Source organism: Lagenorhynchus albirostris, chromosome 11 (genome assembly GCF_949774975.1).
Source record: "Lagenorhynchus albirostris chromosome 11, mLagAlb1.1, whole genome shotgun sequence".
In the NCBI taxonomy this organism is placed as follows: Eukaryota; Metazoa; Chordata; class Mammalia; order Artiodactyla; family Delphinidae; genus Lagenorhynchus; species Lagenorhynchus albirostris.
The window spans coordinates 65,776,311-65,848,399 of record NC_083105.1 but is presented as its reverse complement, the minus strand read 5'-3'; the positions used below and the strand labels follow the sequence as shown (position 1 = coordinate 65,848,399).

General features: G+C 39.3%; 1 long non-coding RNA gene across 1 annotated transcript; it reads left to right on the top strand.

Moving 5' to 3' along the window:
- The first annotated feature begins 29,974 nt into the window (after window positions 1-29,974).
- Window positions 29,975-39,386, top strand: LOC132529654 (uncharacterized). Its single transcript, XR_009543525.1, has 3 exons — window positions 29,975-30,024; window positions 36,306-36,536; window positions 38,225-39,386. It is a non-coding gene; the product is annotated as an uncharacterized LOC132529654 (long non-coding RNA).
- The last annotated feature ends 32,703 nt before the right edge of the window (window positions 39,387-72,089 follow it).

The window sequence follows — 72,089 nt, the reverse complement described above, 5'->3', positions numbered from 1 at the left end:
GTTTCCTCCTAGCCTTTGAGATGTGGCAAGGTAATAACTTAAGTTCTCATGGGGCCATTCAGCCAATAAGACACTTTCATGTGTACCATTTTACTTGATTCCATGTAAGTGTCAGGAGAATCAGCATCATTCCCAGTGAACAAGGGAGGTCCAGGGAGATCTCAGATGAAGTGACCTGTCCAGTGTCACACAGGTCATCAAAGTGTGATCTAGGGTACAAGTTGAGCTTTTCTGAATGCAGGATAGGTACCTTCCTCTACTACATCACTGCAAGGTTTTCCTCAGTGGAGGGATAAGGGACGGATGATGGAGGGTGAGCTCTTCTCTTCCTGGGTGCCCTTCTTTGACCTACACTGGATTGGTCCACCCAGGTCTCTCCTTCACTTGTTCCTGATCTCCCCAGATTTCCAAGAGCAGGTATCATTTCAGGCAGTGGAACCCAAAGCTCATTAATCATCACAATTCCCTCGGGGACTTAAATACCTCTTCCAACACCTCTCACTTCCCTGAAGGCACACACAGAGTCTTGGTCCCACCCGCTTCTTGATTTCTCTTTATAGTTTGACATTGTTGGGATTGGATCTCGGAAAGCGAACTCTGAGACACAGTGAGGATTGCAAAAGGTTTATTGGCGAGTGGCCACTGTAAGAGAAAAAGCAGGGGCTGCAAGACTGGGCATGGGGACCATAAAACCGCATGCAGACGTGACATAGTCCCTGCCAGCCCTATGGAGAGTTCTGGAGCAGAGATGGCTGTTAGGGGAATACTCACCAGGTGGAAATGGCCAGGCCCTTGAGTGCTACCTTGCTCAGTTATTCTCTGAGCAAGGTGGTGGGGCTTTTGCTCCTGAGAAGAGTGTGACCCTGGCTAAAAGTTGAAGGGGCTCATAGCTGGAGGCTGTCAGCTCACCATGGTCCTCACAGCTTGGCGGGGACTTCTTTCCTGAAGGGGGGATCTGAGCTGCATCTTTCAGTCTGCTGATTTGTGTTGTCGTTTGTTTTCTGTCTTGAGGTCTTACCTCACTAACTAGATTATAACCTTGTTAAGAGTTAGAGCTTGGCTTCCCTGGTGGTGCAGTGGTTGAGAATCTGCCTGCCAGTGCAGGGGACATGGGTTTGAGCCCTGGTCTGGGAAGATCCCACATGCCGCGGAGCAACTGGGCCCGTGAGCCACAACTACTGAGCCTGCGCATCTGGAGCCTGTGCTCCGCAATGGGAGAGGCCCGTGCACCGCGATGAAGAGTGGCCCCCGCTTGCCGCAACTAGAGAAAGCCCTGGCACAGAAACGAAGACCCAACACAGCCAAAAATAAATAAATAAATTTATTAAAAAAAAAAAAGAGTTAGGGCCTCAGGACAACAACCAAACCCCCAAAGTAATATATGGTAAAAACAAACAAAAGAAGAGTCTGCCATTTTATGGATTTTTTTTAACCCCTTCTGCAAAACAGCACCTGAGGTTTCTTATTAGATCATTGATTGAACTGGGCGACAAAAATAACTGGATGCCTCTGGAATAAAAAGAATGATGGTCATCAAACCACACACAGAGAGATAAATCTTACCTTTCTTAGAGAAACTTGACAAGTTGGCACTAAGAACAAATGATAAACATGGGCTTTGTTTAAAATTTAATTTAGCTTCAAATTTTAAGGTGTGTTAGGCTACAGATATTTAAGATACGGGTGGAAACAAATTCCTGGGGTTTATTATACTTTGGGAGATGGATTCCTGTAGGCCAGTCACAACTCCTGGATTTAGATTCGAGCACAGCTTTATGAAAAGAAGCTGGCTTTCTGCTCATGGTGATTTAGGTTACCGGCCTTCACAGAACTGCCTCTAAATACTGCTGCAGTAACTCTCCAGCTCAGGGAATAAATCTGGAGAATGATCAGTGCCATCAGAAATCCCTCTTTACAGGTAGAGACGGAAATTGGAATATTTGTGCACCCAGATATTCTGCATCATCCCTGTGTGGCTTTTCTATGTGTTCAAGCTTCCTGTCATTATAACAGCTAAAGCAATCATTCCTACTCACTTCATTTTGACAGTGCACAAAGCTTTAAAATATGTTTCCCTGGTGGCAAAATACACTTGATAAACAGAGAGAACTATCCTTAAGAAAACAGTTTTTAGAGCACAAACAGCTGTCTTCCATTTTTGGAATAGAAAGGGAACAACTAAAATGACTAATCTCACTAAGTATTACAATAAAAACGCTGACGAAACCTTAACTATAACCTTCACATCTTTAGTAGCCCTGTAATTACAGTTCTAGTTAAAAAACCCGACAACTTCTAGGGCACATTTAATTACTATCTGACTTTATCATTGCCTTCCGGCCTTTGGAGTGTTCTAATATGCACTGACCCCCAATATCAGTCATTTATCTGCCCTGAAAAATAGATGTGCTTTTGAATAAAACATTCTTACTTCTATTACCCTAGAAGAGACTCTGAGAACAATCAAGAGTGGTTAATCAGAACTGGGGCTTGAACATCTTGGTAAATATTATGCTACTACCTGTACTTCATTAAAGTGTCACCTACATTTATTTTTATCTCTTCCTACACAAATGAACATGTTTCATGGGTTGTAGGTTAATGAACTAGAAGCCTCACAGAGAAAATCATCCCCAGGAATTTATTTAATTTAATTTTATTATTATTATTTTTTGCAGTGCATGGACCTCTCACTGCTGTGGTCTCTCCCGTTGCGGAGCACAGGCTCCAGACGTGCAGGCTCAGTGGCCATGGCTCACGGGTCCAGCCGCTCCGCGGCATGTGGGATCTTCCTGGACCGGGGCACGAACCCGTGTCCCCTGCATCGGTAGGCAGACTCTCAACCACTGCACCACCAGGGAAGCCCCCACAGGAATTTATTTTACAGACTAATTTTTTTGAAGTACACTTGATTTACAATGAAAAAGAATAAAGACTGTTAAATTTAAATGATGTTTAGGGTTAACAAGGGGTAGATTGGAGGAGAATTAAAAAAAAATCAAATCAATCTATCAATACATTTGGAAATTGTTCCTCAGGAGGTCTTCAATGCTGTAGGTAATTTTGCAGGCATCACTGCCTTTCCTAATTTGCTTCTAATTCCACATTTCCTTTCAAAAGCCTGCAGTGAGCAGGGGCTGGGGCTTGTACATGTCGGATGTCCTTTGGGATCCACAGTGGGACATCAGGAGTGTCAGCAGTATCTGTGGCTGTTTCCATAATTCTCAGTTCCACCCGGGCATCCCTGTTTGTTTGTAGCACTGGGATGTTGGCTACTCCCAGGAGAGCCTCTGGAGGCCTGTAACCACACGCCTGCAGGGAGCAGTGACGTGGCTTCATCCTGCCTCGTAGATTATGTAGGAGATGCCATCCTGGGGATGGATAGGGGTACAGACTTGGAATCATACCAACTAGACTTAGATGCTGGGTCTGCCCCCTGGAAAGTGAGTGGCCTTGGGAAATTTTACTTAACCTCTTTTAGTCTCAGTTTTCTTACATGTAAAACAGGGATAATGATAGTACATCCCAAGGCTGCTGAGATGAAGTGAGAGGGCGTGTGTGAGGCTCTTAGCATACCGCCTGGCAAAAAACAAAGTGTTCAATAAGTGATAGCCGTGTTTACGATCACAGGCAAGCTAACAGGAGACTTAAACTACAATGCAGCATGTCTGGAAGAGCTTTGTAGACATAGGCATCTGTTTGGGGGAAACTATGTTTCTGTTATGACTCTTTTGGTTGCAAAGAAATAAAACCTTGGTCCAGCTAGCTCCAGTCAGGAAGGCTTGAATGAAATTTTATAGGAGAATCTCACAGAACAAAAATGAAGGATTGATGACTTCCCTGGTGGTCCCGTGGTTAAGACTCTATGCTTCCAGTGCAGGGGCACGGTTGGATCCCTGGTGGGGGAAGATCCCCCCGAATGCCAAAAAAAAAAAAAAAAAAAAAGGATGAAGGATTAAGTCAAGCTTACAGGTAATGCTGGGAGTTGGGAGTTATTCCCGTGGGGTAAGTTTTCGTGTCCCTCAGTTTCCCCATGGCCTTCCCAACTCTGCTGTGTTACTTTACTCCTTCCTCCTCTGTCTTTGCCAGATTCCTCTGCCTACTCATCTTGCAGGTGGCCCCTGGGAGCTCCCAGCCACCACTGATAGCAACAGGCTTGTGTGTCCCTTGACACGCAATTTGGGAGAGAAATCTGATTGGTCCAGCTTATCTGTGTGAGCCCCTCATGTAAATCACAGGCCATCGCCCAGCCAATGGATGGGCTCCTCTTGGGTCAACAGTTTATCCATGATCCAATCAGCTGTGGCCAGTGCAGTGAGGGTCCCATGGGAAGTTAGAGCTGCCTCTTTCAGGCCAGTGGGCAGAGCCGTACTACTCTGACAACCGTAATGTTAGCGGCTCTGCTCATTGAGTCGTAATGAGGAAGGCCTGAGAATTGGGGGTGAGGGAGTTGGGGTGGAGGGAGTCCCTTCTCCCTTCTCCGCAAATGTGGCTGGTGTCAGGATAGTTGCTCAGTGATGAAACCTCTCTCTATGGTGACCTTCAGGGCAATAGGTCCAACGGGAAGGACGATATTGGAATTTTCCACGCACAGGGAAGAGCAAGTGAGAGTTGGGGCGGGGTTGGGCGGAGGCTCCGGCGTCAAGGGGGCTGGCTTGGGGGGGCGGGGCTTAGCTTGCGTTGAAAGACAGGCAGAGGGAAGCAGGCAGGGGAGGTCCTTCGGGTTCAGGGAAATGGCTGACCCGACAGAGAGAAGGCGTTCGAATTCCTCTGGCCCAGAGCCCCGGGGCCTAGTTTTCCTCTCTGTTCAGGCAAAGGAAGTGGAGTTGGTCCGAGGAGCGCTGGCTCACTGCAGGCCGCAGCTGTGGGATCCTCCCCCGGGGCACTGAGTTCTCTAGAGAACTGGACCAGGGCTGCCCGTTAGCAAGGACGAAACGAGCTCCCTCAGCTTAGCAAATTCTGGTCAGACAAGGAGTTCTCCACATTCCTCTTTATGCAGGGACGGTCTGAAGCCCGTGGCTACAGTTAAAATGTGAAGGGAGAAAGTCTGTTGCTGTGGAGATACCTGAGATGGGGCCTTGAAAGACCTGTTACATCATCACCCGAAGTCCTCACTCCCAGGTGGGTACATTTTCACTTTGGTCAGAGAGGTGGTAGCTTGATTATGTGAGAGTCTCCCGGGCTCATCTAGTTATCATTGCCTTTTAGCAAATAATCTGACCTGTGGGTCAAATGCGTGGGAAGGAGAGAAGCTCTCTTCAGTAACCAAATGGCCTTGGCCGAGAGAAACAGCCGTTGGGGTTGTGGATCTGTGCTCTGGCGCTCCTGACAGAGAAGGGAGGGGGTGATGATTGGGAAGGTGGTGAGGGGGAGTCCAGGGAAAGGCATCACCCGCAGATCGAAACGATAATAATTAAAGTAACAACCATAATAATAGGTTCCATTTATTTAGCACCAATTAAGTATCAGGCACTTTTCAGTCATTTATTTCTTTCCAAACCCTACAAAGTAGCTATTGAAGTATCTCTTGTACAGATGAGGGAACCAAAGGTCGGAGAGATTAAACAACTTGTCCAATCCATACAGTGGCCCAGCTGGAGTCAGAGCCCAGGTCTATCTGTTGCCAAGGCCCACGGAAGTTCTGTGAACATTTCCTGCTTCTCCAGATTGAAACAGGTGGCACGGGGGAGGTTAAGGACGACGGGTGGGAACTTCACGCTAAAAATAATAAAGAGGGTGCAAACAAAAATAAAGGAAACAGGTTTTACTTTGAGATCTCAACGGAGGGAAAAAAGGAAGACAAGAAAGCAAATCAGCTAGATCAGAAGAGGAGGCAAAGGATGGTTGGCCGTGGTCAAGAATTTGGGTATAACAGATCCACTGAATGACAAGTTTGGGTCATCTGGGTTGCCTGGGTAGAGGAAATCAAAGACAGAGAGGGTTTAGGACCCCTCTGGGGGGGTGGGGGAAATAAAGGATAGTTTGAGGGTACCTAGAAAAGGCTGGAAAAAAATCTCTACCATTTCCAGGATAGCCTGAATTCCAGAAGACTTGAAATTAACATTCTGTGGAGTCCCAAAGGAAAATGAATTGGCATCCTTTGGGCATCTTTGTCAAAGCAAAGGAGTGATGTACTTTTCTTCACCATTGTTCAAGTGACTAGAAGTATTCTAAATAGGACTATATTTCTTTGAAAAGCTATGGGTAAGCACGTAGGTTCAAGGCCACATGCAACAGCTGACAGGCATCCATCCCCCACCCCAGGCCCTACTCTATCCCTCCCTGGAGTAGCAAGGCTAACAGCTGATCTACTGACACAGGAAATCAGACGTTACACACCAGGAACTGATCCACATGTGGACATCTGAAAAGTGAACTTTCTCTTTTGGGTATTTAACATTGTTATGGGAAAATTGTATTAAGAAAAATTTCTAGAAACATTTCTGTGTTCTGCTGATCAAGTGGGAGAAGCCCCAACTTTCCTATGTGTCTATCTTCCTCGTGAGGGTTTCCACAGAAAAGAAATCTTCCCATTAGGAATACAATAAGTGAGGAGAGCTTGGGAACTTTAAATTTTCATCATAAAGAGTGATATTTTATTTCAAAGAATATCAGCAGAATCCTAAACATTTGATTATTTTTAATAGCAAGACAACATCTATATTTAACTGCCACCCCGCGAAATCTTATGAATTGTTATACAATGTGCCATTTCCCTTTGTGATTCCGAGGATGAGATTACTGAGACGTGGGGCAGTGTAGGACGGCGAGGTACATCATTTCCTAGACTGTGTTCCCAAGGGAATTTCCTTGAAAAGAGAGCACTATAGTTAAATAAATTTGGGAACTGTTGCCTATAAAAAGATCATCTCTCGGAGGTTCGTGATGCACATTCGCTTATCACAGGAAATCTGTTTAAGGTTGTTTAACCCAGTATTTCCCAGTTTCATTAGGAAAATATCCTGTCACCAAACACCTATGAACAGCCCACAGTGCTAGGTGCTCCAGATGGCACTGTACCTACCCATGGCTTTGCAAAGAAACTCTGGGAAACATCCGTCCCATCTTTTAGAGCACAGACCTGGTCAAATAGGGTTCAAATCTTATCTCTGTCACTGTTAACTTTCTTAGCCTTTGGAAAGCTTCAGTTTCTCCTAGTATATTAAGTAACAGTTCATTTTGTGAAAATGCTATGGTTTATCCAATTGTTTCCTCATTTGGGGGCATTTACGTTGTTTCTTGGTTTTCGCTCTTATAGTAGTGTGATGAACAAGTCTGTGTGTAAATATGTTTTGATTGCAACTGATTATTTCTTTTGGCTAGATTACTGGAAATGAAATAACTGGTGAAAGGCTATAAATATTTTCAGTGTATATATACAACATTATGTATATATATATGTGTGTGTATATATATATTTTTATATATACACCCACACATATATATACATATATGTTGTATATACATAATACAATGTATATACAATGTATGTATAGAATATATACTGTATATATTGTATACATATATAGAATATATATGGTATATATTTTATATATTTCTGTCCCTTTCCAGAAATGTCTTAATTTACCTCATATGTGTCATCTCATTCTTGCTGCAAGGCACATTATGTGTGTGCGTGTAGACACACATATATTATATATATGTGAATATAGATAGAGTATATATATGGCAATATATATATATATGACTATCATTTGCTCATTTTTCTACTGCTCCTCTTTATTTTGAGAGACTTTAGTTTGGGGGAAAACTTCACATCTGTAATTTTGACAATTAGCAGTTTTGGAGATTAAACTCAGTACTTTATTATTCTTTTGTGAAGATTAAATAAGAAAAAAAATAATATACAGTGCAGTGATGGTACATAGGTAGATACACAAATGCTAGTTCCCTTTTCCTTTTGCCATTGCTCCCATAGGTCTTCAGTTTTCATAGGTGGCATAGTTTAAAGTTAAATAAAGTTATTATAACTCAATGGGAGTGGGGCTGAAGTTATATAGCACAAAGACAAAACAAATTCAGTCTCTTCTTGAAACAGTTAAGAAATACAAATGTATAGAGAATGATAGTTATGTACATATCATTTAGCTTAATAAACAAAGCTTTACAAATATGATTGAAGCCTCTCATTGAATCTCTTCCCAATCTCATTTCACTTCCAACCTACTCCCCTGATTATCACCACTACTCCAGTGAATCGTCAATCTCAAATATGGTGTTTATCTTCCCCCGCATGACTTAATACTTATTTTTTGTTCTTATTTGTATATACATATGAAAAACATATATTACTATTTTGAGTGGTTTAAAATTTTATATAAATGGCATCATCCTTGTATGTACCTTTCTGAAACTTTCTTTCTTCTCTCACTATTACATTTGTGAGTTATATGTAGCTCTAGTTCATTTTCAAGTTTGTAGAGTCTTCAATTGTATGAATATGCCAAAATTAATTTATCCATTTTCCTGTTGATGGATATTTATGTTGTTTCTATTTTTTCTCTTTCTTTCATCTTTCTCTTTTTTCTTTCTTTCCTCCTTCCTTCCCTCCTTTTTTCCTTCCTCCCTTCCTTCCTTTCTCCTCCTTCTTTTGCTATTACAATGTGCCACTGAACATTCTCATAAGTGTTGCCTTGGGAACAATTGGGAGACTGTGTTTGAGCTTGCATTTCTTAAACTTTTTGATTTACACTTCTAAAAGTTATTAAGAATCCCAAAGATCTTTCTTTCTGTGAATTTTGTCTGTTAGTATTTATTATGTCTGTTAGTATTTATTATTTATGCTTTAAAATATTTATTTATTTAAATTTAGTTAATTTACAATGTTGTGTTAGTTTCAAGTGTACAGCAAAGTGATTCAGTTATATTTACATATATATGTGTATACAGATATATTCTTTTTCAGATTCTTTTCCATTATAGGTTATTACAAGATGTTGAGTGTAGTTCCCTGTGCTATACAGTTGGTCCTTGTTGTTTACCTATTTTATATATAGTAGTGTGTATGTTAATCCCAAACTCCTAATTTATCTCTCTTCCCCCACCCCTGCTATCCTTTTTGGTAACCATAGAAAACCATTTGTTTTCTATGTCTGTGAGTCTATTTTTGTTCTGTAAACAAGTTCATTTGTATAATTTTTTAAGATTCCACATATAAGTGATATCACATGATATTTGTCTTTGTCTGACTTACTTCACTTAATATGTTAATCTGTAGGTCCATCTATGTTGCTGCAAATGGCGTTATTTCATTCTTTTCTTATGGCTGAGTAATATTCCATTGTATATATATGCGACATCTTCTTTATCCAGTCATCTGTCAGTGGACACTTAGATTACTTCCATGACCTGGCTATTGTAAATAGTGCTGCTATGAACATTGGGGTGCATGTATCTTTTTGAATTAGAGTTTTCTCTAGATATATGCTCAGGGGTGGGATTGCAAGATCATATGACAATTCTATTTTTAGTTTTTTAAGGAACCCCCATACTGTTCTCCATAGTGGCTGCACCAATTTACATTCCCACCAATGGTTTAGGAGGGATCCCTTTTCTCCTACCCGCTCCAGCAGTTATTATTTGTAGATTCTTTAATGATGGCCATTCTGACTGGTGTGGAGTGATACCTCATTGTAGTTTTGACTTGCATTTCTCTAATACTTAGTGATGTTGAGCATCCTTTCATGTGCCTGTTGGCCATCTGTATGTCTTCTCTGGAAAAATGTCTATTTAGGTCTTCTGCCCATATTTTTTTTATTGAGTTGTTTGCTTTTTGATATTATTCTGCATGAGCTATTTATATATTTTGGGAATTAATCCCTTGTCAGTAGCAATATTTTCTCCCCTTCTGTGGGTTTTCTTTTCATTTATTTATGGTTTCCTTTGCTGTGCAAACTTAAGTTTGATTAGGTCCCAGTTGTTTATTTCTGTTTTTATTTCCATTACTCTAGGAGACGGACCCAAAAGAAATATTGCTGCCATTTATGTCAGCGAGTGTTCTGCCATAAAATTTATTAAATTACTTAAAATAACAGAATAAACCAATTATGTTACTATAAATAACAATTATTTTAATAACTATTAGATAGTATAAAGCATGCTGTAAAATAACTATCTTACAAAAGGAAAAAAATAGTGAGAAGAGTGGCATTGCTTTAGATTTTTGTAAATCTCTTTCATAGATGGTAACTGAATTCTCATATCTACTTTTGCATTTACTTGATTGTGATATTGCACATCACATAGCCTTTGGAGAACTCCACACTTGTCAGAAAGTTTCTGGACCACAGAAGTTTCCAGATCACAATTTGAAAACTACTTCTTTTTTTTTTAATTAGTTTTTATTGGAGTAGTTTTATTGGAGTATGGTTGTTTTACAATGTTGTGTTAGCCTCCACTGCACAACAAAATGAATCAGCCATACACATACAGATAACCCCTTCCTTTTGGACTTCCCTGCCATTTAGGTTACCACAGTGCATTAGGTAGAGTTCCCTGTGCTATACAGTATGTTCCCATCAGCTGTCTATTTTATACATAGTATCAATAGTGTATATGTGTCAATCCCAGTCTCCCAATTCCTCCCACCCCATCCGGTTCCCCCTTGGTATCCATACATTTGGAGAACTGCTAGTCTAAGCCATTTTTGACCACAACTCCCAGTAAGAAATAAATTCTGTATATTGTGGGCAGAAAACCCATACATACATGTGTAAGCACATACCCACCTGAATATAACTCAAACAAAAGTTTCACAAAATTATACTTACTTTTACTATTTGCAATGCACTATGACATAGTCTATTCTTTTTATTTTGTCTTACTTTATACCAAAACTGTTGGTTGTGATTTACCAACTTGACTTCACGAGAGTTGAGACCCACAGTTTGAAAATCACTGCTTTTGGGAGTTTATGTTTAGAAGTGTAATTTCTGCGTCTATAGTACACTTTCCAAAGAGTTTATATGAATTTATGTTTCCTCTCAATAGATTATGAGTCACCTCTCCACATCTTTGCCAACACTTGGAACTGTCAGACTTTTAAACTTTTTCTAATCTGTAGGATGTCAGGTTTTAACTTGCATTTCCCTGATGCTAGTTCATATATTTCTTGGCCTTTTAAAGTTGCCTATTCATACCCTTTGTCGTTTTTAAAATTCAGTTTTTTTATCTTTTCTTTTTCCTTGATTTATAAGAGTACTTTATTTAGGATACAAATCGTCAGTTTTTTTTTTTTTAATTTATTTATTTTTATTTATGGCTGTGTTGGGTCTTCGTTTCTGTGCGAGGGCTAGTTGTGGTAAGCGGGGGCTACTGTTCATCGCGGTGCACGGGCCTCTCACTATTGCGGCCTCTCTTGCGGAGCACAGGCTCCAGACGCGCAGGCTCAGTAATTGTGGCTCACGGGCCCAGTTGCTCCGTGGCATGTGGGATCTTCCCAGACCAGGGCTCGAACCCGTGTCCCCTGCATTGGCAGGCAGATTCTCAACCACTGCGCCACCAGGGAAGCCCCAATTGTCAGTTTTATGCTTTGTAAATGTCTTCTCCCAGTTTGGGGTTTGTCTTTTTACTGTTTATATTGTCTGTTTACATTCAGAACTTTTCTATTTTAATGTAATCATATTATTAATCTTTTACTGTGTGGTTTGTGGTTTTGTGTGTCGCAAAGACACAAAAGGTCCTTACCCCAAGGTCATAAAGATACTCCCTTATGTTTTCTTCTAAAAAATTTAAAGTTTTGCTTTCTTCAATAGATCTTTAACCCATTTGGAATTAATTTCTTTCCCTTCCTCCCAGTAGTTACAGCACTTTTTTCCTAACAGTATAGTTTTCTCCCTTGGTTTGAATCCCAGTTCCGTCATGTACAGATTCCACTCTGACCCAAGCCACCATCTCTCTTTCCTGGATTGTCACAATGGCTTCTGCCCTTGTTTCCCATGACCTACTTTAATCACAAGAGCCAGGGTGATCCTTTTAAATCATAAATCAGATCATGTCATTCCTCTGTTCAACACCCTCCAAAGCTTATTACACTCAGAGCAAAGGTCAAGTTGTTTTTTTTTTCAATGACATATAAAGCCCCATATAATCTGCCCTCCTCCCCTGTTACTTCCCTAACTTCCTCTCCTACTTCTCCCCCATCGCCCCTCTTTGGCTGGACTAAGCCAGGCCTGTTCCTACCATAGGACCTCTGCACTTGTTTCTTCTGCCTGGATGGGTCTTCCTTCAGGTATCTGCACGGCAGCTCTCTTACTTTTTCAGGGATTCTTTAAAAATGCCTCTTTCTTAGGGAGGCATTCCTTGGCCACTCCAAATAAAATTTCAACCCCCCCCTTTTTTTTTTAAATACTTTCTATCCCCCTTCTTTGCTTTTCCGTAACACATTACTATTTAACGTACAAAATATTTGCTCATTTTGATTTTTTCTCCCATATTTCAACACAATTTTAATGAAATCAGTGATTTTCATCTGTTTTTGCCTCCTTTTTCATTGCTTACCTCCTCCTAGAGTACCTGACATATGATAGGTGTTCTATCCATATCTGATGAGTGAATGGATAAACATAAATATATCAGCCTTCCACGTATGTGTGTATTTGTTCCTGAGCTCTCTATTTTGTTCCATCATTCTAATTGTTTGTTCCACACAAATAGTACACTGTCTTGATTGTCACAGCTTTGATATAAAAAAAGCTTCATATCTGGGAGAGTTCCTTGCTCCTTCTACCACAACCCTATACCTTGACTTTTTTTTCCAAACCGTTTTGTCTATTATTGGTCTTTCACTGCTCCATAGATGTTTGAGAGTCAGTCTGTCAAAACCCTATTGGGATTTTGATTTGGAAGTGATAGATTAATTTGGGGAGAGTCCACATCTTCACAGTATCGCGTCTTCTCATCTGTGAACACGTAATATAGTTCAGTAAGTGAAAGAGCCTGGGTGAGAAGCCAGATTGGTCAGCCTTTCACACCAGGTCTGCTTCCCTTCTGTTGAGCTTCGTGGAACTGATTATACATGTGGCAGGACTGTGGAGCTCACTCTGCTTAGTGTCATAATCACATCCTAGAATGCCGGCTGATTAGCCTCCTTCACTTGTAGCATGTTCTGCAGCTGACTCAGGGGGCTGTTGTCATCCTGTGGTCAAGTGCAGTCAGGCCTGTGTCTTCTCTGAGTGTGGCAATGACCTCCCATCCGGGGAAAAGCCTTCTTAGTCATCCAGGGAGGAGGGTATTTGCATTACTTTAGAATTAATTACCTTGGGAATAAGAGTGAAAGTTGCCAAGAAGTTGGTGATGCAGAGCACCCAGGCTCCTTTGATTTCGCTTTGCTGACGTGTTCCTTATGAACCTGAGAGTTCATGGGGCAATCATTGGAGAGCTTGAGCAATCCCTGAGGGATTGCAAGTTCCTGGTACATGTGCTGCTTCTCTCCTGTCCTAGGCCAGTGACAGACACTGCTAGCCAAACATCACCCTCTACCCCAGTGAGCCTAGATGGAGTCTTAGAATCCTTTCAACGTGGTCCTGCAGTAAGTTCTACTAATTAATCGGTTTGGGTCAAGAGAGGAAACCTATTTACCACTCTTTTTCTATTTTGGTCTAGTAAGTTTAGAAGCACTTAAAACTGGCCTGGGCCCCAAATCAAGGGCTGCTCTGGTGGCTTAGGACACTGGGAGATCTCTGAAAGAGAGGGTTAGCCCCTTTGTCTAAAGACAGGAAGTCTTGAGTGGGGGAGCCATCTGGATTTGTAATAGCAGAGGTTTGGTTTTGATGATGAGTTAGATAACAGAGGACTTGTGGGTGCCCAGAGGGAGCAGAAAGAGCTGAGCTTCCTAGCAAAAGCAGTTCAACAGGAGTCAGAAGGATGACCCAGCAGGTGATATTGGTACAGAATGCAGTGTCCGAATATAATTTTTCTCCAGGACTAGTAAGGGACACTGCAACCCTTGTGGGTTGGGATGTAGGACAATTGTCATGTTAATTTCAGATAAAACATGTCAGGAAAGTCATCTTTGACACCAAAGGTGTAGGAATTCTACTCTTAATTTGCTGCTGTTGACCCGGGCTGCCTGTTATCTTGCATTCCTATGGGTCCAGGATCGCTGCTGAGCAAGGCAATGCTTGAACACAACTGAGCACTGCTAGAGTCAGACATGGGTTCAAATTTTTGCTCTGCCGCTTTCGAGATATGTCACCTGGGACAACGCATATAACCCCTCTAAATCTCAGTTTCCCCCTCTGTAAACTAAGGATAATAATATAATTCCTCTAAAAGGGCTGCTGGAGGATTGACCCAAAGCATCAGAGCACTTAGCCTGGCAGAGTAAGCCCTCAACCCTGCATTACTATCAAAAGTTTCTCCTCTGTGTGTTTCACTTTCTCATAGTCAGTGTCCTTAAAAGTGAGAGAGTTTGGGGCTGATCAGAAGATTGAATTTTCCTGCTGTCCAGGGTTTGAGTCAATATAAGTGTGACCTGTTCTTTGGTGATAGGGCCATCTTGCACCCACATATTATATCTACAGATTTTTAAGAATAAAACTTGGGCTATAAGTTACAACTTCCCATTGAGTCTATCAAAAAAAATCCTCAACTTCCAACGTCATCATTTTAGAATAATGAATTCTTAAAATCATCTCAGATACCAGATATTTACAGGTTTAAAAAGCCTTTTCACCTGAAATATATAAATTAAATATTGCTGAAGGTATAGAGTCTACATTTTAGTTTTAGACTCTCAAGCTATTTACAAAATAAGCAATTGGAAATCTGATAGAGTTTAGAAAAAAATTAAGAAAAATACAGGGTTTAAGGATTTCTGTAAGTTCTGTGTGATTAAAGAGATATATGAAAATGGGAATATTTCATATATATTTTGAACATATATATATATACATATATATATATTTTGGACATATATATATTTCATATATATTTTGGATATATTTCTAGCTGCCTTAGTAAGGGTGTAGAACATGTAGACTTTGATTTAGTTTCTGAGGAAGGGTTTTAAGTCATTGCTGGACAAAGCTGGTATTTGTGTGCATTGTGCTAATAGGGGCTTAGGACACCATCCCTATAATCATCTCACAGAAACCTTTACATCCAAACAAATAGATAATCAGAGATGTAGATGCAAATGTTCATCTCAGTATTGTTTATGATAATGAAGAAACTGGAAACAATTCAAACATTCAAAAATAGATTAATATTTAATTAAATCATGATATCTATTATATAGATATGCTTTTAAAAAATTACCTTTTATTTTTATGAAAGTAATACATGTGTATGGTTAAAAAGTCAAATAGTGCTAAAGGTTTATTACAAAAAGAACAGCTCCATGACTCAACCCTCCTAATTCTCAGTCTGGCTTTGCAGAAGCAATGATATCCAACTCTTAAATATTTATTTTGTTATATACCTTCCCCCCCAAATAATATATGATTATAATGCCACTTCTTGATTTGTTAATTTTACATTCTTTTTCAGACAGAGCAGACTTCAGAGCAAGAGAAGTATCAGGGATAAAGAATGGCATTATAAAAAGTAAAAGGATAAAATCTCCAAGAAGACATAACAATCTTTAATGTATATGTGCCTAACAAAAGAGTCAAGATATGTGGGCAAAAATGTTAGACTTGCAAGGAGAAATAGATGAAACCACTATCATAGTTGGGGACTTTAATGCTCCTCAGTCATAAATGGACAGATCCAGCAGGTAGAAAATCAGTACGGACATAGTTGAACTCAACAGCACCATTAATCAACTGGATATAATTGACATTTATAGACTATTCCATTCAACAACAGCAAAATACACATTCTTCTCAAGCTCACATGGAATGTTCACAGAGACAGACCACCTTCTGAGCCATAACACGTACCTTAACAAATTTTAAAGAATAGAAATCATACAGTGTATGCTCTCAGACCACAGAGGAATTAAACTAGAAACCAACAATGGGAAGATATTTGGAAAACCCCCACATACTTGGAGACTAAACAATAACATGTGGGTCAAAGGAGATATTTCAAGAGAAGTAAATATAAATGAAAATACAACTTATCAAAATTTGTGGGATGCAGTGAAAGCAGTGATTGGAGGGAAGTTTATAGTATTGAACACATACATTACAAAGTAAGAAAGTTCTAAAACCAATAATCTAAGTTTCTAGAAAACTAGAAAAAGGAAAGCAAACTAAATCCAAAGTAAGCAGAAGAAAATAATGAAATTTAGAGCACAAATCAATGAAATTGAAAATAGGAAATCAAAAGAAAGTCAATGAAATGAAAAACTAATTCTTTAAAAGGTCAATAAAATTGATAAGCCTCTAGACAGGCTAACTGAGGGGGGATAAAAAAGGAGACACAAATTACTAATATCAGAAATAAAAGAAGGGACATCACTACAGATCCCACAGACACTAAAAGAATAATAAACAAATATTGTAAACAACTCTATGCCCACAAATTTGATAACCTAGATGAAATAGAATAATTCCTTGAAAGACTCAATCTATCAAAACTCACACAAGAAAACACAATATGAATAGGAGTATAATTACTAAAGAAATTGAATCAATAATTAATAGCTTTCCAAAATAGAATGCCTGTGGCCCAGATGGGTTCACTGGTGAACTCTACAAAACAGTTAAGGAAGAAATTATACAAATTCTCTAAAATCTCTTCCAGAATATAGAAGCAGAGGGATACTTCCTAACTTATCCTATGAGGACAGCATTACCCTAGTAACAAAACCAGACCGACACCACAAGAAAACTACAGACAAATATCACTCATGAACATAGGTATGAAAATTCCCAACAAATATTAGCAAATCAAATTCATCCATGTGTAAAAGGAATTATACAATAAGACAAAATGGGATTTATCCCAGGTATGGAGGGCTTGTTCAACATTTGAAAACCAATTAATGTAATCCATCACATCAACAAGCTAAAGAAGAAAAATTACATGATCAACAGATGCAGAAAAAGCATTTGACAAAATACAACACCATTCATCATAAAAACACTCAGCAACCTTTGAATAGAGAGGAATTTCCCCAACTTGATAAAGAACATCTACAAAACATTTTAACTAACATCATACTTAATAGTGGTAGAACCTTTTCTACTAAGTTCAGGAACAAGGCGAGGATGTCCTCTCTCACCACTTCTTTTTAACATTGTACTGGAAGTCCTAGCTAATGCAACCAGACAAGAAAAGGAAACAAAAGATATACTGATTGGGAGTGAAGAAATAAAACTGGCTTTGTTTTCAAATGACATGGTTTTCTATGTAGAAAATCTGAAAGAATCAACAAAAATTCTCCTGGAATAAGTGACTAAAGCAAGTTACAAGGATACAAGGTTAATATACAAAAGGTGCAGGATACAAGGTAAATATACAAAATTCAATCTCTTTCCTATACACCAGCAATGAACAAGTGGAACTTGAGATTCAAAATACAATACCATTTACATTAGCACCCAAAAGAATGAAATACTTAGGTATAAACCTAACAAAATATGTGGAAGAGCTATATGAGGAAAACTATAAAATTCTGATGAAAGAAATCAAATAACTAAATAAATGGAGAGGTATTCCATGTTAATGGACAGGGAGACAATATTGTCCAGATGCCAATTCTTCCCAACTTGATCTATAGATTCAACAATCTCAGTCAAACTCCAGGCAAGTTATTTTGTGTATATCAACAAATTGATTCTAAAATTTATATGGAAAGGTGAAAGATGCAGAAGAGCCAAAATAATATTGATGGAGAAGCACAAAACTGGAGGACTGACAGCACCTGACTTCAAGACTTACTATAAAACTACAGTGATGAAACAGTGTGGCATTGACAAAAGAATAAACAAATAGACCAGTGGAACAAAATAGACAACCCAGAAATAGAGCCACATAAATAGTCAATTGATCTTTGACAAAGGAGCAAAGGTAATACAATGGAGCAAAAATAGTCCTTTCAACAAATGATGCTGGAACAACTGGACAGTCACATGCAAAAAATGAATCCAGACCTAGATCTTACCTCCTTGACAACAATTAACTCTAAATAGATGACACAAAACTATAAGACTTCTAGAAGATAACAGAGAAAACGTCTAGAAGGCTTTGGGCAAGGTGATGGCTTTTTAGGTACAACACCAAAGGCACAATCCATGAAAGAAATAATGATAAACTGAACTCCATTAAAATTAAAAACTTCTGGAAAAGACTGTCAAGAGAATGAGAAGACAAGCCATAGACTGGGAGAAAATATTTGCAAAACACATAACTGATAAAGGACTGTTATGCAAAATATACAAAGAACTCTTAAAATTTAACAGTAAGAAAACAAACAAACAACCTGATTTTAAAATGGGCAGAAAACCTGAACAGACACCTCACTGAAGAAGATAACTCTTAGAGGAAACTCTTAGAGGACACTCTTAGAGGAAAACATAGGGAGAACACTCTCTGACAAAAATCATAGTGAGACCTTTTTTGATCCACCTCCTAGAGTAATGAAAATAAAAACAAAAATAAACAAATTAAACTCAAACCTAATTAAACTTAAAAGCTTCTGCAAAGCAAAGGAAAAGATAAAATGAAAAGACAACCCACAGAATGGGAGAAAATATATTTGCAAAAGAAGTGGCTGACAAGGAATTAATCTCCAAAATATATGAACAGCTCATGCAGCTCAATATCAAAAAAACAAACAGCCCAATCAAAAAATGGGCAGGAGGGGCTTCCCTGGTGGCGCAGTGGTTGAGAATCCGCCTGCCAATGTAGAGGATGCGGGTTCGATCCCTGGTCCAGGAAGATCCCGCATGCCACGGAGCAGCTAAGCTCGTGCGCCACAACTACTTAGGCCCATGCGCCTGGAGCCCGTGCTCCACAACTAGAGAGGCTGCTGCAATGAGAGGCTTGCACACTGCAATGAAGAGTGGCCCTGCTCGCTGCAACTAGAGAGAGCCTGCATGCAGCAACAAAGACCCGATGCAGCCAAAAATAAATAAATAAAATAAATTTATAAAAAAGAAATGGGCAGAAGACCTAAATAAACATTTCTCCAAAGAAGACATACAGATGGACAAAAAGCACATGAAAAGATGCTCAACATCTGTAATTATTAGAGAAATGCAAATCAAAACTACAATAAGGTATCACCTCACACTGGTCAGAATGGCCATCATCAAAAAATCTACAAACAATAAATGCTGGAGAGGGTGTGGAGAAAAGGGAACCCCCCTAAACTGTTGGTGGGAATGTAAATAGGTACAGCCACTATGAAGAACAGTATGGGGGTTTCTTACAAAACTAAAAATGGAATTACCATATGATCCAGCAATCCCACTCCTGGGCATATACCCAGAGAAAACCATAATTTGAAAAGATACATGCACCCCAATGTTCATTGCGGCACTATTTACAACAACCAGGACATGGAAGCAACCTAAATGTCTATCGAAGGATGAATGGATAAAAATGTTGTACATATATACAATGGAATATTACTCAGCCATAAAAAGAAGAAAATAATGCCATTTGCAGCAACATGGATGGACAAAGAGATTTTCCTACTGAGTGAAGTTTGTCATACTGAGTGAAGTCAGACATTGAAAGACAAATATCATATATTGCCTGTATGTGGAATCTAAAAAAATGGTACAAATAAACTTATTTACACAACAGGAATAGAGTCACAGTTGTAGAAAACAAACATGTTTACCAAGGGGGAAAGAGGGGAGAGATAAATTGGGAGATTGGGTATACACACTACTATATATAAAATAGATAACTAATAAGGACCTCCTGTATAGCACAGGGAACTCTACTCAATACTCTGTAATGACCTATACGGGAAAAGAATCTAAGAAAGAGTGTGTGTGTGTATATATATACATATATATATATATATATATATATATACACATATATATAACTGATGCACTTTGCTGTACAGAAGAAACTAACACAACATTGTAAAACAACTATACTCCAATAATAATAAATTAAAGAAATAATAAAATGGGCAGAAAACCTGAAGAGACACCTCACCAAAAAAGATATATAGGTGGCAAATAAGCATATGAGATGTTCAACATCACATGCCATTAGGGAATTGCAACTTAAAACAACAATGAGATACCAGTACACATCTATTAGAATGGCCTAAATTCAAAGTATTGAAAACACTAAATGCTGACAAGGATGTAGAGCAATAGAAATTCTCATTCACTGCTGGTGGGAATGCAAAACGGTACCTCCACTTTGGAAGATAATTTGGCAGTTTTTTTAAAAAAACTAAACATGCTCTTACCATATGATCTAGCAGTCGCCTCCTTGGTATTTATCCCAAGGACCTGAAAACTTATGTCTACACAAAGACCTGCATGCAGATGCTTATAGCAACTTTATTCATTATTGCCAAAACTTGGAAACAACTGATGCCCTTTAGTAGGTAAAGGATAAATAAACTACGGTACATCCAGACAGTGGAATATTCAGCACTAAAAAGAAATGAACTATCAGGTAATGAAAAGCATGGAGGAAACTTTGACACATATTACTAAGTGAAAGAAGTGATAAGAAAGCTATAAAGACAGTAAAAGGATCAGTGGTTGTCATGGATTAAGGAAAATGGAAGGATAAATAGAGCATAGGGAATTTTTAAGGCAGAACAACACTCTGTATGATACTGTAATGGTGGGTACATGTTATTATACTATCGTCATAACCCATTGAATGTACAACACCAAGAGTAAACCCTGATATAAACTATGGAGTTTGCATGATAATGATGAGTTAACATAGTTTCATTGTAACAAATGTACCACTGTGATGAGGGATGTTCATAGTGGGAGAGTCTTTGCATGTGTGGGAGCAGAGGCTATGTGGGAATTCTGCACTTTCTGCTCAATTTTACTGTAACCTAAATCTGCTTTAAAAATGTGTTTAAAAAAACTATATACCTAAAAATATAACTTTTTCTCTCACACACATTTCTTGTCTTCTCTTTTCTTATTTTTTTCCTGGCATTCCTTCTAGTTAGATATTGGACTTCTTAGCTTATCCTTTTAATTTTGTTCCCTTTTTTTTCACTTGCCCATGTTTTTTGTCTTTTTGTTCTACTTTCTGGGAAATTTCTTCAATACACTCCAAACTTCCTATTGATTTTTTTCCTGCTATAGTATTTAAAAATTTCCATGATGTTTTTCTTGTTCTGAGTTTTCCTTCCTCCTCTCCTCTACCTCCCAGCCCCAGATTCTCTTTCTTAATTCATGGTTGTACTATCTCCTTTTAAGTTTATGTCTTATGTATACAGTTTTATTTTTGTGTTTATCCTCTTTGCTGAAATGTGTTGGGTTCCATTGAGTTCTAGTTTTTAAGGCATGTTTGTTTTTCATGGGGGAAGCCTTCCTCCTATGTGTGGAGATTTTTCTCTTCATTCATGTTAAGAACGAGGCACTTCAAAGTTGGCGGGAACTAAGTGCATGACATCACTGCAGGATGATAGGGCTGAGAGTTAGTTTTTCTATTAGTTGGCCCACAAATATTAGTACCTGTGGCTTTTTAAGCATCTAGGTTTGTTTAGTCTTTGTTTCTCCATGGAAGGATTTTTCAATTTGTTGTCTTGTTTGTATCAGCTTAGCTGCCAGTGTTCTGGGGCTTGGGGTGGGAGGGGATCTCACCTTTTCATTTAAACTTTCAAACCCCCATTTTCAATATCTTGTATCATCTCTGGCTTCTCTTCTAACCTCTGCCAGGCTGGGCAATCACATGTCTAGGAGGTTCTCTGGTTCCTTTTCTCCAGAGAATGAATCCTCTGTGTCTATGTGGTAGGAAGGGATAGACCCTTTGTTACTGTTCAGGGTTCTTGGCCTTCCTTAGTCAATAGAGACCAAACAGGAAATTCGGGCAAACCTTTATTGGGGCCCCTGCTGCAGCAGGGGGCAGTGAAAACAAGTAACAGGTTCCCTTTCTCTCTCCCTGATGGGGGGCGAGCTGGTTCCATATATGGGGTGAGGGGAGGGGTGTGTCCAGGGGTTGGGCCAGAGGGGTGTGTTGGGTGGTTTGCCCACCCCTCTGGTGGTGGTGTGTGCAGGGGGCATGCACAGTACCCTGCGTTTTCTCCTGACGCCCTATTGTTGCTCTCAGCTCTTCAGAAGTGGCAGTTGGGCTTTTTTTGGTCTTTTTGTAACTTGTTGTCCATAATTTGCCCCAGCTGTGCATGCACCCAGTTATTTTTAGTCCCTTATAGTTTCTTTGTATTTTGTTGCTTGAGGAGACACTTGAGGAGACATTTGTCATTTGTCCAGGTGCAAGCACTGCAGCAAAGGGTCCCACGTCCCAGCTTGTCTCACCTTGGCTATGCCCAATGGGCCCTTGGTGTCTGCTCCTAATACAGTTCCATGTTTCGCCTCTACTTTCTGTGAATCCCTTTGGGAGGATTCTAGAATGAGTTTTCTTGTAGCTTGATAAAATTTCCAGCTGTAGGCACTTAGTTTCAGCTTTTTTCTGTTCTACTAAGACAGTTACTATTCCTTCATGTAATTTCCATCTTGAAAAAAATGATTTTGCTTACTCTTAAGTTCTCTTTGTAATTTTTCCCTTTATGTTGAGAGGTGAAGAGGATGAACATATGGTTTCAATCCACCATGTTCAACCATGGGTAATATGCTTTTGAATAATTTTTTTAATGTCAAGAGAAAATGCTCAGCATGTAAAAAAATTAGGAGACTAAACTGTGAAATGAAACATACAAAAGTTTATCCCTAGGTTGTGAAATTATTGGTAATAATTTATTATTTTCTTTAAAAAATCATTTCTGACTTTGCCAAATTTTCTGTAATAATCATACAACCCTTTCACAATCAAATAATTTTAAAAAATATGTTTAAAAATTCGTACTGATGCTTATATTGCCTCAACAAGGGCAGCTTTGATTGCAGTGAATATTAGTGATCTGGAGAAGAAAGAAGTGTTCATTTTCTCCATATTAAATATTAAAGCTTCAATAAAAAAATTAAATGTAGGCAGGGGAGAAACAAGCTATAATCTTCCTGGTAAAGGGTGAATTTTCTCATCACTACCAGTGTAAATTCAGTTCCTATAGATAATGGTTAGCCATATATACTTTAAGATTATATAACTGGTATATACTAAGGATTTAATATAAGGATATATTGCATGCAACATGGTTACTCTAATATTAGAAGGTGCTTCTAAGCGTCTGCCTATAATCTGTCAGAATATTCCGGAATGTGTTCTATGAAATATCAACTCCAACTGATTGTCTGCAAAGAAATAAGTTTGCAGATTGCTACATATTATTTCGCTTTCTAGGAGAAACAATTCACATTAGGGAACTGAAGCCTTTGAGGATACTGCAGTAAAGAAACTTGGTTAATTTTATTGGTTTAACTTCGTTTGGTTACGAGTTTTTGAAACTTAATTTGACCGTGGAACTATTTTTTCACAAAATCCTTCCATGTGATACTGATCATTATCATCATCACTGTTACCATTGTTACTTAAATTTAAATGTCCAGTTTTTGATTTCTTTCAAGTCATAATCATGTTCTTTGGGCAGAGAGGTTATGGGGCCATACCTGCTTTTGTGGTCTGGTAGAGTCAAATCCTTCAATTTATTTGCACATAGAGTACAATAAAATGAACTATCCTGGGTATCCCCTGCATTGCTTTAGGAGGAAAATATTTTACTGTTTTGTTGGGGAAAGGGGGTAGAATAATTTTCTTGTTTTGTTTGTTTTGTTTTTGGGTAAGGATCAGGAGTCATGGTTCCCAGATTTTTTTCCAGTAGCCGTGGCATTTTGTAAAGCCTGGAGCATCTTGTCGGGGGGGGAGTATATTTGCTAAAATATATCTGTAGGTGCTGGTTATTGTCAAATTGTACAGCTGGAGCCCTGTGATATGAAGGTTTATTGTCTAATTTTCAAGCAAACACAATTTTAATGAAAGTAATCATTTGGGGATTTTCTTTACCACATTTGTTTTTTATGTCTAGACTCTTTATGAAAGGAAATGGGAAAAGTAATTTGGGAATCTAAAATAAATCAGACTTTATCTGTTGATATTGTTAAACTGACTATCTGTGCATATACAATAAAATAAATTGCTTGGAAATAATCAGTTCTTTTAAAACAATTTTTCAAAGCCTCCCACTCTAGTCTTTCCACAATGGGAGGGCTCTGGTCTTATGGGAAAGATTTAGAGTAGAGACATGGGTTCTAGTCCCAGCCTTGCCACTAAACAGCTCCAAGATATTATTATTAGTGCTATGAATAGCAACTTTTATTGAGGGCTTTATATATTTTAGTTATTGTGCTACAGGCTCTGTGCGCATGGGTTCTTTTAATTTTCACTATACCCCGTCGGAGAGTTGGACTAAATAACTCCTTGTCCCCTTTCTAGGCTTAAATGATCCAAGAAGATATGTCTCTGCTGCAAGACCTTAGTTCCACTGGGGTGGAGGTGTGTGTGGTGGGGGGTGAGGAGTTAGGAAGTGAATCTTATCTTCACTAAAAGGGATGAATAGACAAGTTCTTGGGAGCCTGAGATGGAACTCAGAACCATTTTCTAGTCTAAACCAGTGTATAATCTAATCTAATATATATTATCACCAGATGTCTTCAGTTGGTTTTTCTGGTGGCCCAAGCATCTGATACCCAAACATAGCATTGTTTTCTTGGATCATAGTCTGTTTAAGTTGGGCAGGGGGAGGTGGCTTGCATTGACTTGCCCATTAAGGACAATGGACAGCCATTCTTCCAGAACTACCAAAATTATTGTGGCTCCTTGAAAAAAATAAATCTTTCAGCTTCTTAAATAGGGCTCCTGTGTTTGACCATTTCACCATCAACTGTACCAGGCAAGTGGCATCGTGTATCCCCATCACTGTAACTCCACCATCTGATATTTGTAAAGTGTCTTGGGGTTTTAAATTCATCTCCTCACCCATGACCTCATTTGATTTCTGTTCCTCAGTATTATACCATATTGTTACATGTCTGGAAGATAAGAACTTCTAGAATATTACTTTTACTGTCTGAGTACAGGGCTGAGCCACCATCCAGCGGACTCAAGGAGGGAAGATAAAATCCAGAGACTTATTCTCATTTCTGACTCAGTGGACTGAAAGCCTGCACTGCGCCTTGGCCAGATGATTTCTAATTGGCTTCTCTGCTTTGGTAGTATGGCCTTGGTCCAAGGGGCCGTTCTGGCTTGGAGATGGCATGGCGGGCAGAATCCTATTTATCTGTTTTTAACACAAGTATTCCAATGTACAGAAATTTGGGTGTGTGTCTCTTCTGTATAGATTATGCCCTCTTTTGATGTACAGGTTTAGTGGAATGCATCATCCATCCTTTATCTTCTTAAAAATGTGTCTCACAAAACACTCAGGGAGCTTTCAAAATTCCTAGGAAACTGAGCTGGATGTTTATTGAACTCTGTCACTCTTCTGAGCTCATCTTTCTTACTGTTTACCCTTTAAATTGTTATCTGCTGAGAGACAGTTGGGAGGTAGTTTTTCTCTGCTCAGTTCTTATTAGGGTTTTAATGATTCTATTCCCCCTTCCTCCATTAGGAAATAAATACATGTTAAATAGTTCACCAGATAAGAATAAAATTTTATTTAAATGCTAACAAAATTAATTAGCGTTTAAATCAAATCTGCTGAGTTGAAATGTTTTTGTGGGCAAAGCCTCCCCTATCTTTTAAATGTGGAGCCTTATTTAAAAAAAAAAACAACTGAAAGATTTATTTTTTCAAGCAACCTCAATAATATGGTAATTCTAGAAGAATGGCTGTCCATTTAGTTTCAGGCAAACTGATTTCCTAGGGCCCCAGATCACAGTCAAGAGTTTACAGAGATTGTGGTGCCTCTAACAATTATGAACAGGCAACTCCTACACAAAATGCCACAGTGTGGGTGTGGGGACTGTGCAAGAGACTCTGACCAGTCTAAAATTCCACAATTAGAGATTTATTATTTTGGCTCAAGATTTTGTCACCTGGAAAATTATAAAAAAAAAAAACCCGTGTGAGGGTTGACATGGTCAGCCTTATGAGTTTTTCAAAACCTTTCCAGAGAGCAGGTTTTGATATTGCTGGCTGGGACGAAACTGGACATCTAGGGTTGGAGAGAGGATTGACAGTGTCAGGGAGATGGTGGCTGGGGGAAGGGAAGCCTAAGAAGGGGCAGCTGGTGATGGGGGAAGGGTGGAAGAAGGCAAAAGATGAATTTTGCCCATTTTGTTCATTTATTTGTTCAACAAATATTTATTGGGAATCTATTTTGTTGATTGAGAAGCACTTTTTTAAGGACTGGGGAAGAAAAAAAATCACACCCTGTGGGAGTCTAGGTGTGTGGGGAGGAGACAGGCAGCCACGTCAGCATGTAGTGACAGCAGAGTATAGGAAGTGTCATAAGATAGGTGGGCACACAGCACGGTGGGGTCCCAGAGGAAGGATGTATGGCGGGAGGGATGACAGAGGGCCATCTCAGAGACACGGATGTTTGAATTTGGTTTTAAAAGGCAAAGAGACATGTTTGCCTGGAGGACTGCAGAGAGGATGGACCCTGTATGCTGAGAGGTAGCCTGGGCAAAGGGCACACAGGTGGGGAAGGGCTTGCTAGGGTACTGAGGTGAGACATTCCATGAGGCTGGAAACCAGGAGGTGCATGGGAGTGGCTGGGGAAGTGGGATAAACTCAAGCTGGAGCAGTGTGGCAGACCTTCATCTTTCTTAGGGAACTTGAACTCGATTCTGTAAGTTATGGGGAGGTTCTGACGGAGTAAAGGGCCTGGCCAAATCTGCATCATTGAGGTATAGCTCTGACCACCTTGAAGTGGATGGATTGGTGGCCAGGGATGCAGAGAGACTGAGGACGGGAGAGCAGTGCAGTTTTGACCATATCATGCTTCTGGCGCATCCTACAGCTCGAGGGTACTCTGAAAATGGGAACAAAATGCATAAAGTCTGTGTCTCTGCAGCCTGCAGCTATATGCAAACCTCAAGCAATTGTTTGCTCATGCCTGAGTTTCAAGTGTTTTTGAAGGAATATAACTCAAAACCTCACAAGGCCAGGAAGACCTAATAGCATAAGACGATGCAATTATTTAAATCTTGGATGAGATATATAGGCTTATGCACACGTGTTCTTGTTTTTATATTTGTACCAAACATTTTCAGGTTGTTTTTAGCCCATCTGAAGAGTCCATCGATACAAGAACTAACAAGAAGATGAAATTTTGTGAAATCCAACTGAAAAGTAAATGTAATCCTAAGGCTTAATGTTGGCATTTTTCAAAGGACTCTTTCAAACCTACCACATGAAAGGTTTCAACTTTTAGCAAAACCTTGGTCTTGATATAAAACATGCTTTTTAGATGCAGTTTCAAAAATATGATGTTCCAACCCAAAAGGCACACTCTGATTTGAAGTCCCGCTTTCCTCAGAAGGAGGACAAATCCTGCCGAAGCCAGGAGCTCTTACTGTCAATCCCCACCCTCATCTGGAATGTTTCTGTGGCTCAGACTCAGTGAGCTTTGAACCCGTGGACCAGTGCTCCCGTGGTCATTATACTATGTCAAGGGTAGGAGGCAGATTATGAGAAAATAAATGTTCAAAAGGGAGCAACCTTGCAGAAATAAGAAGAGGGAGGCAAGTCAGATCCTTTTGCTTTGATTGTGATATAGAGTCACAACAGGTGCTGGGACTTATGTCAAAATTATAAATAGAATGGAGATTCTCATGAGAGTAGCAGAGTGACGCCAGGGTAAGAACTAAGATGAGGTTATGGAGACTTACTTGATCTCCAATGGCATCTTTTCATGGGGCCTTTCCTGATTCCCCAGCTACACTTTTCCTCTCCTGCTTTGCTTATAGTTTATTTCAGGCAATGATTTCCTCTCTTTTGCACCAGAGTTTTGTATTAGGTTTAGCCTGACTACTGCATTGCATTTACCCATGTATTTGTCCCTCTTTTGTCTGAGATGGTATTTAAGTTGGAGCTACAGGCTAAGCCCCTTTGAGGACAGGACAGGTGTGCTACTCATGCTGGTTTCCTGATAGTCCAGGGCCTTATACGTAGTAGGTGCTTTACACAGAATGCTTGAAGAGAACTTGGTTTCTGATAGGTTTGACTTCCTGCCACTCACAGCATATGACCTGAGGCAAGGAGTTTAACCCCACTAAATGCCAGATTTCTCACTGGGTTCTGCTATTAAATGAAATAATGTATTTTTAAAGCCCCAGTACCTAGCACATAGTATGAACTTAATAATTTCTTATGATTATTATGTGTCTGTAGCTTCAAGATTACAATGAACTGTGAGACCAATTTTATTTACACCTATAAGTGGGTTACCTTACTTTTACAAAATGGGACCAAAATACTCTGCCTGACAGAAGTAACAACACAGTAGATAGAGTGGGTGTTCAAGAGACTCAAAAGTCAAGGTTATACGTCCTACACAGAGAAGTGATGGAAGAGGGAAAAGAGTTTTAGACAAACTGACAAGTGCACTGGAGTCACACGGGGCTCCAACTTAGACTGTTTGTGATGAAAACAATACTGCCTGTTTGTATTTTTCAAAGGACTTGCCCATTTCACAAAGTCTCATTATTTGGTGGCTGACAAGATCTGAATGCTCTAGGTAATATCTATAATGTAGCTGCCACACAGGCGATTTCCTTGGTGCCCTTGCTTGCTAGAAACAAGGGTATTCTCAGTTTGGGCCCCTTCTTCCCTGGGCAACTTCAGATAGAATCTACTTTTCTTCTTATCAACCCCAACGCTTCCTCAGAAAGTAAGAAACACAGAGGGATTAAGTATGTGGGCTCTGAGACGATTTGGGGTCCCCTGACATCTGAGACTGAAATTATATATTCAGTTTTTCATTTGGATTTCACACAACCCTGTGAGGTAGGTGGGTAGGTATTACTTTCCCCCCTATCCAGGAGGGGAAACTGAGGCTCAAGGAGGTGAAGTAATTTTTGTAAGACCACATGGCTCATGTGTGGAAAGGTTGGGATTTGAACTCACTTCCACAGCTAGCTCATAAGTGCTATGGAACACTGCCTCCCTGGCCGAGCCAATCACCAGCTGGTCGGTATTGACCAAGCAGTTAGATCTCCCAGGAGGGGAGCGGCACTGCTACAAGTCAACACGATGTCCCACATGCCCGCAACACAGCCAGACCAAAGTCCCACCCAAGGAAAGCTGGTTAATGGCGGCAGTCACATGCCTGATTTTATAAACGCCGAAGCCCATCAGCCCCATTCCTACCCTAATCTCCTGGTAAACGTGGGTATAGTAGGGCTTCTTGGGGATCCAAACATTCTTAATGAGACTTTGAAGTGTCTTGACGCAACGGCTCAGGCAGCCCCAACTCACAGCCGACGACTCGAGATCTCCCAGCACTTCTGCCTTCTCATCTGCTATTGTGAGAATAAGTTTAGATAACATTTATATATACCAGTGTTTGTATCTACCGATGGGCAGCTCTTGAGGTTTGGGTGAGAGTTTTGAAGAGGGTGATTTTAGGTGGTCAAATGCTGACCACGCTTCCTTATGGCGTCAAGGATCGCAGAACCACAGGAGCTGTGCAGTGAGAGAGCAAACGCGCATCTAGCACCAAGGCCGGTGCTCAGTAAATGTTTGCTGAATGACTTGTTTGAACCTCTATGTTAGTCGTTTGCGATGCAGGATGCCGTAAAGTACACAGGTCCTCACATCAGGAAGGAGCTAGACAAGTAAACAGAAATTAAAACAGTATCATATGTGAGTGAAGAGTCAAGAAGAATTCTTGGAAGAGAACTCTGGGCACTGAGTCTTAGAGGACATGTGGGAATCTGTCATGTGAAGAGAGGAACATGTGCCAGGAAGAGTAATGTTCAAAGGCACTTGGACACCAGGGCCCTTTGAAGAAGTACAGATTTTTCTGGGAAGAAGGCGTGTGTGGTGAGTGGGGAGTGAGCGATGGGATATGGCCCCAGGCCTTGAAGGCTGTGCTGAGGAGTTGGGATTGCATCCACAAGGCAACGCGTGGAGCCCCTGAAAGGCCTTAATTAGGGAAGTGTCGTGAGCGCATTTTTATTTTAGAAAATTCATACCATTGGGAAATGCACAGAAGGGGTAGAACAGGAAGAGGGTGGATATACAGATAGAGTTACAAGGTTATAATGGCAGAAAAGAAGTCGAGTTATTACAGCAGGGATGGGAAGGAGGAAATGGCTTTCAACTGTACTTAGAAGGTAGAATTTATTGGACATAAGGTCAGGTTAGCTAAGAAAAAAAAGGGACCTGTCTTATTTGAGCAACTACATACATGGCGGTTTCATTAATAATATTGGCTCCCATTTATTGAGTACTTATCATGTACCTGGCGTATTGCTAAGTGCTTTGTGTGCATTCTTCCATTTCATTCTCGTATCAGTCTGCAAAGTGATTATTATACTCATTGCATGGCTGAGGAAGGTGAGGCTCAGAGCAATTAAGAGCCTCGCGATATGTCATGTGAACTAAGTGGTGGAATTGGGATTCGAACCCAGGTGTCTGACCATGGGCTCCCAAGCCTATGCCATCAGTCACCGGGGCATGCACAGACACTTCCTGTGCCAAGGAACTGCAGAAAGAGAAGGTCTGGAGAGGGAAGGGAGGAGATGCTGATCACACAGTGCAAGCATGTTCCCACATAAATCCAACCCCGAAAGTTCTATGCTGAGTTTTGCTTGCTTGGAAGCAGCATAGCTCTTCATTGGGGGTGTTGGTCGGTGTGGGTAGAAGAAGGAACCAAGAAGGTGGTCCTTACAAGCATCCTGCTGACATCATGGTGTCTCTCCTCCCTCCTGTAGAGTAGCTGTTGATACGGGAGAGAGAACGAGCGGGATTCTTTGGGTCAGTGTCCCCAGCTTTAGAGGGGATGAGGGGACCCAGCATCTGAAACTACAAGCAGGGAAATCCAGGGATCCAGGGAGGTAGACACAGCTTAAGGACATTACCCCCACAGCCTTCCTTTAAATACTGAACTCACAGCAAGTAAATGGGCTTAAATAAATATTGGTGGAAGTGATGCAAATCATATCATGAAGAGCTGTTAGTTCTCCTGGCAATCGGCATCTAAGTCAACTCCAGAATGGGTGTGAATCTTTGAGTAAGGCAGGCATGAGTGCAGAGGCTCCAAGAGGACGCATCCTCTGTCCATGCCCTCTCAAAATGCAGCTCTTTATTCTAAAGAGGGGCCCTCTTAAAGCCTGATTATTCTCCCTAAAGAAGCATCAGTCTCTTGGGTCTGTCTTGTGAACACATTTTGAGGGTGGGGCAGGAGAGAATGCAGTGCCTGTCAGCAGGGAGAGGAAACAAGCTTGGCTTGGAAATGCAGGAAAATACAAACTAACTAATTAGGGTTAACCATTAGGCTATTTTTATGTAATTCAGCACAGGTTACTCAGTAAATTAGGGGCAAAGAGAAATTTCTTTCACGAATTTGGTCATCAGTCTTTGCCACCATTCAGGCCAGCTAGAGAAAGAGAGGAAGAAGCTCTATCTGGAGTGATGGCTTCTCAGTGTTGTTCTAAGCTCACAGTTATTCCTTTGGGAGGGTTATTGATAAATCTACCAATGAGACTCCAGCATCTCTGAAGGTAGACTACAGTGAAATGGACATGCTAGTCCTTTTGCTCTCTCACCTTTTGGCACTTGTTTGTGTGGGTTGAGAGGTGTTGGATAGGATGTGGAATGCAAGAGTGTCAAGAATGAATGGGCATTGCCCAAGAAGATGAATCAGTTGACTGTTTAAGAACCACCATCTACATGGAAGTAAAAATAACTCTGGGGCAGGAAACCTTATTATGTATATGGTAATTATTGTCGGGGCATGAAATGACAAGAATGTGTGCTATGTCTATTTGGCTACTGACTTCCCCATTCCTGGCCCCCAGGGACCCCCAGGAGAAGTCTTCTCTTCCCTTGCCAAAGTACCAAAGGTTTCTGCTTCAAGAATGGTGGGGGAGGGGGAGGGGTCCATCCACCTTGGTGCTTTACTAATTATCTTCCTTCACCCACATACCCGCAGGCCAGTCACCCCTCTCTCGCCAATATGAGGAGATAGGCAGAGTCTGCGTCTTTTGTTGGTATTTCCAGGAGCTGGGACATAAGGAAAGGGGCAATGATATTATCAACATCAGGCCAAATTTGTCTCTTCTCCCTCTCCCTCAATTCTTTTTAATTGCAGAAAGTATTTATTTAAAAATCTAGTAAATGTGATACAAATTATATATCCAACAACATCTATAAAAAGAGTCATCAGAAAATCAATATTTCTGTTTGAAGTTTACAGAGATTAATAGAGCTCCTTTTCTTAAGAGTTCTATTTCTTTAAACTAGGCAGCAGTCATTATGGATAAGAAAACCATGACCACAAGAGCAGTATTAAAGTTTAAGTAATCTTCCACTGCTCTTGTTTATGTCTTTATCATCAGCTGAGCTTTCCATTTCTTCAAAGGCCTGTACCTGGCTGGTAACTTTCAATCATCAAATCAAAGTCCTTTGTTGGAATTGTTTCTTTGGTGTCATGCAAGATATGCAGTAATTTGATCAGTCCAGTCCTTTCCATAATTAGAACAAGAGCACATCTTCCTGAAGTATGTGCTCCTACCGTGGTCTGAAGTCACACAAAAGCAAATGCACAAAGCCCTCATGTTGTGTGGCCCTAAAATACCAGCAGTTTTAAATCAATCAATCAATCTGTTTATTTATTTACTAACCTCCAGCAGTTTTTCCACCACCCCAGAGCTAGACATTTATAGCTCTGCTCTTTTTTTTTTTTTAAATAAACTTATATATTTTTCGCTGTGCTGGGTCTTCGCTGCTGCGCACGGGCTTTCTCTGGTTGCGGTGAGCTTCTCTTCGTTGTGGTGCACGGGCTTCTCATTGCGGTGGCTTCTCTTGTTGCGGAGCGTGGGCTTTAGGCGCGTGGGCTTCAGTAGTTGTGGCTCGTGGGCTCTAGAGCACAGTCTCAGGAGTTGTGGCGTACGGGCTTAGTTGCTCCGCGGCATGTGGGATCTTCCCAGACCAGGGATCGAACCCATGTCCCCTGCATTGCCAGGCGGATTCTTAACCACTGCGCCACCAGGGAAGTCCTCTGCTCTATGTTTGACTTATCTGCTGATGATAATGAATGCAAGTCAGAGCATTTCACTTTAAATACATTATTTCTCTGTTCAGTGGGTGTGGTGTGGATACCCACTCACAGGAGACTTATTCTAAACCTTCTTGGGTTTGTCAAACACTTAAATGCCTTCAGGATTCCCTATTCATATTATTTACATACCTGTAGAGCTTTAGGCATATGATCACCTGGGTGTAATGTGGCATGAAAGCCTCATGGGATTGCTGAGATTGTAGGTACTGTGACCCTTATTTTAAAGAAGGGGTAACATGTGTGGTGGGTGCATTTATCTGAAGGTCTTTTGTGGGGCAGAGAAAATAATGCTACGCTCCGACCCTCAGGGGAGACTCATACTGCTTCAAATGTCTTTCTCTTTCCGCTGTCTTCTGGTGGTCTCCCCGTCCTGGTCTCTTTCCTCTCCATGGTCCTCCACACAGAGTTAGAATCAAGTTCCTTGACCTCTTTATCGTGTTTCTCCGTATCTTCTAGTTTATAAGATTCAGACATCTCAGCTTACCCTCCCTTACAACTGTCCCTGTGTCATGTGTCACAGCAGCCTTGTTTTACATTAGTCCCTCTGGTCCCTATCTTTGCATTTGCTGAATTAAGAGTCTTGTCACTGTCCTTGGCAACTTCTTTCTCCTCCTGGCCAACACAAGCCCATCCTGTCTTCTGAAATACTCATGAAAACTCCCCTTATCCAGGCAATATTCTTGGGGGATTGATTTCACCTATTTCTAAACACCCTTCTCCACATATAATTATGTAAATAGTTGAGAAGTGTTTATCTAATTTTGCAACGATATAAAGAGAAAAATTTTAAGACACATCCATAACCCTACCACTAATACAACTTTGTAAATCAACTATACTTCACTAAAAATAAAATAATCTCACTGTAAAAGATAAATAAATAAATAAAATCTAGGTCATCTTGGGCAAACAGCTTAGCCTTCATCTAAAAGGGGTGTGTCCACTGCTTGTTCAGAACGTTCTAATTTATTTAAGGGAGGAAGAGAGGGGTGAAGGGAATGAAAGGTGATCTGCTGCTCTGACCTGTGCGAAGGCACTTGTGTGATAATGGGATGGCGGTGGAGCCCTGGCCCCCAGTTCATTTTCATATGGCTTCCTGACAGCCAATCACCAATTGTTTAGCTTGACCACTCCCCTTCCTGAGAAAGGTTCCCCTTAAAGCCGACAACTAACATTTTCCTGACCAGTTTAGGAGGATCAGATTGGAGTTTTCCACTAAGAAATGGCTGCGTACCCACATATTCTGGTATATTCTCTGTCCTAAAGTACTAACTTGTCCTTTTAGAGTAAGCTCTTTCCTCCCATTTACAAAATGAGCAATAATCACTGCACTCTCTGTATTTCATGGACCCAGCAGATAACGTTTGCTGAGAAGAAAGGTGCTTTTAACAATTCTCATGTTACTTTGGTTTCAGCTGTTTACATATCCTAACGACTATATGCAATTTTCCACGTTCTCAATTTTCTGTCTAGTGATAAAACTTTTGTTCTCCAACACCTCTAGATGGCAGCTGCCCAAAAGTCTCCTGTTTTGTCTTGTAAGCTTATCAAGCTTATCAAAGGTTAGTTGTGTTTGCAGTAATTCTCTATTTTAATAGGGGCTTCTGATATTTGAGGTTCAAAAAATAGCTTCTGCGCTAATTCTCACGTCAAATGAGGAGGCTCATTTCCAATGTTTGTTTAATCTTTATCCCCAAAAGAATATTTCCATCATAAAAAAGTCAAAAGGCATTCTCCTCACCAGCTTGCCGGCACATGTCTGCTTTGCTTCGTTCCCTTTTTCTTCTGCTCTTCAAATCTTCTGGCATAACTGAAGCCTGGGAAGCAGCATCATTTGAGATGAAAAGTTTGAAGTCGTCAACACACCTTCTGAAGATGCATTTCTAGTATCAAAATTATGTAGAGATGGAATGGGGTCAGTTCCCATCTGGTTTTTCCACCTTACGTTAGTCTATAGTTTAGACTAATTGACACCATTTCCCGTTGCATTGTATCAAATTTTAGGAGAATTGTTTCCCTCAGGGTAGACTTTCTATCAAACCCCTGTATAGCTTACTCTGCAACAATAATGGGAGAAGACATTTTGCTAAAGCGTGAGCAACTGACCTCTTGTTTTTGAAAAGTAATTGTGAAGTCACCTCTTTTTTTAATCCCAGTAGATCAATTTTCTGATTGAAAAGAATTGAAAACTTTGCTTTGCTTTTTTTTTTTTTTGAAAATATGACTACCATCAGGAGTTACCAACTTTTCTGTAAACATGGCCTAGGGCCTTCTTCCAGGGGAGATCCTTTAGGTCTAGACTTCCTATTTTACAGTTTTAAATTGATACCAACATTTCTTCTGTTTCACTAAATGGAGAATCAGTTCTACCCTGAAATCTCAATCCTAATCATTATCTGAAAGCCTTAACTGACAAACAGCACACTATTTGGGAAAGTATTTTCCAAGAATCACTTGATGATTGAAGTTGACTGATAAAAAAATTAGAGAACAACCAGGAACATTTGATAATGAAAATATAGTGTTTTCAGGATATGGTGAGTCTGTGTTGTAGTTCTATATGTAACAGTTTGCAATTCTCTGTGTGCGTGATTATTTAAGCAAACCTTGCTTTCCTAATTAGACCTGAAACCCCATGAGGATAGGGACTATGTTTTGCTTACCATTCAATTCCAGCACCCATTGCTTGACACGTAGTAGGCATTCAAAGGTAGTTGTCAAAAGTAGTTGAATGCATGGCTGGGTAAGAAAAAATGATCCTTTGGAAGTCATTTCGTTATACAATAGCCTCTTCAGAAGTTGCTATGTAGCTAATAGGGTTATTCATACCCTTACTATTTCTATTAAGAAAGTGTAAGCGTGACAGAACAAGAGCAACAGAGAGATTCATTAACTTAGCAAAGAGGCAGGTTTGAGGATCAGCCTCTCGTCTTCTGAGTCCTAGTCTGGGTGCGTTTCTAGTAAGATGAAAACGATTTACAAAATCAAGAAATTCTGCCTTCTTTTTCTCTTTAATATTGTCCTTTCTTCTCCTCTGCAGTAGTTCCGTGGCTTGCGTCTCTAGATGCCGAAAGAGGAAAGGAGAGAATCTTCAGACACTTGGTTAGTACTGTCCTGCTGGAAGAAAGTGGACATCAAAGAACAGACTAGCTACATACTCATGATTCAGAGCCTTGCCTCTGAGCGGCCAGGTCCTGGTGACAGTTTCTGACATTCTGGTAAAGTTAGTGTGTGTTGCTGGCCCCCAGGCAGGTGTCCTGAACATCAAAAGGTTAGTATCGGCAATGGCAATTTTAAATGAATGTGACATCTTGCTGAAAAATTACCACATATGCAAATGGATGACTTTGTATTTAGCTCCTGAAAATACTGTACATAGAAAGACATTCTTAACCATCTGGAAACAATTTTGAGGAAATTAAAGTTTTGGAGCTCAACCCAATGATTTCCTCTTATCTTTGTTATTATTATTATTTCCCCGTTGCCTTGCCGTCAAATCAGATCCTAAAGCTTGTTTCCTATAAAATAGCTCCCAACAAATCTGTAAGTCAGACTCTTTGCCCTCTGTCCTCTTTGACTTTCAGACATTCCTCTGGTTTTGCTCTAATTTACGTGTACATATCACAGACCTAAATGTTCTTGCTTTTTTGCTACTCTTAGCACATGTGGAGATGATTTAGTTCCTGAAAGAGGATGTTTGGGACACCTACTTTTTACAAAATCCAAATCCTGTGGAATCAGACAGAGGTTTTTCTGTCTCCTTCAATTGTAAACCAGAAGCAAAATCAAACTAAATTAAAAAAAATCAAATTATGCCATTAGAATAATGTTCTGTATCAAGGGCGTGAGAATTTAAGGTTAGGTAATTTACAGTTATTACTATTATGCCACACACAACTCTATCCAGTTTGGTTACATCAGATGGAGTTGTAATTGTCTTTTGGACTTGTTGGCTCTCTTGTTTCATTTCAGCCTCCATGCTAGATTAAAATTCCATAAAACCATGATTAACTAAAATGCTTGAGGAATGAGGACTTGTGTTTCACTTAATTTTCTGGTTAGCTGTTAGCTGAAGTTTTAACGAGAAAAACTCTTGGCTTTAATCCTTGTTGAAAAACTTTCTAAAATTATTTCATTTCCTTGAATTAAAAGGATAGCACAGTGGAAAAGTCTGTCATTGGTACTTTGGAACATTGCAAGTTTCTAGGGATCATTTTCTGGCTGTTATAAAATGCTACAGATGGAGGGTTGAAAGGTTGAAATGAATACGGAAACTAGACCCCTGAGGTCGAACAGCCAGTTACCTCTATGTTTTAAAAGTAGACGATAAACTAGTAATTATTGAGCACCTATCACTTGCCAGGCCTTAGACTCTCCCCTTCAGGAGCCCAACATTCTGGTGGAGAGAGAGATGTGTCTACAGATAAATACTATACAATGTAATAAGTGCTTAAGAAGGAATGAGGTAAGTGCTATTGTAGCTCAGAGCAGGGAACAGCCAATGACCTGAGGAAGTCAAAGACCTCACCTGGTGGAGGGTGATGGTCTGGGTCTTGACACATGCATGGGAGTTAAGTAGAGATGAGAAGGTAAGATGTCCTTGGCACAGGGAACAGACTGACCCGGTGTGTCTGTCTGTCTGTGTGCCGGCTCGGAAGAGACCGTTGGCAGACGTGTCTGGACAACAGGCTAGGGCAGACTCTAAAGGGTCATTTATACAGAGTTCAAGTGCTAGTTTGTATGCAATATTTAACAAAGGAGTTTAAAAATCTGATGTGTTTTCCAGAAAGATTGCTCCAGCAATGGTGGGAAGGAAGCATGGGAAAGAGGAAGAGACTATTTTGATTCACTAGTTAATATTTCAAAAAACCTTTTACTGTTTTGTTGACCTGAATCATAGTTTGTAATATTATTTTACCGTTAAGTGGGAGAACATGTCAGTTTTCTTCTCTCTTTTAGGTGCTGTATTATTATTATCTTCACTTTGAATATTGGGAAACTAAGGCACAATGGGCTTGTGACTTCCCCAAGGTTCTGAATGGAATCCATTGAGAAACTGACCAAAAGCCAGGTCTCGAAGTTTCTTCCAGCAATCGCTAGACCACACTCCCCAATATTACAGCATATTTATGATATAATTAACTTTCAGAAAGCCATATGGCTTTTGTTACAAAGACTAAAGGAATGTGCTTTTCGTAACGAATGGCATATGGCCTCCAATAGCTCTTTGCTTGCATATTTTAACAAAATGAACACATACAGAGATTAGATGCCTCAGGTCAGTTAGCAGACTGAGGTTGATTTCCTTCTGCTCTCTCTAATTAAACTGCATTTTGGACATGTATCAAGGGGTTTTTTGGCAGCCTGTGAGTGTAGATGTACATAACGTGGCTCAGATGATCCTTTTCTCCTATGGCTTTGCCCCTTTAAAGAGTTGGCGCCGGTCTCATTCACAGTGGAGCGTGCAGCTCACAGAAACAGGCCATTTCCCATGAAGCTGCATCCTTGCAGAATGGTGGGAAAATCCACTGACTTAAATGATGAAGTAGACAAAAGGAGCAAATACATGGGTACCACTGAGTTGAAAGTTGACATTTAGCTTTGGTCATTTAAGTGATGTAGTGCTGATTGGGTACAGGATAGTTGCTCACATGCTGAACTAATTTAGTAGCAGTTAAGCGTGAGGGCTCACACTTGATCTCTTAGAGTTACTCGGGAACCTTTCTATTTTGAGTAACATGCCTTAAAGTTCTGCTCTCTTAGTTCACACTGTGTCTCCTCCTTTTACTGATTTAGCAGGTTTTCTGATGCAGTCTGAGAATGAATTCCTTGCAACTTTCATATTATCATATTACAATATTCATCACTGATTATTTGTGTTCAAGGTCAATGACATTATCTCATTGGAATTCCCTGGACTCTGAATTCATAACATAGTCCAAAATGCTCTTGTCTGTGATGGGAAAATTGCAGCACAATTACTGTAAGTCAGTTGATTCAAAGGATCTGGGTTTCAAATTTAGCTACTCATTATATCGGCAAATCACTTGCATTTTTTAATGCTTGTGTTTATATTACACTAATAATAAAAGTTTTTTGTTAGTTAAGTGGAAGTATATCAACTTTAAGAGGAAAATTAAAATATGCATGTTTCTTCAGTAACTAAAGTAAAAAGTAAAAATACATTTTAGTTGATATTGAAATAGTTAAATCCTCCTATTCAAAGTGTAATTTTCTAAAACCAAAACCACATAATTTAGGATAATTATTAATGTAGAATAAACCAAATGTTTTAAATAATAAATTAAACTTTTAGTCTGTCTTTTTCTCATCTAAAAATGACATTCAAATCCTGTTCATACAAAAAAACAAAATGTTTGTTAACTTGGATTCTAATTCACCTTCTATTTACTATAATCTATATTCCTTTTTTGGACAAGTCATAGCTTCTCCTTTCATAAAATAATATCTTCCATTATGTTATAATTACAAAGTGTGGACTCATAGGATCAATGAATCATAGGGCTGGATGAAATAAGCCTTCAGCAGTCATCTCTGCCTCTAAGGCACCTCTAAACCATGAGTCAAAAAACAAGGTGAGTAAGAGACTCCTTTAGCCAGAAACATGGTTTTGGCTAGATAACAAAAAAAAGTAAACCTGGGAATTCTTTTCTTCTTTAGCAAAAATACTTCTTCCTTCCTTTTTTTTTTTTAAAGTGAAACTCACCCCAAACTGATACTGTTAGAATAATAACCCCTCCTAAAAACCTGTTGTGTATAAAAGTGTGAAGCAAGTTAGACTCACTTCATATTTGAGAACTGGATTCTAGGATCTATAAGACTCCAGATAAATAGTTTTGAGAATGAAAGATTCTGCCCTCATCTACTGAAGCATCTTTTATTACCTGACTGCAAAATATAAAAACAGTATGTAAGGCTAACACGGAGCAGAAGAGATGAGGATGAGTAGAGGACAATTTAAAACACCACAGGGCTTCCCTGGTGGCGCAGTGGTTGAGAGTCCGCCTGCCGATGCAGCGGCCACGGGTTCGTGCCCTTGTCCAAGAGGAACCCACATGCCGCAGAGCGGCTGGGCCCGTGAGCCATGGCCGCTGAGCCTGCGCGTCTGGAGCCTGTGCTCCGCAGCGGGAGAGGCCGCGTCAGTGAGAGGCCAGCGTACCTGCAAAAAAAAAAACAAAAAACAAAACACCACAAAGCTTGCTGTTATGATTGTTTTATTATTATTTTAGCTGTTATTATTGTTTTAGCCATTTTTCTTGAATAAACGTTATTCAGATTAAAAAAAAAAACCAGTATGTTAGTACAAGATTTGTCAACAGATCAAATGCTACGTCATCTATAGAAAGCCAAAACACTATTTGGAAGACAAAGGCATTAGGGTAACATTTATGTACTAACAAAAGTCAATTGGAAGTCAGAATAAAATGTTCTTTTCTTAAATGTTATAATTCACTCAGGTTAAGAGCATTCTCAACTTGCTTATAGGTCTTGTACAACTTGGAGATAGTTGTATTCGAGGATATGCTTCCAAACACTGAGACAATAGGCCTCACTGTGTGTAGTCAGGGCAAAATTTCAAGCAGACTTAATCCCCTGGCTGTTTATACGATGGTCCTTTCAGAACTGAACAAATGTGGACGCAAAAAGAGAGACCTGGCTCCCTAAAATTACCTTGAGTATTTGGGTTAATTTGAATTTCATATTCTAAGGAAGTTATGATATTCAAAGACACAAACAACTTGTTTCTCCAGAGTTTCAAATCCTGCACCAAATTATTTTAACAAACAAATATGGTTACAATGTAAATGGGGGACATGGCCGAGACCAAACACAACTGCCTTTAAAGGGAGGTGGATTCTCTAACTCAAAGATCTGTCTTGTTCTGCTGGGCACCATATTGGGTCTGAATATTCTAAGGTGGTCTTAGAACTAATTTTGAGGTTGGACGTGCAGAGAGCTGAACCGGAGTTGGAGAGACATATGAAAGGAGGGGTAGAGGTGGAGAAGTGGAAGGTGAGAGAGGAGAGCAGCCAGGGAGAGGATGTGGTGCTGGGAAACCACGGATAAAGGCAGTGAGTGAAAATCCCGAGTGGCGAGGTGCCTGAAGGATTCTTAAGAACAAGAATTCTTAATATTGAATGAAATTGTTTCTGTTTCTGCGATTGTAAATGATTCCAACTCCTCAAGTTTTAGTAAAGTCTGTCACAAGCATCCATGCGTTGAGGACTTCCTTTTGTTTTTGGATTGAAAATTATGGGAAAGACCTCATGCCATTTTTTCGAGGCTGGAGAATTTAATTCCTAACCGATGACCCCTGGGTTTGCTCCCTTCATCCCAGATGGGGGCCTGGATAAGGCTTTGCTGATTGTCACAGTTGAGGTGCCAGGACCGCATTTGGCGGAATAGGGTCAGCATGAACAGGAAAAGCCATAAATGAGCACATTACCCTGAAGCAGGCATTTAGAGCCAGGGAAGCCCTTCCCTGTCCCCCAACCCCTCCACCCCGCCCGCAAATGTCTAGAACTTTTGAAGTGACCTTTGGTTTCCCACAACCCATGGGATGGATGTTTGAATCAGGGAGAGAGTAGATGCCAGCTGATACTTGGGTTATATCCATACAATCTGAAAATACAATAATTTATTAAGGGTGGAATTAGGGGTGGAAAATTTTAATCTCTAGGGCTTCACTTTTTGTCCTAAGGTTCATTGTCAGCAGCCCATGATGCTGTTGGCATTTTCTTCTACAAACATACCAGGGATTTAACATATTTTGATTTTTAAAGTCAAGTCCAAGCTAGTCAGCTATGTGTCTGGTAAACTAAAAGATATTGTTTGAAATCGTGGCAACCGTTCTGAAATTATTTTGTGCATTTGCGTTTATTGGAAGTGTAATTATAGGTTGCCTCTCTCTGTAGCGTTCCCCATGGCACACAGAGGAATTTGTTTGTATGTGGAAATCTTTATAGGAAGTAGCATTGTTGTGTGAGGCTGGTAAACTGGTACCTACATGTTTGAAGATGCCCACATTCTTGTAGTTTATCATCACTTATGAATAATGGCCCTGAGCTATAGTGAAAAAAGTATCCATGATCCATTGCTTGAACTTCTCGTTTAAAAGGGCAAATTTCACATATGTCTAAAATGAAGATGACCTATCTACATACCTTCATTATGTTCTGCTCCATTATTAGTGGCAAGATATGCACATTTGTAAATGGACGAGAAAGAGAGAAAGACAAAGAAAATAAAAGATGTTTTAAGATACAGCTTGCCTAATTTCTTTAATTGGAGAGTCTCTCATGTTCTGTTTTTAACGGATGTGTCTTACAGTGCCACATCTTGATGTTCTGATAGGGTCTTCAGGGAAATTTTATTTTGTGGAAAAACTCCTAGGTGGCATATCTTGACATTTGAGAACCTTCCAGAAAACAATGAAGTGTACTAACAGAACAAGTGCCTTGACTAGTTTTCTGCATTTAGCCATAACTATGCTATTCTCACAGTTGTGGGAAAGCCTGAGGGCCAAGTTCTTGTCTGGCTTTGAATCTAGTCCAGTCCTGACATGCTGTGAAGCTTCAGGGCAAAGTTTAATTTTCCCAAGACACAGTGAGCCCACTGTGTAGTGATACAAAACTATATTTCTGCTTTAAAAAAGATGAACTGATTTTATGGAAATCTGAAATGAAAGCCAAATATTAGGTGATTTTAATCCAAATAAAATATAGTCCATAAAAACCTGAAGATTGTTATTATATTTGGAAACATTGTATCTTCCATTGCTTCTCAAGGTGAATCTATGACCACTTAGACCACATGAAATCACCCTGTTGGAGAGTCTGGAGACCACCTCACTATGTGGTTTCCAACCCCCCAGGTATGTTCTCAAAAATCTCTTCTTGTCTGTGTTCTCCAGCCTTTATTCACAGAGGGCAGTGTGTCTGTGTGCATTATATGAGCATTCTTGTTTCTACCAGCTTATTATTTATTTTTCCCAAACTCTTGCCATTCACAAAATAGCAAGTGTACCACGTACAAATTCATTTAATCATTGACGAAAATGGAAATGAGGGCACGGCAAAGAGAATTCTATAGCATGGTACTGGTGCCCACACTGCAGGGTGACATGGGTCTGTTAATCATCACTCTGTGGGTGCGGTTGTTTAACCAGTTTAAAAATTATTTATTTAACAAATATTTATTGAGTGCTCCCTCTGAGCCAGGCTTCATGCTGGGTGGTAGAAATTAGAAATGATACTGTCCCTGACCTCAAACACCTCAACGGGAGAAAGACATGGAAATGAAGAGCTGTTGTGAAGTGTGATGAAGCCAGAAGGCTCTGTGAGGCAAGGGACTTAAAATCCTGCCTGGGATTTTCTGAAAAAATAAACTGAAGAGAGTAAGACATTTTTTGAATTGTTCAAAATGTATTCAATTTATTCTACTAATTTTAGAAACATTTCATCAAATTACCAAGAAAATTCTATCTGAATTTTGATTATAATTGCATTAAACCTTTAAATTTATAAATTGAATATTCTTATCTAGAGCCATGATATATCTCTCATTTAATTCCCACATATTTTTAAAAGGTGATTTTTAGATATTTTGGTTTCTGCTGCTCTTGAGTTAGGACTTTTTCCATACCTTATACATGGTTTTTGTGGGTTTCCAAGAGAGCTATGTGTCTTGACTTATTGTTTCTAATAGTTTTTCAGGTGATTCTATTAGTGTTTTCTAAATCAAAAGTCTTTTGTGAATAGTATATTGATAATGATAATTTAATCCCTTCTTTTTTTTTTTGAAGAATATATTGTTTTATTTTATTTTGCCTTATGGAAAAACATCATTGCCGGAGGTTATATGAAAACTAAAAAATAACAGGTTATATAAAATCTTAAATATTTAGAGTCAACACAATAAATACATTTTTCTTATGAATTCTTACTAATCCCCTCTTTTTAAACCTCCTATTTGGTTGTGTATTTCATCAAATTCTAGATTTGTTTGAACATTGTAACATGACTTTAATCACATCCACTTGCATTTCAAACAAATGCAAATGCACCTACAGTGCAGCTTCCCAGCTGACTTAAATTTCAGCAGGAAGTAGAAACCGGAAGTATTGCACCTACTCATATCCCACAGAAATGAAACTTTATCTCTTTTCCCAAGACATGCTCATTGCCTAATGATATCATGGATGCTGTTGCCAGCTTACTTTTAAAAAATATGTAAGAAACATAATTGGAAAATTTTTTAAATTATTGAAATTAAGAATGGAAATAAAAGTGAGAAAAATGGAGTGTAAAAATATGGAGGGACTCTTCCATGAGACCAGTTTATGACAGAGATGATTCAATTTATGAATGCTTCATCAGGGATATATATGGGTGTTAGCAGAGTTAAGTAACCTTGGTTAACAGGTATAGTATGTGGTCAGTTCCTATTGTATATTCTTTACCTCTCTACCCCTATTTCCTGAAACAGGAATTGCCATAGTGGCAGCAGGAAGCATCCTCATTTTAGTTTTTCAGACACGGAAGGAATACGTACACAGTTGCATTTTAGAAAGGTCACTCTGATGACATGGTGAAGGATGGATAGAGGTAGACAAGACTGACAAAAAGACACTAGTTGTGGACTAAAGTAATATTGGAAAATATGAAAAAGTGAGGTAGATCTGTGAGTGTGAGGAGATAGAATCAGTTTTTCATGATGAATTAGATGCAGTGTTGAGTAGAGGAGAATCAAGGAGAGATCGCAGGGTTTTTGACTGGGTGACTGAGAGGACTGTTTTGCTTTACTGGGAATAGAAGAAGAAAAGCAGATACAGCAAAGAAGACAATGAGTTCAATTGTGGGCATTGAGTAGAGATGGTAGCTAATACGTGGATTTGGCATTCAAGACAGAAGGCAAATCTACCATGCTTTCCATCCAGTCTCAATTTCTTCTCTGGGGCCCAGGAAATGATAAAATACATTGGGTAAGGATTATGGCAAGAACATAAACAGAATACAATAAATGACTTGTGTACATGCTCATGTGAAACTCTTCCAAAGAAATTTTTGTTTTTCTAACTGTGGTAAAATATACATAACATAAAATTGACCATTTTAACTGTTTTTAAGTGTACAGTTCAGTGGCATTAAATACATTCACACTGTTGTACAAACATTGCTGCCATCCATCTTCAAAACTTTTTTATTCCCAAACTGAAACTCTGTACCCATTAAAAGCACCTCCATATTTCCTTTTCCCCCAGCCCCTGGCACCATTCGACTTTCTGTCACTCTGAATTTGACTACTCTGGGTACCTCATATAAGTGGAATCATACAGTATTTGTCCTTTTGTACCTGGTTTATTTCGCTAGTCATAATGTCTCCAAGTCTCATCCATGATGTAGCATTTTCAGAATTTCCTTCCTTCTTCAGGCTGAATGATATTCCGTTATATGTATACACCACATTTTTTTATCCATTTATCTGTTGGTGGGCATTTGGATTGCTTCCACCTTCCACCATTATTCACCTGACTATTGTGAGTAATGGTGCTGTAAACGTGGATGTACCAATATCTTTCTGAGGCTTTGTTTTCAGTTCTTTTGGGTATACACCCAGAAGTAGAATTGCTGGATCCAATTAATTTCTTGAGGCATTCCTATACTGTGTTCCACAGCAAATGTACCATTTTACATTCCCACCAGCAATGCATAAGCGTTCCAATTTCTCCACATTTTCACCAACACTTGCTATTTTCTGTTTTAAAGTTTTAAAAAATAATAGCCTTCCTAAGGGGTATGAAGTGCTAGCTCATTGTGATTTTGGTTTGCATTTCCCTAATAATTAGTAATGTTGAGCATCATTTCATGTACTTTTTGGCCATTTGTGTATCTTCTTCGGAGAAATATCTTTTCAAGTCCTTTGTCAATTTTTAAATCGGGTTGTTTGTTTTTTGTTGTTGTTGAGCTGTAAAGAAGATTTTCAAACCTTAAAGAGAGGGGTCAAATTCTGACCATTTACAGAATTCTGACTTCCATTATTGGCAACAACTTTATTCCTTTAGAAAACAGCATACGAAGCATAAGTGGAACTCATTTCAGGTACATTGGCATGGATCTAATATTTCTAGCTATCTTTGCCTAGTCAGATGCTTGAGATAATTTTTCCGCACAATGAATCAATGCGTATTTCTGTTTTGTCCGCATTCATAACTATTTCTGAACTCAGTCAAAAGTTCTAAGAACTACCCTCAGACTCTTGTCTTGCCTGCAAAAATACCAGATAAATATACACAAATGACAGTGCTTTTCCATTTCCAGGATATATTTGGCATTAAACTCAGGACAAAGGGAGACACAGACTTTAGCCTGTGGTTTGGGTCCCCCAACCCTCAGGAAGGTGTTTGTTTCCACCTACTGCCTCCCAAAGGTGCCACTGCCCTCTGCATATATGAATCTGTTTATAATCTGAAGCTAGAGGTGAGAAAGTATGTTGATTTTCTATTTTGTGACATTTTTGTGGTGGCACAGATATTTTTATGAAATCCAGGCATGAAATTCCCCTTTTCTGAAAAGATAACACATGAGGAATTATTTTAGAAGAATAAACGAATTAACTAACTACCCTTATGTGCTCCAAATAAACCTGCATTCAATTGTTTGTAACTGGTTTAGCTGGCTGATTTGGGGGCAGTAAATTTTAATAGATTTCTACGATATTCAGCTATTTATACATCAACAAATGGAACTATATTATTTTAAAATGCCCCAGCGTATAAAGTAGTGTTTATAGAGGCGCTCAGTAAAATGTTGCTTTGTAAAGTAAATGTCCTAAAATCGTTGTCATATGCTACCATTTATTTATTCCCAAACAGATTGTAAGCAACTCAACGGAGCTGTTTTTAATCCCCTTTCACTGCATAATATAATGTTCTTTGTACAGTGTTAGCTAAATAAATGTTGCTGACTGACTGATCTGGCACTCGATGGAACTTTTTTATTGGCTATTCAAAAGTTATTTTAAATTTTGGGTGGAAGGAAAAGAGGCTTAGAAATTTATAATATTTCTGTTAGATAACTAGTTTTAATACATTCTGAGGATTTCAAATATAATGGGTGAGTATACCCATATGTTCTACATTTTAAGCATTCTCTTTGTCCATATCCTGTTGCTCTTTGGCCTTGTTCTACTCATCTTGATTTACCATTCCATTCCATTAATGAAATTGACATTCATCAGCCCTTGGCAGACAACGTTACCTTTAAAATTTGCTCTTCACATGCTATACTTTGAGGGTTTTTTAGGGGTGTCCTCAATTTTATCCCTGCTTTGTTCAGAGCTAGGAAAATATTTTTTAATTGAAATATAGTTGGCGTACAGTATTATGTGAATTTCAGGTGTACTACATAGTGATTTGACAATTGCATACATTATGAGATGATAACCATGAAAGTCTAGCAACCATCTGTCCCCATACAAATTTATTGAAATATTATTGACTGTATACCTTATGTTGTATATCACCTCCCCATGGCTTATTTATTTTCTAACTGGAGGTTTGTACCTCTTAATTCCCTTCACCTATTACGTCCACCCCCCTCCTTCCACTTTAGCAACCACCTGTTCTTTCACTGTTTCTGAGTCTGTTTTCATTCTGCTTTGTTTTCTTTGTTTGTTTTGTTTTTTAGATTCCTCATATAAGTGAGATCATATGGTACTTGTCTTCCTCTGTCTGACTTATTTCACTAAGCCTAATACCCTTTAGATTCATCTGTGTTTTCCCAAATGGCAAGATTTCATTCTTTTTAGAGCCGAGTAATATTCCATTCCGCCAAATCTTCTTTATCCATTCATCTATCAATGGACATTTAGGTTGTTTCCTATCTTGGCTATTGTAAATAATGCTGCAACAATCATTAGTGTGCATATATCTTTTCAAATTAGTGTTTTTGCTTCCTTCAAGTAAATACCCAGAAGTGAAATTGCTGGATCATTTGTCACTTCTACTTTTAATTATTTGAGGAATCTCCATACTATCTTCCATAGTGGCTGCTCCGATTTACAATACCACCAGCAGTGCACAAGAGTTCTCTTTTCTTCACATCCTCCTCAACATTTGTTATTTGCTGTCTTTTTGATAATAGCCATTCCGACAGGTGTAAGGTTGTATCTCATTATGGTTTTAATTTGTATTTCCCTGATGATTAGTGGTGTTGAGTATCACAAAAGCTTTTTAGTTTGATGTAATCCCATTTTTTTTGTTTGTTTGTTTCCCTTGCTTGAGGAGACATATTAAAAAAATATGGCTAAGACCAATGTCAAAGAGCTTACAGCCTATGTTTTCTTCTAGAAGTTTTATAGTTTTAGGTCTTACATTTAAGTCTTTAATCCATTTCAGTTTAGTTTTGCATATAGTGTGAAAGAGTAGTCCTGTTTGATTCTTTTGCATATACCTGTCCAGATTTTCCAACAACATTTATTGAAGAGACTGTCTTTTCCCCATTGTACATTCTCACTTCCTTTGTCATAGGTTAATTGCCTGTATAAGTGTGGGTTCATTTCTGGGCTCTCTATTCTGTTCCATTGATCTGTGTGTCTATTTTTGTGCCAGTACCATACTGTTTTGATTACTGTAGCTTTGTAGTATAGTTTGAAATCATGGAGCATGACACCTTCAGCTTTGCTCTTTCTCAAGATTGCTCTGACTATTTGGAGTTTTTTGTGCTACCATAAAAAAAATTTAGAATTATTTTCTATTACTGTGAAAAATCCCATTGGTATTTTGATAGGAATTGCATTGAATCTATAGATTGCCTTGAGTAGTATGGTCATTTTAACAATATTAATTCTTCCAATCCATGAGCATGGTATATCTTTCCATTTGTTTGTATGTCATCTTCAATTTCTTTCATCAATGTCTTATAGTTTTCAGGGTACAAATCATTTACTCCTTTGGTTAGATTTATTCCTAGACATTTTATCCCTTTTGATGCAGTTGTAAATGAGAGTTTTCTTAATTTCTCTTTCTGATAGCTCATTATTAATGTATAGAAAAGCAAGAGATTTCTGTATATTAATTTTTTTACCCTGCAACTTTACAGAATTCATTTATTGGTTCTAATACTATTTTGGTAACATTTTTTTGAATTCCTATACATAGTATCATGTCATATCAAACACTGACAGTTTTACTTTTTCCTTCCTGACTTGGATTCCTTTTATTTATTTGTCTTGTTTGATTGCTATGGCTAGGACCTTCAATATTATATTGAACAAAGTTACAGGGAGTGGGCATCTTTATCTTGTTCCTGATCTTAGGGGAAAAGTTTTCAGCTTTTCACCATTGAGTATGATGCTGGCCATGGGTTTTGCATACAGCCTTTATTATGTTGAGGTATGTTCCCTCTACACCCACTTTGGGAGACTTTTTATGATATATGAGTGTTGAATTTAGTCAAAGGCTTTTTCTGCATCTATTGAGATATCATATGATTTTTCTTCTTCAATTAGTTAATGTGGTATGTAACATTGATTGATTTGTGAATACTGAACCATGCTTGCGTCCCTGGGAGAAATCCCACTTGATCATGGTGTATGATCCTTTTAATGCAATGCTGAGTTTGTTTTGCTACTATTTCGTTGAGGCTTTTTGCATCTATATTCACCAGAGATATTGGCTTGTCATTTTCTTTTTTTGTGGTGTCTTTGTCTGGTTTTGGTATCATGGTGATGCTGGCTTCCTAGAGTGAGTTCAGAAGTGTTCCTTTCTCTTCAATTTTTTGGGATAGTTTGAGTGGATAATGTTAACTCTTCTTTAAATGTTTTGTAGAATTCATCTGTGAAGACATCCTGGACTTTCATTTGTTCAGAGTTTTAAAATTGCCAGTTCAATTTCATTAACTGGTAATCAGTCTGTTAATATTTTCTATTTCTTCCTGATTCAGTCTTGGGAGACTGTAGCTTTCTAGGAATTTATTCATTTCTTGTAGGTTGTCCACTTTATTGTTGCATAATTATTATTCGTGGTAATCTCTTATGATCCTCTGTGTCTCTGTAGTGTCGGTTGTAACTTCTCCTCTTTCATTTTTGATTTTATTAATTTGAGTCCTCTCTCTTTTTTTCTTGATGAAAGTTTTATCAATTTTGTCTGTCTTTTCAAAGAACCAGCTCTTAGTTTCACTGATCTTTTCTGTTGTTCTTTTAGTCTCTATTTCTTTTACTTCTGCTCTAATCTTTATGATTTCTTTCTTTCTACTAACTTTAGGGTTTATTTGTTCTTTTTTTTCTGGTTTAGACATAAGGTTATGACAACCAAAATTATTTCCAGACATTGCCAAATATTCCCTGGGTGGGGAGGGCGGGGTGTGAAATCTTCCCTGGTTGAGAACTATCCTTGAGAGTCTAAAATAGTGTTTGTGGAGGCATCCACTAGGATGTTGCTTTGTACATGTTCTAAGGTGCTTTTCTTAGGTTTAAAGATTATTTTTCCAAACAGATCACACAAAACTTATCTGACCTTACTTTTTAACCTTACTTTGGTGCATAATGTGTATATAGTGTTCTGTGCATGGTGAGAGGTCAATAATTGCTGTTTACTTTTTCAGTTCTAATTTTCACCACCCCCAGCTTTCCTAGGCTGTTAGTTCACAAAGTAGAAGGTGTTGTTCATCACGCCTCACTCTTTCCAAATCTTGGAATTTGGCCATCACTGTCAACCGTGTTGTTTTTATATACGTAGGCAGTGCTTTGAGTCAATTAATCATACCAGACTTATTGCCAGGGACAAAGTCTGCAAAACTGTCAGTATATTAACGTCTGAGGAAGTGCTGAACAACAGCCGGGACCCCTGCAATAGCCCAAAGATACTATAATAGAAGCTCACTAATTTTGGAAGAAATGATTTTCATTTTGGTCACAGCTGTTGGCATTCCAAAGGGCTCGCATTCTATCTGTTGAAATGAGGAGACTCTGTTTGAGATTTTGTTCTGTCAGAGGATTTGGTGATATTGTTTAGAGAATTACTAGGCTGTCAGTGAATACATTTTATGTACAGTGACTAACTATTTAAAACTGGTTTATAAAGATAGGGATGGGATTCTAAAAGCTGGCCAGGAGTGGGTTCTCAGAGAAAAATGCATCATTTATGAGAGAATTTTCCTAAACTGAAGGAGGGGAGATTGCTCTTCTGGAGAACATTCAACATCACTGGCCCCTCATGTATAGAAATCTACTGAGGGCTGCAGCAAGAATTGTTGGCCCCATAGCTATACCTCTGACCCTTTCCTTCATGCCTCGAATTTCAAGCATTTGAGTAACTTGGTAACAATTTATATAGTTATAGTGGTGGCATTTCTTTTGAAACCATGGCTATGATACGGTTAACATAAGTTGTATCTTATCTTAACGGTTAAGATACGGCTAAGATACAGTTGTATCTTAAGAAACCCCTCCATCCACTGCCACAAACTTTGTAGATCTCACTATTTGCAGGGGCCCTAGCAGTTCTGTCTCATATTGGACAGTGGGTCAATTTCTAACCTACATTCTGGCTGAACTCCAGATATGCTTAGAAACCACTCTGAATGGGGACTGTGGTCACTGACTATTTGTTTATCATCATCAAGTCTGTGGGTAACTGTACTTGAACTTAGTTAGATTTAGCTCATATTTTAATAAAAAAGAATTTTCTACTCTCTGAAAGGGGAGCATTGCTTGGATTACTAGATATTTCTTCTAAAATGTATGCTAGTTTCCTTTTTGTTAATTTGAAATCTGGATTTGTTAGGCCAATATTCACTACCAGGGCTTTAAGTATGGCTGTTTAATTGTTGACCCCTGTCATATACTTTGTTACCATGTAGAGAAAATTGTTTAGGAGAAATTCTACTCAGAATGCAATCTTTTTGGTTTAGAACCTAGAAATTGGAGAGTTCCAAATCAGGTCATACCTAAAAGTTGTTCTTTCGGTTATGATCTTAAATGATTAGTGTACCTATTTCTGCCAATAGTATGAGTGCTGTAAGCGAAGGAACCATGTCTTCAAAGAATAGAGCATGCTCAAAAATGTTTCAAGTAAATATTTTGATGTATCAGAAGGCAATAAGTTTTCCATGGTATTGGAAAGGGAGAGAAACTAGATACATCATGGATTCAAAATATTCTACTTCCTAGACTTGTTGATAATAAACCAAATTGCCATCACTCAGACCTGACTTTTAACAAAAATAGAAAGCAAAATAGCAAGCCTTACCCACTTGCCTCAAGTCTAATTAGGGTACTTGAATTTACCTCCTGAGTTTGTGTCTTTTTTAAAAAAATAAATCTCAGAAATGAAGTTCTGACTTGAGCCCCTCCCACCCTCAAAAAAGAAAGAAAGAAAAGAAAAAAGCCCAAAACAACAACAACCCACTCATACCCTGTCCTCTTCCCAAGAAACAATGGTCATCATTGCTCTCTGAGCGTTTAGAAACCATCACTGGAAAACAGTGAGACCGGGAAATTTAATCAAGTTTAGTGTCAGGCATTCTACAAATTGGCTACGGTCTAAACTTGGACACAAATCCACTTGCATTTGGAAGTCACTTATACTTGGCTACATAAAATACAATTTTGTGTAATTTGAATGTTTTGGCCGATATTAATCTGTAACTGCCAATATCAATTTAAATAATAGGGTTACACCAAATTTCAGGGGCCACAAAGTACTGTTTTACTCTAAATTTTAGTAAATCATAGAGTATCCTTTTTTGAGCAAGCAAATAAGGTAAACAGTAATAGAAGTAACCGCCTTATTTTGACCACTCTATTTTGATTCTCTCATTTTTCTCAGTCCTCAAATTCCACAAAATTGTTTATAAAAACTGTGCTTGCTCAAAGAGAGATTTATTTATCAAATGTGCCTACTGAGTGCAAAGTACATCCAGGTTTTTTCAACTCTGATTGCCTGAGCCACAGCCTCTTGCTTTGCCTTAAACTCTGTTTTGTACTGTTTTGCTTTATACTGCAGTGAGTCACTTCATAGGTGTAAGTTTTATTTTCATTCCACCTCCATGGCTAACCAAGATTATAATACACCAGAAGATCAATGCCCAGTAGCTTTTATATAGTTTGTATTCCCTACGGCACTGAAAAGATCATTCTAAGCCCATAACAGGCCCAATGATCTTGAATTGCCAATGTTAATTTCATAAAGACAGGGATTTTCATTGGATTTGTTCCCTGTTAAATCTTTGATGCTTTTATAACAGTACCTGACATATTATAAGCGCTCAGCAAATATTTTTTTTGAATGCGTAAATGAATTAACCCACAGTGGTCATTTATACTAGTTAAACCTTTCTTTAAAATGCAGAGGATAGTTCATTCTGGCACTATTGGCAAGTATTATTGGATTTTTGAGCATTATTCACTTCTTTTTATCACACTGATTTAGTGGGCTTTTTAGATCAATACTATGTAAATTATTTGAGAAACCTCATGTTTATTTTTGCATTAGGCTGGACCTGGCCTTAGAATCCTCACTCCGTAGAACATTGCAGTCAAAGAAAGAAAAAGGAAACATCCCACCACCAGAGGCAGTCAGACAATAAGCACTCAGTCAGGAGAGGCACCAGAAAGGAAGACAGGCACCAGCTCTAAGTAAAAGGAATCCCATATTTCTTGATGTGAGAATGAGAGATAATTCCCTCCCTAAGCTCTAGTGGGTGAAAGAAAGCTGGTTTAGATATTTTCTTTCTTATCTATCGTCTATCTATCATCTAATCTATCTATCTATCTACCTACCTACCTATCTCATCTTTTTATCAAAAAAGGACCAAAGATTGAACTGGTTCATTGGTTGCAATGATTGCTCTTTATACACACCTGGTGTGTGTTCAACTTTGTTCATGCCACTCATATAATCATAGCTAAATTTATTGAATTCTTTCTACCATTTTGACCTACATGGAAAAATATCTCTTTAACTCTTCAAACAATTCATGAAGTAGGTACTATTTTTTATCACCTCTATTTCACAGGTGAGGAAACTGAGGCTCTGAGCAGTCAATATATGTGCCCCAAGGTCCAGAGACCAATACATGACCAAAGTGGGATTTAAAGCTGGGAGGTATGACACCACTGTGTGAACTTTTAATGCTAGGATAAAATGCCTCAACAGTGCTTCTATTGTTGTTTGTGTTTCTCTTACTTGATTGTGAGAGTCTTGAGGGCACGACTGGGTTTTGTCCATCTTTATATTCCTCACAATACCTTTCAACAGATCAGCACCTTGAACATAGTGATACCCAGTAAATGTATCAGATGGAAGACAAGGCTGTTACCCTTGAAATTTGGAAGCCTACGTGCAGTTAACAAATGACCTTGTCACTCTGAATCTCACTGGTTTAGAGCATTTATGCATATATTTTTAATTTTTTAATTAAAAAAAACAAAAATAGGGCTTCCCTGGTGGCGCAGTGGTTGAGAGTCCGCCTGCCGATGCAGGGGACACGGGTTCGTGCCCCGGTCCGGGAGGATCCCATGTGCCGCGGAGCGGCTGGGCCCGTGAGCCATGGCCGCTGAGCCTGCGCGTCCGGAGCCTGTGCTCCGCAACGGGAGAGGCCACAACAGTGAGAGGCCCGCGTACCGCAAAATAAATAAATAAATAAAAATAAAAAGAAGAAAAGAACCAGCTCAAAAATTCAGTGATTCAGTTTTAATCTATCATCTTAATCAATTTCCCACTTGCTTCTGGTCTTCTTTTCTTCATAACATGAACTGTGAAACCCGCTTGTGAGTAGTGGTTTTCCAGGAACATTTAGAAAAGCATGTGGGATTTGTTTGCTTTTGACTTGGAGAATTGCATGTTCTCCTGGAAGATAAGCTTTGACTTGGGGGTATTCACAGGGAAAGTATAGTGTGGCTGCTGTTTCAGAGGTGGTGAAAATATCCTATAAAAACTTTGGATGAGCTGGACTTGGGAACATTTTCCCCTTCATGCTGGAATCAGATAGGTAGGAATTGGCCAAGAAGGTTTGTGCTCAGTGGCCTTCTCCAATCTGGGCCTCTGCCAGTGAGGTCCTGAGGCAGTTTTAAGTTCTTATATTGATTTCAGATTTCCCGTATCATGTACCCTAGTCAACATTAATATGGCTCTAACACAGAATCAGTAGCAGCAACTGCACAAGGTGATAACGAAGGAGACACTAAAGGGATTGCTTAGAGTTCAAAACATTGACTAAGCCGTGTTCACCGGTAGGACCACTGCAGTAAAAGGCACTGCATATTCAAGCACGCTCTCCTATTCTGCCTCTGCTCTTACATCTCTGGGTTACTGAGTGAAGACAAGTCTTCTGTAAAGATTCACTCTCTTTCACCCTCTTTCTGAACATGCTGGTTTACAGATTTTCATTTATAATGGGAAATAGGGTACTCTATTTTGGCCTGCTAAGTTAGATCCCCCCAAATCTATGACTGAAAGCTATTTCTTGGCATTGAAGGCCCTTGATCAGCTTTTAGTAGCATGGGATTCATGCAGTATATGTTTTCTCAGAAGCATGCAAGAAAGAGGGATGTTTGGTAGAACAGGATTTGGCGTTTTTGGATTCCTAGTTATCATGCTATCTAAAATGCTGAAATCCTATCTAACCTCTACCAATATTGTCAAAGTTTATAACATTATCCTGGACATTTCAGGGTTAATAAAATACAGGTAGTTTCTATCTTAACACATGTTGGTAAGCAATGGTGGGAGTTATGTAATCACATGATGGTAATTTGGCAAGTACAGGTTATAAATAAATAGGTTTTTGGTGGATGGGTTTATAGAAACAGAATTCATTTGTTGTATAGACCAAGGACATTTTTCCTCCATTCCTGAAGGTCTGGTTAAGGGAAATAGGTAGAAAGGTTCCCAGTATAAGATGCACTTTAGATTGGAATTCTGCATGGATTACAGAATGTGGTGAGGTGAAAAGAGAACAGGTTTGAGAGCCAAGAAACCTGGGTTTCTCTCATCAACCCGTCTTGTGAATTGGAACAAGGGACCACATTTGGGGGCTTCAGGGTCCCCATATGCAGGGTGGAGAAATTGGCCGTGGTTTCTATATTGCTTTCCCCTTCAAGTACTCTATGCCCGAACTGCCCCTGTTTGAAGGGGAGCATGTCTTAGACTGAAATATACCTGCTGGGGAAAAGATCGGATTTCAGAAATGGAAAATTTTTTTATTATTCCTGACATTCCTTCATCCCTCCTTCTTCCTCCCTCTTGGTGAAACTTGGATGCACACATAGTAAGGAAACTGTCATTTAAGAAATGAATGTCCTTAGCTTTATGGAAATCTTTTCTCTTTTTCTTCCCCTGGTCAGCTGAAAGTTAGGGCCATTAGCTTGTTTATCCCACTGCCCCCTTCCATTCCTTAGCCTCTCCCTGTATTAAGGTCTCAGTGATAAGCTAGCTAGCTTTTAATATTTAAAAAAAATCCCAGAAATGTTAGATGTAACACCATGCATGGGTGACAATGATAGGTCCAAGGGCTTGTTCCCAGGGCCCAGGAGTCGTGATGGAGGGAATGCATTCCTGGAATGAGGCCCAATACAACACGGACAGAAAAATGTTAAGTGTATGTTCGATTTGAGGCATAAAAGTCTCTCCAGAAATAAGTACATGTGGCTGGCTTTAACTAGGTGTGTGCTTCTGAGGTTGCGGGAGCACCTAGGTGGAAATGCTGGACACTTTAAGAGGCTGAGCCCCTATATCCTGCCTCTTTCCTCTCTCATTCTGTGAGTAAAAATAGCCTTGAGACCTGGCCGTGATCTTAGTCAGTCCTTGCCTGTCCTTTCTCTCCTTCTATGAGCTATTGTTTATTCTGTAGGATTTTTAAAAAGACTCTTGTAAACAGGGTACCTAATGACATTTTATTTTAGAACTACCACACAGACAAACTTTACAGGAATTTGTCCACATTTAAATCTCGCCCAGCACATCGCCCCCCTCCCAGTACAGCAGAGATGACCCAATCCTTCTTCTGTTATGTTAGTACGAGAAGAAAACTCCTGGCTTGTTTTCTGGCAGCATGGCATGCAAGTACACTTAACATCTTCAGTTTTGGTAAAGTTGGATCTTCTGATTTATTTTTTACTTAGAAACAAGCTAACAAATCAAAACACACAGATTTTTTGTTTTTTTTCATGAGAAGAGGGTGTTGAAATGAGAGGATTATTTTTTCTTTTCCCAGATCCCTACAGAATAGAGTGTTCCACCTCAATGAGATTTTAAATTCTGTGGAGGAATCAATCATGTTTTCCAGTTTGTTGGTCATGTGGTCCTGTGACGACTCCAAGGATGATGTTCCACTTTGTGACACAACTTCAGTGGACGGTCACAAGCACATCCGGCTCTAGACTTAGGCACACAAGTCTTTTGGAGGTTTGGGGGAGCAGCAAAACCACAGTCGAAAGCACATAACAGTGAGAAAGACCTGGAGAGTCTCTAGACAGCTAAATATTTATAATGTGCCTTTCTGGATATGGTGTCAGGCTTGCTGCAAAGTAAATACCTCAAGGCCAGGCTTGCACCAACCTGAACGAGTGGAACATTTTCCTGGTGATTCAGTTCAGTTCAACAAGGATTTATTGAGCTTCAGAACACTGTTTGCTATGGAAAATACAAAAGAAGTCCAGCAATTGAGGGCATGATTGCAGCCCTTAAGCAAATTTTGATCTGCTTGGGAAGACAAAATTTAACAATGAAAAGTGCAACACAATATTTAATTAACTTTGAAGGCCAGATACCTTTCAACTTTTTAACATTTTTCACATCATGATACACATAGAAAAAATATTTAAATAGTATATGAATAGATTTGGAAGTAACTGAGGGTTACATATATGGGATTTGGTAAAAAAAAAAAAGCTTAAACACTTTTATAATGTACAATTGTGATAAGAAAAATGTAATGTGAAGTATTAGAGGATATATTAAGTATTGAATTATGAAAAACTTCCAAGAAATATTTTAAGGAGAAACTTGAAATTGCTTTTATTTTTATTTATTTCTTTGGCTGCGTTGGGTCTTTGTTGCTGCGCGCAGGCTTTCTCTAGTTGTGGCGAGCAGGCTTCGTTGCGGTGTGTGGGCTCCTTCCTCACTGCAGTGGCTTCTCTTGTTGCAGAGCATGGGCTCTAGGCGCACGGGCTTCAGTAGTTGTGGCACGTGGGCTTCAGTAGTTGTGGCTCGTGGGCTCTAGAGTGCAGGCTCAATACTTGTGGCGCACGAGCTTAGTTGCTCTGTGACATGTGGGATCTTCCCAGACCAGGGCTCGAACCCGTGGCCCCTGCATTGGCAGGCGGACTCTTAACCACTGCACCACCAGGGAAGTCCTGAAATTGCTTTTATAAACATAATTTTTTTTTCTTTACAAGTAAGTTTGAAATGGCTACATGCAATTCCTGATCAAGATATTCTACTTTTTTTTTAACAACTTTCTTGGAGTATGATTGCTTTACAATGGTGTGTTAGTTTCTACTTTATAACAAAGTGAATCAGTTATACATATATCCCCATATCTCTTCCCTCTTGCGTCACCCTCCCTCCCACCCTCCCTATCCCACCCCTCCAGGCGGTCACAAAGCACCGAGCCGATATCCCTGTGCCATGCGGCTGCTTCCCACTAGCTATCTACCTTATGTTTTTTAGTGCCTCTCTCTCGCCCTGTCACAGCTCACCCTTCCCCCTCCCCATATCCTCAAGTCCGTTCTCAGTAGGTCTGTGTCTTTATTCCTGTCTTACCCCTAGGTTCTTCATGACATTTTTTTTTCTTCAATTCCATATATATGTGTTAGCATACGGTATTTGTCTTTCTGTTTCTGACTTACTTCACTCTGTATGACAGACTCTAGGTCTATTAACCTCATTACAAATAGCTCAATTTCATTTCTTTTTATGGCTGAGTAATATTCCATTGTATATATGTGCCACATCTTCTTTATCCATTCATCCGATGATGGACACTTAGATTGTTTCCATCTCCGGAAATATTCCATGAACATTTTGGCACATGACTCTTTATGAATTTTGGTTTTCTCAGGGTATATGCCCAGTAGTGGGATTGCTGGGTCATATGGTAGTTCTTTTTGTAGTTTTTTAAGGAATCTCCATACTGTTCTCCATAGTGGCTGTACCAATTCACATTCCCACCAGCAGTGCAAGGGTGTTCCCTTTTCTCCACACCCTCTCCAGCATTTATTGTTTCTAGATTTTTTGATGATGGCCATTCTGACTGGTGTGAGATGACATCTCATTGTAGTTTTGATTTGCATTTCTCTAATGATTAATGATGTTGAGCATTCTTTCATGTGTTTGTTGGCAGTCTGTATATCTTCTTTGGAGAAATGTCTATTTAGGTCTTCTGCCCATTCTTGGATTGGGTTGTTTGTTTTTTGATATTGAGCTGCTTGTAAATTTTTGAGATTAATCCTTTGTCAGTTGCTTCATTTGCAAATATTTTCTCCCATTCTGAGGGTTGTCTTTTGGTCTTGTTTATGGTTTCCTTTGCTGTGCAAAAGCTTTGAAGTTTCATTAGGTCCCATTTGTTTATTTTTGTTTTTATTTCCATTTCTCTAGGAGCTGGGTCAAAAAGGATCTTGCTGTGATTTATTTTTATTTATCAAACTCCAAGAGTTTGATAGTGTCTGACCTTACATTTAGGTCTTTAATCCATTTTGAGTTTATTTTTGTGTATGGTGTTATGGAGTGTTCTAATTTCATTCTTTTCCATGTAGCTGTCCAGTTTTCCCAGCACCACTTATTGAAGAGGTTCTCTTTTCTCCATTGTATATTCTTGCCTCCTTTATCAAAGATAAGATGACCATATGTGCGTGGGGTTATCTCTGGGCTTTCTGTCCTGTTCCATTGATCAATATTTCTGTTTTTGTGCCAGTACCACACTGCCTTGATTACCGTAGCTTTGTAGTATAGTCTGAAGTCAGGGAGCCTGATTCCTCCAGCTCCGTTTTTCCTTCTCAAGAGTGCTTTGGCTATTCGGGGTCTTTTGTGTTTCCATAAAAATTGTGAAATGTTTTGTTCTAGTTCTGTAAAAATTGCCACTGGTAATTTGATAGGGATTGCATTGAATCTGTAGATTGCTTTGGGTAGTAGAGTCCTTTACACAATGTTGATTCTTCTAGTCCAAGAACATGGTATATCTCTCCATCTGTTTGTATCATATTTAATTTCCTTCATCAGTGTCTTATAATTTTCTGCATATAGGTCTTTTGTCTCCCTCAGTAGGTTTATTCCTAGGTATTTTATTCTTTTTGTTGCAATGGTCAGCGGGAGTGTTTCCTTAATTTCACTTTCAGACTTTTCATCATTAGTGTATAGGAATGCCAGAGATTTCTGTGCATTAATGTTGTATCCTGCTACTTTACCAAATTCATTGATTAGCTCTAGTAGTTTTCTGGTAGCATCTTTAGTACTCTCTATGTAGAGTATCATGTCATCTTAAAACAGTGACAGCTTTACTTCTTCTTTTCCGATTTGGATTCCTTTTATTTCTTTTTCTTCTCTGATTGCTGTGGCTAAAACTTCCAAAACTATGTTGAATAACAGTGGTGAGAGTGGGCAATCTTGTCTTGTTCCTGATCTTAATGGAAATAGTTTCAGTTTTTCACCATTGAGGACGATGTTGGCTATGGGTTTGTCATATATGGCCTTTATTTTGTTGAGGTAAGTTCCCTCTATACCTACTTTCTGGAGGGTTTTTATATAAATGGATGTTGAATTTTGTCGAAAGCTTTCTCTGCATCTATTGAGATGATCATATGGTTTTTCTCCTTCACTTTGTTAATATGGTGTATCACATTAATTGATTTGTGTATTTTCAAGAATCCTTGCATTCCTGGGATAAACCCCACTTATTCATGGTGCATGATCATTTTAATGTGCTGTTGGATTCTGTTTGCTAGTATTTGGTTGAGGATTTTTGCATCTATGTTCATCAGTGATATTGGCCTGTAGTTTTGTTTCTTTGTGACATCTTTCTCTGGTTTTGGTATCAGGGTGATGGTGGACTCATAGAATGAGTTTGGGAGTGTTCCTCCCTCTGATATAGTTTGAAAGAGTTTGAGAAGGATAGGCGTTAGCTCTTCTCTAAATGTTTGATAGAATTCATCTGTGAAGCAGTCTGGTCCTGGGCTTTTGTTTGCTGGAAGATTTTTTTTTCTTATGAAGTTTTTTTTTTTTTTACATCTTTATTGGAGTATAATTGCTTTACAATAGTGTGTTAGTTTCTGCTTTATAACAAAGTGAATCAGTTATACATATGTTCCCATATCTCTTCCCTCTTGCATCTCCCTCCCTCCCACCCTCTCTGTCCCACCCCTCTAGGTGGTCACAAAGCACTGAGCTGATCTCCCTGTGCGATGCGGCTGCTTCCCACTAGCTATCTACCTTACGTTTTTTAGTGCCTCTCTCTCGCCCTGTCACAGCTCACCCTTCCCCCTCCCCATATCCTCAAGTCCGTTCTCAGTAGGTCTGTGTCTTTATTCCTGTCTTACCCCTAGGTTCTTCATGACATTTTTTTCCCTTAAATTCCATATATATGTGTTAGCATACGGTATTTGTCTTTCTCTTTCTGACTTACTTCACTCTGTATGACAGACTCTAGGTCCATCCACCTCATTACAAATAGCTCAGTTCGTTTCTTTTTATGGCTGAGTAATATTCCATTGTATATATGTGCCACATCTTCTTTATCCATTCATCCGATGATGGACACTTAGATTGTTTCCATCTCTGGGCTATTGTAAATAGAGCTGCAATGAACATTTTGGTACATGACTCTTTATGAATTATGGTTTTCTCAGGGTACATGCCCAGTAGTGGGATTGCTGGGTCATATGGTAGTTCTATTTATAGTTTTTTAAGGAATCTCCATACTGTTCTCCATAGTGGCTGTACCAATTCACATTCCCACCAGCAGTGCAAGGGTGTTCCCTTTTCTCCACACCCTCTCCAGCATTTATTGTTTCTAGATTTTTTGATGATGGCCATTCTGACTGGCGTGAGATGATACCTCATTGTAGTTTTGATTTGCATTTCTCTAATGATTAATGATGTTGAGCATTCTTTCATGTGTTTGTTGGCAGTCTGTATATCTTCTTTGGAGAAATGTCTTTTTAAGTCTTCTGCCCATTTTTGGATTGGGTTGTTTGATTTTTGGTTATTGAGCTGCATGAGCTGCTTATAAATTTTTGAGATTAATACTTTGTCAGTTGCTTCATTTGCAAATATTTTCTCCTATTCTGAGGGTTGTCTTTTGGACTTGTATATGGTTTCCTTTGCTGTGCAAAAGCTTTGAAGTTTCATTAGGTCCCATTTGTTTATTTTTATTTCCATTTCTCTAGGAGCTGGGTCAAAAAGGATCTTGCTGTGATTTATGTCATAGAGTGTTCTGCCTATGTTTTCCTCTAAGAGTTTGATAGTTTCTGGCCTTACATTTAGGTCTTTAATCCATTTTGAGCTTATTTTTGTGTATGGTGTTAGGAAGTGATCTAATCTCTTACATGTACCTGTCCAGTTTTCCCAGCACCACTTATTGAAGAGGCTGTCCTTTCTCCACTTTACCTTCCTACCACCTTTATCAAAGATAAGGTGACCATATGTGCGTGGGTTTATCTCTGGGCTTTCTATCCTGTTCCGTTGATATATCTTTCTGTTTTTGTGCCAGTACTTATTGAAGAGGCTGTCCTTTCTCCACTTTACCTTCCTACCACCTTTATCAAAGATAAGGTGACCATATGTGCGTGGGTTTATCTCTGGGCTTTCTATCCTGTTCCGTTGATATATCTTTCTGTTTTTGTGCCAGTACCATACTGTCTTGATTACTGTAGCTTTGTAGTATAGTCTGAAGTCAGGGAGACTGATACACCCTGCCCCGTTTTTTGTTCTCAAGATTGCTTTGGCTATTCGGGGTCTTTTGTGTTTCCATACGAATTATGAAATTTTTTGTTCTAGTTCTGTGAAAAATGCCAGTGGTAGTTTGATAGGGATTGCATTGAATCTGTAGATTGCTTTGGGTAGTAGAGTCATTTCCACAATGTTAATTCTTCCAATCCAAGAACATGGTATATCTCTCCATCTATTTTTATCATCTTTAATTTCTTTCATCAGTGTCTTATAATTTTCTGCATACAGGTCTTTTGTCTCCTTAGGTAGATTTATTCCTAGGTATTTTATTCTTTTTGTTGCAATGGTCAGTGGGAGTGTTTTCTTGATTTCACTTTCAGATTTTTCATCATGAGTGTATAGGAATGCCAGAGATTTCTGTGCATTAATGTTGTATCCTGCTACTTTACCAAATTCATTGATTAGCTCTAGTTGTTTTCTGGTAGCATCTTTAGGATTCTCTACGTATTGTGTCATGTCATCTTAAAACAGTGACAGCTTTACTTCTTCTTTTCCAATTTGGATTCCTTTTATTTCCTTTTCTTCTCTGATTGCTATGGCTAAAATTTCCAAAACTATGTTGAATAAGGGTGGTGAGAGTGGGCAACCTTGTCTTGTTCCTGATCTTAGTGGAAATGCTTTCAGTTTTTCACCATTGAGGATGATGTTGGCTGTGTGTTTGTCATATATGGCCTTTATTATGTTGAGGAAAGATCCCTCTATGCCTACTTTCTGCAGGGTTTTTTTTTTATCATAAATGGGTTTTGAATTTTGTCAAAAGCTTTCTCTGCATCTATTGAGATGATCATATGGTTTTTCTCTTTCAATTTGTTAATATGGTGTATCACGTTGATTGATTTGCATATATTGAAGAATCCTTGCATTCCTGGAATAAACCCCACTTGATCATGGTGTATGATCCTTTTAATGTGCTGCTCGATTCTGTTTGCTACTATTTTGTTGAGGATTTTTGAATCTATATTCATCAGTGATATTGGCCTGTAGTTTTGTTTCTATGTGACATCCTTGTCTGCTTTTGGTATCAGGTGATTGTGGCCTTGTAGAATGAGTTTGGGAGTGTTCCTCCCTCTGATATAGTCTGGAAGAGTTTGAGAAGGATAGGTGTTAGCTCTTCCCTAATGTTTGATAGAATTCACCTGTGAAGCCATCTGGTCTTGGGCTTTCGTTTATTGGAAGATTTTTAATCACAGTTTCAATTTCAGTTCTTGTGATTGGTGTATTCATATTTTCTATTTCTTCCTGATTCAGTCTTGGCAGGTTGTGCATTTCTAAGAATATGTCCATTTCTTCTAGGTTGTTCATTTTATTGGCATAGAGTTGCTTGTAGTAATCTCTCATGATCTTTTGTATTTCTCCTGTGTCAGTTATTACTTTTCCTTTTTCATTTCTAATTCTATTGATTTGAGTCTTCTCCCTTTTTTTCTGGATGAGTCTGGCTCATGGTTTATCAATTAGGTTTAACTTCTCAAAGAACCAGCTTTAATTTTATTGATCTTTGCTATCGTTTCCTTCATTTCTTTTTCATCTCTTTTTGGTCGGATTTTTATGATTTCTTTCCTTCTGCTAACTTTAGGGTTTTTTGTTCTTCTTTCTCTAATTGCTTTAGGTGCAAGGTTAGGTTGTTTATTCAAGATGTTTCCTGTTTCTTAAGGTAGGAATGTATTGCTATAAACTTCCCTCTTAGAAGTGCTTTTGCTGCATCCCATAGGTTTTGGGTTGTCATGTCTCCATTGTCATTTGTTTCTAGGTATTTCTTATTTCCTTTTTGATTTCTTCAGTGATCACTTCGTTATTAAGTAGTGTATTGTTTAGCCTCCATGTGTTTGTATTTTTTACAGATCTTTTCCTGTAATTGATATCTAGTCTCATAGCATTGTGGTCAGAAAAGATACTTGATACAATTTCAGTTTTCTTAAATTTACCAAGGCTTGATTTGTGATCGAAGATACGATCTATTCTGGAGAATGTTCCATGAGCCCTTGAGAAAAATGTGTATTCAGTTGTTTTTGGATGGAATGTCCTATAAATATCAATTAAGTCCATCTGGTTTAATGTATCATTTAAAGCTTGTGTTTCCTTATTTATTTTCATTTTGGATGATCTGTCCATTGGTGAAAGTTGGGTTTTAAAGTCCCCTACTATGAATTTGTTACTGTCAATTTCCCCTTTTATGGCTGTTAGTATTTGCCTTATATATTGAGGTGCTCCTATGTTGGGTGCATAAATATTTACAATTGTTATACCTTCTTCTTGGATCGATCCCTTGATCATTATGTAGTGCCCTTCTTTGTCTCTTCTAATAGTCTTTATTTTAAAGTCTATTTTGTCTGATATGAGAATTGCTACTCCAGCTTTCTTTTGGTTTCCATTTGCATGGAATATCTTTTTCCATCCCCTTGCTTTCAGTCTGTATGTGTCTCTAGGTCTGAAGTGGGTCTCTTGTAGACACCATATACATGGGTCTTGTTTTTGTATGCATTCAGCCAATCTGTGTCTTTTGGTGGGAGCATTTAGTCCATTTACATTTAAGGTAATTATCGATATGTATGTTCCTATTCCCATTTTCTTAATTGTTTTGGGTTCTTATTGTAGGTCTTTTCCTTCTCTTGTGTTTCTTGCCTAGAGAAGTTCCTATACCATTTGTTGTAAAGCTGGTTTGGTGGTGCTGAACTCTCTCAGCTTTTGCTTGTCTGTAAACGTTTTAATTTCTCCATCAAATCTGAATGAGATCCTTGCTGGGTACAGTAATCTTGGTTGCAGGTTCTTCTCCTTCATCACTTAAAATATGTCCCGCCACTCCCTTCTGGCTTGCAAAGTTTCTGCTGAAAGATCAGCAGTTAACCTTATGGGTATTCCCTTGTGTGTTATTTTTCCCTTGCTGCTCTTAATATGTTTTCTTTGTATTTAATTTTTGACAGTTTGATTAATATGTGTCTTGGCATATTTCTCCTTGGATTTATCCTGTATGGGACTCTCTGTGCTTCCTGGACTTGATTAACTATTTCCTTCCCCATATTAGGGAAGTTTTCAACTATAATCTCTTCAAATATTTTCTCAGTCCCTTTCTTTTTCTCTTCTTCTTCTGGAACCCCTATAATTCGAATGTTGGTGTGTTTAATGTTGTCCCAGAGGTCTCTGAGACTGTCCTCAGTTCTTTTCATTCTTTTTTCTTTATTCTGCTCTGCAGTAGTTATTTCCACTCTTTTATCTTCCAGGTCACTTCACTGTTCTTCTGCCTCAGTTATTCTTCTATTGATCCCATCTAGAGTATTTTTTAATTTCATTTATTGTGTTATTCATCATTGCTTGTTTCATCTTTAGTTCTTCTAAGTCCTTGTTAAATGTTTCTTGCATTTTGTCTATTGTATTTTCAAGGTTTTGGATCATCTTTAGATCATTATTCTGAATTCTTTTTCAGGTAGACTGCCTATTTCCTCTTCATTTGTTAGGTCTGGTGGGTTTTTATCTTGCTCCTTCATCAGCTGTGTGTTTTTCTGTCTTCTCATTTTGCTTATCTTACTGTGTTTGGGGTCTCCTTTTTGCAGGCTGCACGTTTGTAGTTCCTGTTGTTTTTGGTGTCTGTCCCCAGTGGCTAAGGTTGGTTCAGTGGGTTGTGTAGGCTTCCTGGTGGAGGGGACTAGTGCCTGTGTTCTGGTGGATGAGGCTGGATCTTGCCTTTCTGGTGGGCAGGTCCGTCTGGTGGTGTGTTTTGGGGTGTCTGTGGACATATTATGATTTTACGCAGCCTCTCTGCTAATGGGTGGGGTTGTGTTCCTGTCTCACTAGTTGTTTGGCATAGGCTGTCCAGCACTGTAGCTTGCTGGTCGTTGAGTGAAGCTGGGTGCTGGTGTTGAGATGGAGATGTCTGGGAGATTTTCGCCATTTGATATTATGTGGAGCTGGGAGGTCTCTTGTGGACCAGTGTCCTGAATTTGGCTCTCCCACCTCAGAGGCCAGCACTGACTCCTGGCTGCAGCACCAAGAGCCTTTCATCCACATGGCTCAGAGTAAATGGGAGAAAAAGTAGAAAGAAGGAAAGAAAGAAAGAAAGAAAAAAGAAAGAAAGGAAGAAAGGAAGGAAGGAAGGAAGAAAGAAAGAAAGAAAGAAAGAAAGAAAGAAAGAAAGAAAGAAAGAAAGAGAAAGAAAGAAAAAGAAAGGAAGGAAGGAAGGAAGGAAGGAAGAAAGAAAGAAAGAAAGAAAGGAAGAAAGGAAGCAGGGAGGGAGGGAGGGAGGAAGGAAAGAAGGAAGGAAGGAAGGAGTGAAGGAAGGAAAGAAAGAAGATAAAATAAAATAAAGGTAAAATAAAATGAAGTTATTAAAATAAAAAATAATTAGTTTAAAAAAAATTAAAAAAGAAAAAGAAAAAAAAAGAACAGACGGATAGAACCCTAGGACAAATGGTGGAAGCAAAGCTATACAAACTAAATCTCACACAGGCATACACACACACACTCACAAAAAGAGGAAAAGGGGAAAAAATCATAAATCTTGCTCTCAAAGTCCACCTCCTCAATTTGGGATGATTCGTTGTCTATTCAGGTATTCCACAGGTGCAGGGTACATCAAGTTGATTGTGGAGATTTAATCCGCTGCTCCTGAGGCTTCTGGGAGGGATTTCCCTTTCTCTTCTTTGTTCTCACAGCTCCCGGGGCTCAGCTTTGGATTTGGCCCCACCTCTTCATGTAGGTCGCCGGAGGGCGTCTGTTCTTTGCTCAGACAGGACGGGGTTAAAGGAGCAGCTGATTCAGGGGCTCTGGCTCACTCAGGCCGGGAGGAAGGAGGGGTACGCAGTGTGGGGCGAGCCTGCGGCGGCAGAGGCCAGCATGACGTTGCACTAGCCTGAGGTGCGCCGTGTGTTCTCCTGGGGAAGTTGTCCCTGGATCACCAGACCCTGGCGGTGGCCGGCTGCACAGGCTCACCAGAAGGGGGGTGTGGATAGTGACCTGTGCTCGCACACAGGCTTCTTGTTGGCGGCAGCAGCAGCCTTAGCATCTCATGCCTGTCTCTGGGGTCCGCGCTTTCAGCCGCGGCTCCCGCCCGTCTCTGGAGCTCCTTTAAGCAGCGTTCTTAATCCCCTCTCCTCGCGCACCAGGAGACAAAGAGTTAAGAAAAAGTCTCTTGCCTCTTCAGCAGGTCCAGACTTTTCCCCGGACTCCCTCCCGGCTAACCGTGGTGCACTAGCCCCTGCAGGCTGTGTTCATGCCGCCAACCCCAGTCCTCTCCCTGCGCTCTGACCGAAGCCCGAGCCTCAGCTCCCTGCCCCGCCCGCCCCGGCAGGTGAGCAGACAAGCCTCTCGGGCTGGTGAGTGCCGGTCGGCATCGATCCTCTGTGCGGGAATCTCTCCGCTTTGCCCTCTGCACCCCTGTGGCTGTGCTCTCCTCCGCGGCTGCAAAGCTTCCCCCCTCCGCCACCCGCAGTCTCCACCCGCGAAGGGGCTTCCTAGAGTGTGGAAACCTTTCCTCCTTCACAGCTCCCTCCCACAGGTGCAGGTCCGTTCCTATCATTTTGTCTCTGTTTATTCCTTTTCCTTTCGCCCTATCCAGGTACGTGGTGATTTTCTTGCCTTTGGGGGGGTCTGAGGTCTTCTGCCAGTGTTCAGTAGGTGTTCTCTAGGAGTTGTTCCCCGTGTAGATGTATTTCTGGTGTACCTGTGGAGAGGAAGGTGATCTCCACGTCTTACTCTTTTGCCATCTTCCCCCAAGAACCTGTTGGAAGATTTTTAACCACAGTTTCAATTTCAGTGCTTGTGATTGGTCTGTTCATATTTTCTAATTCTTCCTATTCCATCTCAGAAGGTTGTACATTTCTAAGAATGTTTCCATTTCTTCCAGGTTGTCCATTTTATTGGCATAGAGTGGCTTGTAGTAATCTCTCATCATTCTTTGTATTTCTGCAGTGTCAGTTGTTACTTCTTTTTCACTTCTAATTTTATTGATTTGAGTCTTCTTCCTTTTTTTCTTGATGAGTCTGGCTAGTAGTTTATCAATTTTGTTTATCTTCTCAAAGAACCAGCTTTTAGTTTTATTGATCTTTGCTATCGTTTTCTTCATGTCTTTTTCACTTATTTCTCATCTGATCTTTATGATTTCCTTCCTTCTGCTAACTTTGGGGGTTTTTGTTCTTCTTTCTCTAATTGCTTTAGGTGTAAGTTTAGGTTGTGTATTTGAGTTGTTTCTTGTTTCTTAAGGTAGGAATGTATTGCTATAAACTTCCGTCTTAAAACTGCTTTTGCTGCATCCCATAGGTTTTGGGTTGTTGTGCTTTCATTGTCATTTGTCTCTAGGTATTTTTTGATTTCCTCTTTGATTTCTTCAGTGATCTCTTGGTTATGAAGTAGTGTATTGTTTAGCCTCCATGTGTTTGTATTTTTTACAGATTTTTTCCTGTAATTGATATCTAGCCTCATAGCATTGTGGTCAGGAAAGATACTTGATACGATTTCAGTTTTCTTAAATTTACCAAGGCTTGATTTGTGACCAAAGATATGATCTACCCTGGAGAATGTTCCATGAGCCCTTGAGAAGAAGGTGTATTCTGTGGTTTTTGGATGGAATGTCCTATAAATATCAATTAAGTCCATCTCATTTAATGTATCATTTAAAGCTTGTGTTTCCTTATTTATTTTCATTTTGGATGATCTGTCCACTGGTGAAACTGACATATTAAACTCCCCTACTATGTTTGTGTTACTGTCGATTCCCCCCCTTTTTTTTTTTTTTGCCGTATGCGGGCCTCTCACTGTTGTGGCCTCTCCCGTTGCGGAGCACAGGCTCCGGATGCGCAGGCCCAGCGGTCATGGCTCACGGGCCCAGCCGCTCCGCGGCATGTGGGATCTTCCCGGACCAGGGCACGAACCCACGTCCCCTACATCGGCAGGCGGACTCTCAACCACTGCGCCACCAGGGAAGCCCCGATTTCCCCTTTTATGGCTGTTAGTATTTGCCTTATGTATTGAGGTGCTCCTATGTTGGGTGCATAAATATTTACAATTGTTATATCTTCTTCTTGGATTGATCCCTTGATCATTATGTAGTGTCCTTCTTTGTCTCTTCTAATAGTCTTTATTTTAAAGTCTATTTTGTCTGATATGAGAATTGCTACTCCAGCTTCTTTTGGTTTCCATTTGCATGGAATATCTTTTTCCACGTCCCTAGGTCTGAAGTGGGTCTCTTGTGGACAGCATATATATGGGTCTTGTTTTTGTATCCATTCAGCCAGTCTATGTCTTTTGGTTGGGGCATTTAATCCATTGACATTTAAGGTAATTATCGATATGTGTGTTCCTTTTACCATTTTCTTAACTGTTTTGGGCTTGTTATTGTAGGTTTTTTCTTTCTCGTGTGTTTCCTGCCTAGAGAAGTTCCTTTAGCATTTGTTGTAAAGCTTGTTTGGTGGTGCTGAATTCTCTTAGCTTTTGCTTGTCTGTAAAGCTTTTAATTTCTCCGTCAAATCTGAATGAGATCCTTGCTGGGTAGAATAATCTTGGATGTAGGTTTTTCCCTTTCATCACTTTAGATATATCCTGCCACTCCCTTCTGGCTTGCAGAGTTTCTGCTGAAAGATCAGCTGTTAACCTTATGGGGATTCCATTGTACGTTATTTGTTGTTTTTCCTTTGCTGCTTTTAATATTTTTTCTTGTATTTAATTTTGATAGCTTGATTAATATGCATCTTGGCATGTTTCTTCTTGGATTTATCTTGTATGGGACTCTCTGTGCTTCCTGGACTTGATTAACTATTTCCTTTCCCATGTTAGGTAAGTTTTCAACTTTAATCTCTTCAAGTATTTCCTCAGTCCCTTTCTTTTTCTCTTCTTCTTCTGGGGCCCCTATAATTTGAATGTTGGTGCATTTAATGTTGTCTCAGAGGTCTCTGAGACTGTCCTCAGTTCTTTTCATTCTTTTTTCTTTATTCTGCTCTGCAGTAGTTATTTCCACTATTTTATCTTCCAGGTCACTTATCCATTCTTCTGCCTCAGTTATTCTGCTATTGATCCCTTCTAGAGAATTTTTAGTTTCATTTATTGTGTTGTTCATCATTGTTTGTTTGCTCTTTAATTCTTCTAGGTCCTTGTTAAACGTTTCTTGTATTTTCTTCATTCTATTTCCAAGATTTTGGATCATGTTTAGTATCATTATTCTGAATTCTTTTCAGCTAGACTGCCTATTTCCTCATTTGTTAGGTCTGGTGAGTTTCTACCTTGATCCTTCATCTCCCTTTTTTCTCTGTCTTCTCATTTTGCTTAACTTACTGTTTTTGTGGTCTCCTTTTCGCAGGCTGCAGGTTCAAAGTTCTTGTTGTTTTGGTGTCTGCCCCCAGTGACTAAGGTTGGTTCAGTGGGTTGTGTTGGCTTTCTGGTGGAGGGGACTGGTGCCTGTGTTCTGGTGGATGAGGCTGGATCTTGCCTTTCTGGTGGGCAGGTCCACATCTGGTGGTGTGTTTTGGGGTGTCTGTGACCCTGTTATGATTTTAGGCAGCCTCTCTGCTAATGGGTGGGGTTGTGCTCCTGTCTCGCTAGTTGTTTGGCATAGGGTGTCCAGCACTGTAGCTTGCTGGTCATTGAGTGGAGCTGGGTCTTGGTGTTGAGATGGAGATGTCTGGGAGATTTTCGCCATTTGATATTATGTGGAGCAGGGAGGTCTCTCGTGGACCAATGTCCTGAACTTGGATTTCCCACCATAGAGGCACAGCCCTGACACCTAGCTGGAGCACCAAGAACCTTTCATCCACACAGCTCAGAATAAAAGGGAGAAAATAAAGAAAGAAAGAATGAAAAAGATAAAATAGAGTTATTAAAATAAAAAATAATTATTAAAAATATTTTTAAAGTAATTAAAAAAGAAAAAAGAAAGCAACT